The sequence below is a fragment of the Petromyzon marinus genome, chromosome 13, assembly GCF_048934315.1.
Source record: "Petromyzon marinus isolate PM22_M1 ecotype Great Lakes invasive population chromosome 13, UKy_Petmar_22M1.pri1.0, whole genome shotgun sequence".
Lineage (NCBI taxonomy): Eukaryota > Metazoa > Chordata > Hyperoartia > Petromyzontiformes > Petromyzontidae > Petromyzon > Petromyzon marinus.
Window position 1 is genome coordinate 10491826 of NC_133679.1, and position 72089 is coordinate 10563914.

Below are 72089 nucleotides of genomic sequence, written 5' to 3' on the forward strand. Positions count from 1 at the left end.
GATGATTTTTACCGTGACTCTTCTCTCACCAGATAAAACGTCTTAGATAGTGTTTGCTGTGCCACTCTTATTCATGAAAAAATGAGAAGACATTTTTCGGATGAATAAGTACCACACAAAACAGGATGTGCTTGTAATTGGGTTGTGAATCAGAGGAAGTTTCAATGTTTATTTTTTCACGATTAGTTCAACGGTTGAAAACGCGACTTATTTTAACCACATAAGGCAGCGTTGTTTAAAAATTGCAAAAGTTACAATATCACACCATGTAAATGTTGGTCGGTCACATTTGCTTCATGTTTTCACTCAGTGGACTAGCGATCTATACTGTATAATACATAGTATAGACGCCAATACACTGCTGGATGAAGGCCTTTCCACAGTCATGGTCATAATGTACAGTGTGCATTTTCAAATTTACATCCCCAGACTTTTGTGGTTGGGGTTGTTGTTTCCATACTTCCCGCTAGTCAGTGCAGGTTGGTGAAGGGCGGGTTGGGGGGGGGTTGTGCCAAGGATCAGTTCAGACATCACGTGCCACTAACATCGCGTGCCAAGGCTGGGAATCTATCCCAGGTAACTGGATTCAGATCGCAGTGTGCTAACCACTTCACCATCAATACGGGCATGTTTGCACAGTATTTTGGATGAAGTACACACGTGTAATTGTATACGTTCTACATTATGAACTGTTGGTTGGATTAAAGTACAGCATAACCATACTAAATAAATAAATCACCTATCAGATGGATCAGTGGTAGAGCAAGCTGCTCGTGATCCTGAAAGTTGCGAGTTCAAATACTGGTTGGCAGTTGACTCAGCCCACTATCCATCCAGGCTCTGTAAAAGAAATAACACTTGCTGGGGAAGCCTACAGTGGTTATCCTATTACTAAACTCACCATCGTAATGGAATGTTAAATTTTCACCACGAGCCGCAGGGCTGTAAACAGGGAGATACCCACTGGCTCAATGCTCATGACCAGGAAATGACCGACTTCTTCCTTTGCCTAGTCTTTCAAGGCGTTGTAGGAGAGATCTCCTCCCCTCAAACCCAAAGCAGAGCACTGGCACATTATTATTTTAATGCAAAGCATGTGACACAAAAAGTAATTTTATTATTTATTTATTCATAAATTACACTTTAATAACATATAGCTAATTACAGTATTGTATGTTTCACCAAGTGAAATAAATAAGCATCATACATCACTCATTATAACGAGAAATCCATAAATAACACACGCTAAAGAAATTACACTGGTTCTGATGTAAATGCATTCAACACATCAACAAACAGATATACTTCTGCACATATGCACTGCACACCTGCAACGCTACTGATAATTTACTTAATTTACAATCTTTTGCTGTTGATGGGCCTTTTTTTAAAAATACAGTATAGGCACTTTAAAGAGCTGTCAACCAATCGTGCTGTCAAGCACACAAGTCTTTGCTGCAGACCACATCTTTGCACCTTTAGGTTTAAATGGGAATTGATACGGAAATGTAAGAGAACAATGAATTACCAAATTCTCATTACAGGTGACGAGCACTGTTCCCGACACTTGATTGTAAATTTAAAATGTGCGATAAAAATAGTGAATCTGAAATTACGGGCGAGTCACTTTTCACGGCTTATTTCAATAAAATGTGAAAAAGCTTGATTTGCGCACGTAAAACATTGTTTTCCTACGTCGTCTGGATTATTAAATCCTAATATTCTTCGATATTGAAATTAGAAAAATTCTTAATGAAAGATTTTTGGCATGATTAGCTTTCAGGATATTGCTTGTACATTATACAATGTAATGGGAAAGAAGTCCCCAGTAAAAATTGTAATGTACACAATGGCAGATAAGTGCTGAACGAGTGCAGGATAAGCTGTATTCTGAAAGTGAGGTGCTAATATCATGACTTCATTGCAAATTCACACATGCTGGGGATTTCTTTTACAGGATATTTCAACACAAAAAGGTCAGTATCGATCAGCACCAATTAGCACATCCTCACTTTAAAGCATACATGAATGCACAGCAACATCCAGTCCAGCAATGGCACTGTACCCTGAGCCATAGAATGTCATTGTTCACATGTAAACTTAGAAAATACCACTCAAATTCTGCAGACTGTGAAAGAGATAACTCCACATGCATAAGCAAAATTATCCACCGAGTTGTATACAGTGGTAACATATCTAATGCAACTACACCATGGCAGTTGTAATTATTTACATAATTTATTGCAATTGGAATTGTATTGGCTCCACTTGCAGATTTTTAAACCTGGGTTGAAAATGTTGCTAATCATCGTGGAGTTCAGTATATCCCTTCATGTGCATAAATACAGCTATGGAGACAGGCCTCTTTTTCTGGCCCCAATGGTCCCAACAATCTTCTGCCTGCAGAAGGTCTTGAAATCATGACAGTGAAGCAGTAGTGATCAGAGACTGTAGCTCAACAAGCAATTCATCCAGATTTTTTATAACCTGAAAGGAGAATAGATTCAATGTTACTACTGCATATATATTACATTAACTTATTTTCTAAATATGCATGAATAAGGATTGTTTAGAAACTGTGAACTGGATATTGTCAAGTGCACAGAATAATATTGTACGTGTATATGCATTAAATATATTGTGAGTGCTTGCTTATGGACGAATATGCTCATGAGACTTTGATGAAGAGCATATCTTAGTTCAGCACACAGTTTCCTATATTGCACTTTCTTTATTCAGCAATCATATAATATAATCGAGCACAATTATGTCATGGTTACTCCATTGCAAAGTAAATTAACGAGTGCGAGGCTGCCGAATTTTAATAGTCAATTATCAAATCTTTTTGACCTCCGCAAGCATACAAGAAAAAATATATTACCATTTGATTTTAAATGTAGAATTTGGGCCAACAGACAATGGCATACATACATACCCGTTTTAATTTAGCACTACAGCAGATGGTAATGCCACATAGCATTACTTAGTGACAGTTAAGATTAAAAATGATCACATTTGCATAGCACCTCTCTGACAAGCACATTAACCTGTAACCCCCCGAACAAGATATTTAACCATACCATATAACATACAATATACAGCATCAATGCATTTCTGTGGTTCATCATATTTACTTTTTATTAGTGGAAAAAAAACCTTGTAAATTGACTAAGGGATTAGCATTAAATATACCAAATTTTACGTTACCTATTCACACTACAGTATACTGCAGTTGGAGGAACTTACACTGCCTAGCGTAGCCAGAGAAGTCATCAGTTCACTGTTGGTGAGGTCAACTTTGTCAGCAGATGACATGGGATTCAAATTGCTTCGGTCGGGTAGGCTAAAATGCATAAAATGGGTAGTGTTAATATTTTGTATTAATGTATTTAAATTACATGACAACATTCATAACAGTTGTTTGCCTTATTTAAAAAAAAATGGTGCTAGTGCTTAATATTTCATGCACATTACTACTGTAGTATTATTAACGTATTGCTGATTACCCTCAACCAAATAGAGTTGCGAAATATATTGACTTGTGATTTAAAGCTTTCGTGACTGCAGGGATTCATATTCTTGGTTCTTTAGGTAAAGTCACGTAGAAGGGAAACAATAAAATAATAAAAATATAAAACAATACAATTTTTATAAAAGAATAAAAATATAGAACAATAAAATGTTTATAAAAATAATTTTTTCATTGTTTTATATTTTTATTATTTTGTTTCCCTTCTACGTGACTTTACCGAAAGAACCAAGAATGTATATTGACTTGTGTCTAGTAACGAGATGGATTGTGGCATCACAGGACGATGAGGGAAGAAGTTGGCAAGGGGAGGCCTCCATTCAGAAGTGGATATGTGGCTCATATCCATAACCAAATAGATTTGTATGCTTGATTTGTAATATTGAACATAATCTAAACTTTTCAAACAATTCTAAATTCAGCCATGATGTTTTTTAAAAATTCCAAATGTAAAATATTCTGCTGAGTTGCAGTTATCAGGTAATGTTATATATGGCAAAAAGTGGCTTACCCAGGAACATATTGCTGTTCAGGTCCCATCCCGATTGAAGTCAGGTGAGCCTCTAAAGATGCTATTTTCACCGCCATGTAACAAGACGACACCATAAGCAAGACGATCCTGAAAGCGGAAAGGCAGAGTTAATTACAATTCATAAGCGTAATTTCCTCGTGCATCCGTAGATAATTAAAATTGTTGTCAAGTGTATTGTTAATGCACAACAATTTATTAAGCTTACAGTAAAGTGCACACAACCAGAATGTAATGCACTGATTGTTGATCTTCTGTCCTTGGTGTTGAACTTAAGAGATTCGACATTTTTTGTTGGAGTCTGCCTGAGGAGAGACAAGAGAGTGGCATGTCACTACAGTTTCAGGAGGTGAATGGTAGCTGTTTGCAAAAGTCTCTGAAAGCCCAAAAACACCTCTATGCCGACAAGAGGACAACTGGGTGAATCAATGCTCCATGAATGCAACTTCAACTGATTATACAAAATGAAAACAAATGTATGTAACAGGTGGCATTTTGGGCAATAGCACTTCTTGATAGCAGAGCTATGCATAAGGACCATTGCCCAAAATATTAATTTTCATTTTGTTTTCCTTTTACAGCAGTGTTATTTTTTTAACTTTTTGTTCTATGTGCTTATGTGCCAGTGCACATCACTCTTTATTCTGTATAATACAAATTGGCACAAAACCACGGCACCTGACCTAATATTAACATACACAAACCTGCCGCTTTTCTAATGGTAAGCAGAACATTCGTTTCATACAATTCTGAAATACATACTGGATTGACAGATTGGGTGCACATGCTCTATCTTTTTATGCATTGGAACATTTTAGCTTATACAATTCAGAACAAGATGACAGTTTACCAGCTAATATAATCCCCCATTCATTTTCACCTTTTTATGCCCTCTACCTGACCTGAAACGTTAAATAAAGCTCTATATTTCGAAACGGTTGTGGACTCTTTCCCAACGAATGCCCTCCCCTCGCCCTATCCTATCGTTCCTCTGGTCACCTCCCCTTCACCACAAGAGCAATGGAAATCCAAGTCAAAGCGATTTACTGCTCAATTGAGCATTGAGGCAACGTACATCTCCAATTTACATCCCTGAGGCAGCAATGGAGATTCAACATTATTTTGGCTGGGGCGAGTCTATCCATAGGAAAACCAGTTTACTTCCCCCCACATCATGCCTTGACCCTGGAGGAATGATTGGCAGAGTCAACTCCCAACCGGGATTTTAACTCGCGGAACTTCCAATTGCGAGCTGATCGCTCTACTGCTGAGACACCTGGACGGCTACACCCCCACTTTTCCCACAGAATCAGTGGAATTCAAAGTGTAAATAGACCTGTGTGAATACAATACACATGAGCGGTTTCAATTGTATGAGACACACGCATTCAACTTGTATGGATCGCACTTATTCTCCTTATTTTGTGCTGTGCGTAAAAAAAAAAATACATACTGGTAAATGAGGGGGCTGGGGGTTCCGCTGTCTGGGTTGATGATGGCCTTGAGATGCCATCAGGCTCATGCAGACCGTTTTTCCATTTGATCTCTGTCGGGCTGCTTTCTATAATAAAGTAAAGGTCAGAAAGGTTATCTTTGATGAAGGTGCAAGCTCCGCAAAGTTCTGCTTCCAGTATCGCTGGTAGAAGTTCCTCCGTTAGAGGGAGCTCTACAGAGGGTATTTGGCCTACTCTTCAACGCTGGCCAGACGTCTTGGATTGAAGCAGAAGCACCACACGTGACCAGCCGATCGATTCACTGTGGGTGCACTCATTTATATCGCCGGTTGGACAGAGGTGTGGAGAGATTTTTAAAAAGTTCACCACTATTTCAACTGCTGCATCGGGGGATTGAACTGGTGACCTCTGGATTGCAAGTCCAGTTTGTTCACCATCATGCAACAGCTCTTTGGTACAGCAATACAGCGTTTAAATACATGTTTGACTTAAGTAGGAACTGTATGTTTAAAACGTCAAATGTTTGACTGGACTCCAGATGCATACCTTCATGCTCTTCAAACACAGAGCTGGTGCTGCTGCTTTGTGTACTTGGAGTGGTTTGATTGGAAAGGACCAATTCAAGACGCAATCCATCAGTGGTTGTCTAAACGAAAACACGCAAAACACATTTAAGCTAAGGTCAGGATTTGTGTTTAAAAATTTTTTTTTTTAGCCTTAATCCCATTCTCATGATGTGCATTTCAAATGAATATTTTACGTAAAGTGTCACATCTTTTTTTTGGATGAATATTAATCATCTTTTGCTGAATTTTATTTCCAGTCCACTGCTAGCATCATTGCAGAAAAAAGAATCCATGTGGAAATCCCCCAGATCAGAACAGCCCCGTGTGTCTGAGAACTGCAAGAGAGATTTTTAAAGAACCTCTTCTGAAAAACCCTTCAAGTGGCCTTTTTCTATATTTATACAATAGAGGCTGCACTTCCCCTCAAATTCTGCTATGATTTTGCTGCGATTGACACATGATAGGGAAACCTATATATTTTTTCAAGAGTAAACTTTGGCATTAAATTAAGTGGAAAAAACACATTTAATGATTTTTTCCATGCAGTCATTGGTGACCGGTTCAGGCCATCCGTACAGTCGAAGAGCCAGTTTAAACACAGGTGCCTGCTTGGATTTGAGCCCAGGGACTCTGTGATGCCAGCTCAGGGCTCCGTTCTCTATAGCTACCTGGCCACCTCGATTTAAAGAAATTTCAATATTGATATTGTTATACTAAATGTTAAAATAATAAAAATATAAAACAATAACATTATCATGACGTTTCGACTGCAACACAAGCAATCATCATCATCAGGTGTGAAAACCACAGCAAGAAAATTTGAAAAAAGTGGCAGTTATTTTTAACGTTAGCACCACGGAGAGAGATTTGACAGTTTGTTCATATGGACGAGTCCGTTCATATGGACGAGTCCATCTATGTTCGGAAAAGAGGAGGGGGGGAGACAAAAATGATGGATGCGGTCTGAAAGCCACTGTAAACGTGAACAATCAATTAAGACCCGAAATGGTTTATCAAATTCTTCCAATGATTGCTAAGCCAGAATCCATTTTCTCGGTTGAAATTGTCTCTGTGTTTGTATATGTAGATAGCCTCATGAACGAATCTCTCATGGAGCCAGATGGCTTGCAAATAACCTCTGTCTTGGCGAAGTCAATGTCATGTGAGCCTACTGAATTATAACAGTGATCTCCCACGGCCGAGGTGTTGGTCCTACCGTGTTTTAGGTCTGTTTTGTGTTCACGAATGCGGTCCGAGATATGTCGTTTGCTTTCTCCAATGTAACTACTACCACAGAGGCAACTTAGTTTGTAGACGCCAGGGTACTGTATGTCCGGAATCACATCTTTTACAGACGGAACCAGATCACGGATTTTATGTAATGTGTTGAATCGGACCTGGATCTTGTGTTCATTCAAGATTTTGGAGATCTTTTTTGTGATCCCCGCAATGTAGGGTAAAGTGATGGTTTTGAAAGGCTCCTCAAGAGGGTCCTTCTTCATGGTTGGAGTGATAGCTTTGCGGATTGTGTAGTCGGAGTAACCATTAGCCTTAAGAGCTTGGTGTACGTGCTTGAGTTCACTGGCTATGTGTTACTGGTCAGATATGCATTGGGCTCTATGGTGCAGAGTCTTGATGAGGGAATTCTTCTGGGATGGATGGTGGTGGGAATCCAGTTTCAGGTAAGCATCCGTATGGGTAGCTTTCCTGTAGACAGAGTGGCTCATTGAACCATCAGGTCTCATTTTATTAGGACATCCAAAAAAGGTAGCTTGCCATCTTTTTCGACTTCCATGGTAAATCTGATGGCTGGGTGCATGGAATTGATGTGGTCGAAGAATTGGTCTAGAGCAGGCCGGCCATGTGGCCAGATGACAAAAGTGTCATCCACGTACCTCTTCCATAAGGTTGGGCGTAGAGTGGCAATCTGGATGGCGTCAGTCTCAAATTTCTCCATGAAAATGTTGGCTACAACCGGAGATAGGGGGGAGCCAATTGGGGTGCCCTCAGTTTGTTTGTAGAAAGTTCCATTCCAAGTTAAGTATGTATTGGTTAAGCAGTGTCTCACCAGGGGGGGTGTACCTCAGTGTTTAGTCCTTGATGAACCAAGTCTTCAATGATTGCGATGGTGTCAGGTACAGGAACTTTGGTGAATAAGGAAACTACATCAAAACTGACAAGCAGGTCGTCTGGGGACAGGGAAATACCTTTGATTGTCGATACCAGGTGAGTAGAATTTTGTACCGCAGAGGTGTTTTTCCAGTGAAAGGCTACAGGATTTCAGACAGAAAACGAGCCAGTTTGTAGGTGGGGGAGACGATGGGACGAAGGGGTGTATCTACTTCATGTATTTTTGGTAAGCCGTATAATCTTGGTGGCCTGGTAGCAGAAGGTTTCAACGAAAACTGTTTGGTTTGATCAATTAATGCGGTTGAATCAGAAATGATTTTGTTGGTTTGTATGACGAGGCTGTTGGTGGGATCTCTTTTTATTTTTGTATAGCTGCCATCGTTGAGTAATTCTTTAATTTTGTTGTTATATTCTATTTTATCCATGATGACAGTGGCATTGCCCTTGTCGGCTGAGAGGATGACAATGCCATCCCTCTTTTTCAATTTATATAATTCAAAACGCTCATCTTTGCTGAGGTTGCTAGCTGGCATCTTAGCGTTTTGAGGGTTGCAGCAATTTCAGATCTTGCTACGTCTGCAGCGATGTGACCCAGGCCCTTGAGAGCCACGTCTACTTGGGCAAGTATATCATTAACTGGTATGTGTTTAGGTGTGACTGCAAAGTTTAGCCATTTAGCTAAAACAGATTTCAGACCATCAAAAATAGAACTGTTACTGCGATTAATTACGACTTTGTTAACGTCTAGCTTTTTGGTGTGTGGCTCCGGTCTTTTGTTGGAGAGAAGGTTAAATTTGGAAATCCGGTTGTCCTTACATTTGGTCGACATAGTGGCAGCTGAAGAGGCAGTCATATTGTCTGTATGTTCCCAATCCGGACATTGTTGCCGTCAATGATAAGTGTGATTTGTAGAGTGTCTTGTCTAACTGATCTAGTTCGGTGCGTATAAGTCTGATTTTCTCTGAGATAAGAGCTAAAAAATACATAAAGTAGATACACCCCTTCGTTCCATCGTCTCTACTATCAACTCCGCCACCTACAAACTGGCTCGTTTTCTGTCTGAAATCCTGCAGCCTTTCACTGGAAAAGACACCTCTGCGGTACAAAATTCTACTCACCTGGTATCGACAGTCAAAGGTATTTCCCTGTCCCCAGACGACCTGCTTGTCAGTTTTTAGTTTCCTTATTCACCAAAGTTCCTGTACCTGACACCATCGCAATCATTGAAGACTTGGTTCATCAAGGACTAAACACTGAGGTACCCCCCCTGGTGAGACACTGCTTAACCAATACATACTTCACTTGGAATGGAACTTTCTACAAACAAACTGAGGGCACCCCAATGGGCTCCCCCCTATCTCCAGTTGTAGCCAACATTTTCATGGAGAAATTTGAGACTGACGCTATCCAGATTGCCACTCTACGCCCAACCTTATGGAAGAGGTACGTGGATGACACATTTGTCATCTGGCCACATGGCCGGCCTGCTCTAGACCAATTCTTCGACCACATCAATTCCATACACCCAGCCATCAGATTTACCATGGAAGTCGAAAAAGATGGCAAGCTACCTTTTTTGGATGTCCTAATAAAAGAGACCTGATGGTTCAATGAGCCACTCAGTCTACAGGAAAGATACTCATACAGATGCTTACCTGAAACTGGATTCCCACCACCATCCATCCCAGAAGAATTCCCTCATCAAGACTCTGCACCATAGACCCCAATGCATATCCGACCAAGAACACATAGCCAGTGAACTCAAGCAAATACACCAAGCTCTTAAGGTTAATGGTTACTCCGACTACACAATCCGCAAAGCTATCACTCCAACCATGAAGAAGGACCCTCTTGAGGAGCCTTTAAAAACCATCACTTTACCCTACATTGCGGGGATCACAAAAAAGGTCTCCAAAATCTTGAATAAACACAAGATCCAGGTCCGATTCAACACATTACATAAAATCCGTGATCTGGTTCCATCTGTAAAAGATGTGATTCCGGACACACAGTACCCTGGCATCTACAAACTAAGTTGCCTCTGTGGTAGTAGTTACATTGGAGAAAGCAAACGACATATCTCGGACCGCATTCGTGAACACAAAGCAGACCTAAAACACGGTAGGACCAACATCTCGGCCGTGGGAGATCACTGTTATAATTCAGTAGGCTCACATGACATTGACTTCGCCAAGACAGAGGTTCTTTGCAAGCCATCTGGCTACCATGAGAGATTCGTTCATTAGGCTATCCACATATACAAACATAGAGACAATTTCAACCGAGAAGATGGATTCTGGCTTAGCAATCATTGGAAGGATTTGATAAACCATTTCGGGTCTTAATTGATTGTTCACGCTTACAGTGGCTTTCAGACCGCATCCATCATTTTCGTCTCCCCCCTCCTCTTTTCCGAACATAGATGGACTCGTCCATCTGAACAAACTGTCAAATCTCTCTCCGTGGTGCTAATGTTAAAAATAACCGCCACTTTTTCTCATTTTCTTGCTGTGGTTTTCACACCTGATGATGATTGCTTGTGTTTCAGTCGAAACGTCGTGAGGATTTTATTGTTTTATATTTTTATTATTTTGTTTCCCTTCTACGTGACTTTACCGAAAGAAACAATAATATGAATCCCTGCAGTCACGAAAGCTTTAAATCAAAATTTATACTAAATGTTGTTGAATGTAAGCAAATATTCACATGTCGTCACAGAAAATACAAAACATCCATGTATCTATTTATTTAATTTTTAAGTACAGTATATAGGAATGCAGGAAATGGGTCCATGCTACAAAATTTTAATTCCTCAGTGCTGTCAAGAGGATTTAGCAATTGTTCCACCAGACTCTTCTATTGAAAGACATGGAGATGTTACCGGATTGAAGGCATCAGGCCTGGCGCAGTTGCTGGAGGCTTGTTCCTGCCCAAGTTGTACAAGGTTGTTGGAACTGTTTTCGTTTACTGCCTATGTGAAACATTTCAAAATATTAGTTTGACACTAACATGCAGCACATCTGATATATTTCTAAAACTAAGAACAATATACACCACAGATCTCTTTACATGACCAATAGTTTCGTGACAGATTTGGTGAATGTATGACAAAACATTTGTTTAATTACATGCTTTGAAAATTAATTTTAAAGACAGCTAAGAATACTCACTATGATGTTGTTCTTATAAAACGGCATGCTTTGAGAGTCACTTCTTTGTGTAGTGACATTTAGCTCTGCTAAAAGCACAGTGATGCCCTATAGTCTCGCTAATCTCTTTCAACAAGGGTCTGCAATGGTGTGTTTGGCCAATTCCTTTATTGAGTGTGGTATGTGGGAGGAAATAGGAGTACCCAGAGAAAACCCACACATATAAAAGGGATAACACTCAAACCTTTATAGAGATGGATTCTCCCATCTCATTGGCACTTCGTAGCTTCACTATTGCTCTTTTTTTTCCTCTACAAATTATTCCCATCTGTCTTGTGGGACTAAAAATGTATTTGCTTAGTCAACCATGAGAGAATTGCCCATCAGGTGGAAGACAGCATAACATTTGCCAAAATGACAGATCCTATAATTAGAAAATGTAAGTATCCAGAAATGTATGCGTGCACAAAGAGCCGCTCTCAATGAGTCCACCAGGTACAGTGTAAGTATCAACTTAGTATCAGATACAGTGTAAGTATCACTTAGGGGTTAAGCAGCCAGCTCAGACAAAGAAAGATGAGATGACAGAGGAAGCATCCTGCACGAGGCTATTGCTTTACCTCGGCCTGCTTGCAGACAGACAGCAGGGCTTTGTATGCGGCATCCCGGGCCAAGAAGGAGATGAACATGTGCTAAAAACAGAACACCACATCTGTTAATTAAAACAAGAATCAAGTGCAATTTTTATATAGTGTAATAACATTATTAGACCATACAATTAATATTCATGTTATTCATGGGGCAGTGTTGTAAAAATGTTTAATTGGTATGTAATGTTTTAATGTGAAAAATTACACATTGAACAGCTTTGTGACGATAACAAAATGAGACTTACTTTTTCACAGGCAGATGTTATGCCAATGGCATTTGGTAGCAGAAGCGCACTTCTCTGCTTTTTAATCGCTTTCACAGTCAACACCGGAATTGCAACCTAAAATTACATGCGAAAACACGATCATTGTCGAACAATAATATTAATTTACAGACATTTTTTAATCCACTGCTGGACTCTAGCCTACCCATGCCATGCTCTTTATGAGGGCTATTTGACCAGACTTCTCACTGTTGGCCAGTCTGGATTGGCTAAGGTGATGCTCAGGTCTGGTTAAAATATAACTCACCACTTACTTTAGCTATGACTGGAATCTAACTCCGTTGACCGAATAAAAAATGCAGTGCACTAACCACTGAGCCATTCAAATGGATCATTAGCACCTTTTAAATTGAAAGTACATGTTCATTTCATTACGAATATGACCATTCATCCTAACCGACTGCTGTGGGAGTGTTGATGCTAAATTGAGAATGTTATGAATGTACTGACAATCTTAGGAGGAAGCTTAAAATCGCAATATAATATGGTGGATTTAATCAGTTGGTCTCTTAGGAGATGCGAGAACTCAAGCCCATTCTTATAATTATGCAAATTGTTCACCAAGAAGTGAGACATCGCCCGATTGTAAATGAGTCACATGTGGTTATTAATATTATTACAAAACAGTACAAGGTAGGCAGGTACATTATTTGAGAAAGTTATTGATTTATTGCACACATTTCAGCTACATTGCTGGAAAAAAATCCTTCATCTTGGGTCACCATTGAGTCAACGCAAATTTTCCCACTTGCTCAATGAGCCTGTGGGAATATTAGATCTAACAATGGTTTTAAATGCGAAATAAAATCTGACTCTGCCATGGCCTAGCCATGACCACTTAGGACACCTCAATGCAATGGATTGTGAATGCAACATAATAAGCCAGAAGAGTTGGTTGCCTTTTTCGTTGAGTTTTAATTTACCTTAGTGTGCCCATCTTGGGGCAACTAACAGTGCACATGCCACGCACGACACTATGAGCTGCATCGGCCATCGCTACCACATTTTAAAATAATTTCTGAATGTCTTACTTTGTTTAAATATTGTATTAACGAGTGTAACTAAAAAAGTTTAACAAGACATTGGACCTTTTATTATAAAAAAAACAAGAATTGTACCGTAATGTATTACAGAAATATTCAATGTATTTTTATTTAATTAAATGTGGGCAGCAGAACCCCTTGCATAACCAAGAGCAGAATGAAAGTGTTTCATGCCTTTACGTCTTTCCCAAAGAAGTTGGCGAAAAAGCAGATCCAGTTTTCGGAGACAAACATTCGGCCTTGAAATATGAGGTCTCTTTGGAGTGCACAGTTGAAGGCTGTGGAGGGAGAAAGCACACATACAAAGTTTGCATGAAAAAAAAACATGGACTATACAAATACAAAATAGTGAACCAAAACTGTCATTATACTTACTCTCAATGGGATCTTCTTCCTCTGGAATTTCTTTGAACAACTTGTGGAACTGGTTGGTGTACTTGTTCTGGGGCTAGAGAGCAAATATAGAGCAAAGAAAATGTCCGACAAAGCGCCACGTTATGGAAGGGCACCAACAATCTGTGCAAAAACTGCATTTGTTTAATATATACAGTGTGTACAGTATGCAGCATTTCCAACCGTCACATATCCACCTTGACCACTTACCAGCCCACGCCCAGTGCGGTTATATGTGCAGAATATGTAATTTTTCTGTAAATTAACATAACAAGACCTTTCACATATCCGCCTAAACCTCAGTGGTCCGCAAGTCGTATATGCAATGGTTGTGCTGTGTATGGCTCATATCTTAGATGTTGGAAAGTCACGTTTCCATGTAATAAAGTGATAAATTTCACTATTAATTCGAAGCAATAATATTCGTAAAAATAGTTATGACCATCCACGTTGGAAACAGTTAAAATCAGGTCAGCCATTATTTTCAAGTTTCATCGTCACTGCGACCAGATGTCTGAACGTTCTATTTGCATAGTTTTTAGTTGACGTGATGCTCTGTGCTTCTCTAAAAAAAAAACACGGCCAAAACAAGAAAACCACTGTGCCATACTTGAGAAACAAACTCACCAGGATGTGATACATGCTGCACCAAAAGGAAATAATTACCGTCATTAGCGAGAAATAACCTCTATGTACCTTGTGGTTTAGAACGGTATGGTTCTGAGCAGTTACATTGCCCCTTGATGTGCAAATACAGTACGTTCTTTTTTTAAAGTCAGCTTCAATACGATCAGCAACCATTGTGACTTTTCTGCATCCTGATTGGTGGTCAACCCGCAAGCAGTTTAACTGAGCAATGTACCAAAAATTGCAGTCTTTCGAAAGCAACCCCTCAATTAAAGTAACGAACGGCTGAACCCCGAGGCGTACAGCCTGTCATATTACAGAGGCCCTGACCTCGAATCAAGGCCCTTATCTCCCCCATTGCCTCATTCTTTTATTGCTCTATGGGGGTCTAGTCAATCGAGTTAAGTCACGCGCATGGTTGTCATTAAGTTCACACTTTAAATACAGTGCGCCTAGGTGAACATTCCATTGTGAGTGCAAGATTCCTGTGAATTGTCCAATAAATCTAACAGATGTGTTAAATCACTGACGTAACACTTGCGCCTCAAAGCTAGATGAACCGTTTTTACGGACGCAGGAACACACGATTGGCCTCTCATGTTCGATGCACGTTTGTGCGGTGACGCACAGAGATGTTATATTTCAAGCAATATACACGACGTTTTGAGAAGGCGATACTTAGTGATATGCAGTGAGTTACTCACAGAGACTGATGGGGACTTGTTTTTTTTCTCAACTTCTCCAGTCCTCGCTAAGGAAGGATGATACGTGTTGGATCTGTGGTGAAAGAAACATAAAAAGTACATGTCCTCTTATTCATGCTGATGAGGGGGGGAGGGAGGTGTGGATTTTGGTGGTGGATCCGATTATCTAGACTTAACACGAACACTGTAATAGGATGAATTTAACTGCACTTCCTGGTTACTCTTATTTGCGGGTAAGCATGGATATCCGAACGGTTAATCGAAAATGGAACAATGGTTGAAAAGTGCACGGAGAAGCTTGAAGATGTGAATTCTTGGAATTACACTGACAGGCAGAAAGAGGAATACATAGATGAGACAACACCCGCAAGTTGAAGACATCACACTGAATGTCATTAAAAGTAAACAGGATTGAGAATTGGTGACGTGACAAGAATAGGTCATGTGACAATAAAAGATGTTGGCCAATTGTGGAGATTAACGAACGAGTGACAGCCAAAGGAGGGAACAAACCCGAGAGGACATCCATTGTGGAGATGGAGCGATGAAATCAGCTCATGTGCAGAAGCCAGATGTATTGTTGCTTTGCGAGACCGTGAGAAAGGGAGGCCTTCATTCAGATGGATAGATCATGGACCATGACAATGATGAATGAGGATCCATAGATTGATTTGAGTGGGCAGGTAACAGGAACAGCAGATTCAGTAATAGAAGGGTGCACGAGAGGGCCTTCACTTCATTATACAGGTAAAAGAGCATTCTATCCGCAGTAATAATGTGTATTTGTTGCCAAGTATTCATTTTAACAGTCTGTGTAATTATATGCTTCCATTATTACATCGGAGCACATGCACACTAGAAGTAAATTTCAACAGCATCCCATTGTAACTGTGCGTACTTAACAAAGGTCTGAAGAGGCGTATTGCGGGTAAACTGCTCCACCAAAAATGTTTTGAACAGCTTTAACGGTGAATGATAAAGCACCTGGGTCGCATGTATTCCAGAGGGATTTGTTTACCTCAAGATGGGGGGCTTTTTCTTCTTTTTAATATCGATCAAGGCATCGGCTTCACTGCTGAATGTGTCTGCCCGTTGATTGAATCCATCGACTGGCGATGGGATGGGGTTTTCTGAAGAACGACTGGAAAAACAGAAGAGGCACAGCGAGACAAACCCTGTTACTTGGATACATTTTAATGTCAGCAATATTAAATAGCCCCCTTTAAAATTACGCCGTGAAAGAGTGGATTGGTGGTACAATGGTGAGCGTGCTACACTATACGAGCCTGGCCATCCTAGTTCGATTCCCGGCCACACTTTACATCAGTGGACAATCGAGATCACTCCAACGCTGTCCTCGTGACAGTACGGTCCCCTTCACCTGATGAAGGCCACTTGTGTTGTGGCCGAAACGTCGTGATTTGTGTTGTTTTATTTTTTTACCTACGTGACTTTACCGAATAGAATCAGAACCAGTCCTGCAGCTTCCCACCCCAGACTTCATCAACCCTCACCCCATGACTGACATGGCTTGGTGAGGACCTTCATCCGTTGGCGAAATTGAAAATGGTTGGAATGTACGGTAAACTGTGTTTCAGAGTAAAGCCCTTAAACCTAGTTGATGGTAAAAAAATTTGCAGCTGTGAAACAACCAATGACTGTAAAAGAAACTGCTATAAGCTAAAACGGAGTTTTAAAAAATATATATTTTTGGCAAGTTCATTAACAGGCATTGCTGCGGTCAGGACATCGGAAGCATCCAAAGCAGTTTAAAATGTTGCATATTGGAGGCCCCTCAGAAATAAGCTTGCACAAGGAAAGTCGTGTTTATAAAGATTAACTAACGCTTTTATAAGGTGAAATTTACGTAAGCACTTAGCCTCAGGCTAGCCCCCTGAAAACCGTCATTAGCACCGCCACAATCTTATTCCTTGGAGAACTGAGCGAGTTGTGTGGCGTCCGCCCACATTGATGACTTTGCACTCGACATCAAGTGTCAACTATCAAGACCTTGAGTCAGCTGACTGCCACGGCGCCTATGAGCAAACGTTAAAGTTTCCGCCGAGGAAACAACCACAACCACCACAAATATTGCATTGCTAAACGCGAAACGTGGAAATGCTTCGCACCGTGCGAGTGTATAAGTTCGAGCAAATATTTACCGATCGATTGCGAGTGTGGTGTTGGTAATTGCTGGTCACGGATCGGAAATAACTTTCGTGCTCATTAATCGTGGGGGGGGGGGGGTACTAGCAACTAGCAGGAAAACTAAACTATTCAACGGGACCTTTGTGTGCTTCATGGAAACGGGGTCAATACTGCAGCCGTGTTCACAAAGACACACCTGGTAACTTTGTTGGTTAACATGACTCGGTCCATTGCAAAATACTGCAACATGTCCCAACTAACCGAGATATATAAAAAAAAAGGTTTCCATCATTCTTGCCTTGGCGGGCCCCGTCCAGAGAGAATGCCGCAACTTTAGCTTGTCCATTTTTCAAATGAGTCAAAAGCGTTCACGACAACATTATTGTAACAGTGTTGTACTTTTGTCCGTAGGCCTAAATGTCCTAGTTTATTCGGTATTACAGAGAGAGAAAAGAGTTTTAATTAGGTAACACTCGTTGAAATAGCACTTTGATTGTAGGAATGTATATACAGTACAACACTTCCCGATATCCGCGTCTTCGATTATCCACAGCTGCAGGGTCTGAGAGAACTCCTAAAATCCGCGATATTATTAGTCGCGATTTTTCCCCAAGCAGGTAAGTGGACTAAATGTGATTATCGGCAACATCTGTAACTCCACACCACCACGGATTAGATTAGCTTACCCTGTATACACGAACCATGTATTATCCGAGTCTAAATAACTTTCGCTTAACCACCACAAGTTGAATTTTAACCGAGTGTTCTGTAGTTTCCAGTTGCTATACGTTTTTGAAAACTAATAATTAGCCCTAACCTATTTTAAACAATTGTTATGCAATCTCTTTTTGGCTTGAAAAACGGTACAGCAACAATGCTCTATAACCAGCAGAAACAGATTTTACATTAGGAGGTAATTTGCACGGCATTATCATCACCACACTGCAGTACAGTATGTCCATTGGCAGGCACATTTGACAACACGTGCCGAACTAAGAGTTGTTTCTTCAACTTATAACACTCATTCCATCAAGGCACTCAACCTTCACCAAATCGTTCACTCTTGCCATTGGGAAGTGTGAGATGAGAGAAAAAAAACAACCCCCCCCCTCCATCTCACAGACAGACACAACAGTGGGTGCCCGAGAGAGAAATCGAGAGAGTGGAGAGAGAGAGAGAGAGAGCGAGCGATAGACCTGCTGCGGTTTCCATTAAACATTTAAACGGTCATAACACTACTAAGGCCTCACCCATTCGTGCAATTCTCTTCCTCTTTAGTCCTGATCATGGTCATCTTCGTGAGTACTTCTCCATAGAAAAAAAAAAGCACGCGGTGCTTCCTCTCCTCTTTGAGAGAGTGGTGGCGGTGGCTGGACCAAGCGGGCCACTTTCTGGCAAGCCACCAAATGCCCTCTCCCTCCTCCTCCTTGTTACCCGCCCACAACACTCACCACCACCTCCTCCTCCTCCTACTCTCGGCTCTCAACGCAGTGATGAAACAGCTCAAACCAACGTCAGGAGGGTTCAAGCCAAACCCCCTACACACACACACCACACTCACCTCCTAGTCTGTGTGGAGGATGAGGAGGAAACCTTGAGGGGCTGGGCTGCCGATCTCGTGTGGCGATTCATTGGAGCCAATCGAATGGCAGAGGCAAGGTGGTGGTGGTGGTGGGGGGGGGGGAGCACGTGGGGGGGGGGGGGTGGAGGAGCACGTGGGGGGGGGGGGGGCAGGTCACAGCATGGGGAAATTCGCAGGAGCTCGCTGTTTGCGGTCCTTTAATCCCTGACCGGTTTATGCGCTACCCACACATACACATACACTCTAACACATACACATACACATTTACTCTAACACATACACACACACATACACATACACTCTAACACACACACTTACTCTAACACACACACACTTACTCTAACACACATACACGTTTACTCTAACACACACACATACACACACACATACACACACACACTCTAACACACACACACTTACTCTAACACACACACACATACACACTTACTCTAACACACACATACACATACACACTTACTCTAACACACACACACACTTACTCTAACACACGCACATACACACTTACTCTAACACACATACACACTTACTCTAACACACACACATACACACTTACTCTAACACACACAGATACACACTTACTCTAACACACACACACACACACACTCTAACACACACACACATACAAGTTTACTCTAACACACACACACTCTAACACACACACACTTACTCTAACACACACACATACACACTTACTCTAACACACACACACTTACTCTAACACACTTACTCTAACACACACACATACACACTTACTCTAACACACACACATACACACACACTCTAACACACACATACACACTTACTCTAACACAGACATACACACTTACTCTAACACACACACACTTACTCTAACACACACACACTTACTCTAACACACACACACATACACGTTTACTCTAACACACACACATACACACACACATACACACACACACTCTAACACACACACACTTACTCTAACACACACACACATACACACTTACTCTAACACACACATACACATACACACTTACTCTAACACACACACACACTTACTCTAACACACGCACATACACACTTACTCTAACACACATACACATACACACTTACTCTAACACACACACATACACACTTACTCTAACACACACAGATACACACTTACTCTAACACACACACACACACTCTAACACACACACACATACAAGTTTACTCTAACACACACACACTCTAACACACACACACTTACTCTAACACACACACATACACATTTACTCTAACACACACACACTTACTCTAACACACTTACTCTAACACACACACATACACACTTACTCTAACACACACACATACACAACAACAACAACAACAACCGCCATTCGCCACTAAGTGGCGGTGACGTCACCACGACGCTTGTGCCAGGCTATGTGCACCCTGAGGCCACGTGAAGTGTCGAACGCCCGCTGGCAGGTGGTCACGGGGCAGACCCAGGTGCCACGGGTCGACTGACTGAGATGACTGGCTGATGCACCACCTGTGCCCCCTACTGTGCCAACCTGCTGTGCTTTAGCCACCCGGCGCTCCGCTCGCTGTTGTGAGCGTCGCTCCTCCGCCCTCCGTTGTTGTTGGAGGGCGACTGCCTCCAACTGCCCAGTAGCATCCTTCACGAGCCTCCTCCACAGAGGCCGATCTTGACACCGCTGGTACCAGTCATCGGCAAGTCCACTCAGCTCCACGTCCTCCTGTACCACATCACTCCATCTCTTCTCTAGCCCGTGCCGCGCCCGCTTAGCCCCCTCAATCCGGCCAAACAAAAGCTGTTTCGGCATGCGGTGGCTGGGCATGCGGGCTACATGACCCAGCCATCGCAGCCTTGCCTCCCGGAGGAGCTCACCGATGGGACCCTGCCCAGATCTTTCAAGGATTTGTGAGCTCCTCACACAATCCAGTCTGGTTAAACCCAGGATGGATCGTAGGCAGGCCAGCCTAAATGTTTCTAACCGGCGAAGATGTTCCATTAGGGGGGTCCACGTTTCGCAAGCGTAGAGAAGGGAGGGAATGACCGTGGCCGCGAAGACCTGAAGCTTAGTGCGGAGCGACAGACCAGGTAGCTTCCACACAGCGTTACGCAACCGATGAAAAGATATTGCCGCTCGACTGATTCGGAGTGAGACCTCTGCTGTTAAACTGGAGCCAGTCATAAGCACACTGCCCAGGTATGGGAAACTCTCCACTCTCTCCACAACTGCCCCATCACCGATTGGGAGTTGTGGGGGTGGAGTGTCCGATGGTACAAAATACCCAGGCAGGTGCTTAGTTTTGGTGGGGCTGATGGTAAGGCCCCACCTCTTAGTGGCACGCTCCAGTCTCAGCAGCAGCGTCTCCAACTCCTCCTCTGACTGAGCCGCTATTACCAAGTCATCAGCATACATAACGTGGTTGAGCAATAGGGAGCCATCCCTTGACCGCACCCGGGCATCGATTAGCCTCCCATTATATCTGTACCATATGGAGATTCCCCCGGTACAGCTAATGAAGGCTTCACGAACTACGTGGTCAAAATAGATGTTAAATAATGTGGGAGCCAGAGGACATCCCTGTCGCACCCCAAGGTGTACAGGGAATGGCTCTGACTCCCGGCCACGTAGTTTTACCCGGGCCCGCTCACCATCATGAAGGTCCTTAATGATCGTGAGCAGAGGGTCAGGTACTCCAAAAGCACGAAGAACGACCCAGAGCCCAGGCCTACTGATGGTATCATAGGCCTTGACCAGGTCAATAAAGCAGAGATGTAGGTCTTGTTGGAATTCCCTACACCTCTGCTGTAGCAGACGGACAGAAAATATGGCATCTGTGCAGGACCGCCCTTTCCTGAAACCGCATTGGGGCTCCGCAAGCCTCTCCTCAGCGTGCCTGGCAAGGCGATGCTGAATAATCCTTGCCAGGACCTTTCCCGGCACACTGAGGAGTGAGATGCCCCTGTAGTTGTTACAGTCTGTGCGGTCCCCCTTCTTAAAAAGGGGGACCACCAGGGCATCCTTCCAATCCTGCGGAACCCGTCCAGTGGTCCAGACTGTTGTTATGATGTCATATAGGGCAGTCTGTGCACAAACGCCACCCTCCCTCAGCATTTCGCTTGGGAGATCATCTCTGCCCGCTGCCTTTCCTGGTCTCAGACTCCGGATCGCCTTCAATACTTCCTCAGCAGATGGCACCTCAGCCAGCCACTCACAGGGGGTGACTTCATCCAATATTTGAGGCACCGCAGCCTCAGCAGGGTCATCCTCACTTTGTGCCACGGTGTTTTCCTGGCTGAGGGATTTTCCCTCCCCCAGGACCTCACAGAAATGCACAGCAAATCTGCGAACCTGTTCCTGGGGGTCGGAAATTGGATCACCGTTTTTTCCCCTAATGATGGTAATAGGTGTGGCGCTGCAGGTTACTTTTTTGATGGAGTTAAATAGAGATTTGTGATCACGGGCCACTGAGGCAGACTCCATCTCCTCAGCAACCCGCGACCACCACCCATCCTTGCAGCGCCTCACGGCTCTCCGAACCTCCGAGCGAAGGCTGCGGTAAGCCTCCTCATTCTCTGACGTGGGATTCTGTAGCCGATGACAGTGGGCCTGTCGCTTTTTCTCAACCATCCTGAACAACTCCTCTGTCATCCAGGGTGTCTGGGGAGGTCTGGACCGCGTACCCAAAGCAGCCATTGCAGCTGCATGAGTCACAGTCCTAAACCTCGCCCATTTACCCTCGACATCCGGAGGAGTCGGGGACGATGCCAATCCCAGCCGCAAGCGATGATGAAATTCTCGCTTGCAACTTTCATCAGATAACTGAGACCAGGCCACTTTAGGTTGGAATGGGGTCCTGGGTGTACACCCACCACCGGAGTGGAAGAATGGCAGGCGCATCTTACAGATGACTAGTCGATGGTCAGAGGGCAGATCAGCTCCACGGTAGGTCCTGGTGTCAAGGACATGGGCTCGCATTCGCTGGTCCGTCACTATGTAGTCCAGCAGATGTTCTTGCTTGGACCCGGCATGCATCCATGATGTTGTGTGGATGCGCCGATGCCGGAACAGCGTGTTGGTAATTACAAGCCCATGGGCTGCACAACAATCTAGCAGCCTCCTACCGTTGTTATTGAGCTGATCTGGCCCATGCCCTCCAATCACTCCAGACCAGGTGCCAGTATCATGACCAACTCGGGCATTGAAGTCACCCAACATGATGACTCTATCCCGAGGGGCCACTTTAGCCAGCACCTGTGACAGGAGGTCATAGAAGGCATCTGACTCATCGGCTTTGCCTGCATCCCTCCACGGATGTTCATCTTCGGTGGGGGCATAAGTAACCACGACCACCATTCCTCGCCTCCGGTTGATGGGAAGGCGAGCCCAAAGTAGCCTGGGGCTTACAGCTTCCCACACCTCACCGCCACGCTCCCACGCCCCCTTCATTCTTTTGTTCAAAAGAAGACCCACACCCTGTTGTTTGGCAGTCTGCTGCCCCGAGTAAAGGACTGTCCACCCCTCATGGTGGCAGGAGCCAGAGCCGGTCCACCGGACCTCCTGAATGCCGCATAGATCCAGGCGGTACCGGTCCAGCTCCCGACAGAGGAGTGGCAGCCTCTCCTCTGCAGTGAGCGTTCGAACATTCCACGTGGCCACCCGTAGTGGCTTTTCGTTGTTTCTGGAGTAGCCCCGAGGGTAGGTATTCAATCTCCTGGCTCCGCCAATTGGGGTTTGGCCAGGAGACGTCATAGACGCCTGGCCCCCCGGGGCCTCCGGCACAAGCTTAGTTGTTACATATTTCAGTTTAATTCGTGGTTTCGTGGTAATTAATTGAAGGTGGAGGGGTTACCAGCCCCTCGCACCCGTCCAGAGCCCCCGTTTAGCCCCTGTGGTGGACACATATGCCATGAGGGGAGGAGCCAATCAAAATTGGATCTCCCCCCACAGCGCTGTCCACGACAGAGTTGCCCGTCCGGCACCGCGAGGAGGTAGGGGGTTGTTTAACTCTAACACACACATACACACTTACTCTAACACAGACATACACACTTACTCTAACACACACATACACACTTACTCTAACACACACACACATACAAGTTTACTCTAACACACACACACTTACTCTAACACACACACACACTTACTCTAACACACACACATACACACTTACTCTAACACACACACACTTACTCTAACACACACACACTTACTCTAACACACACACACATACACACTTACTCTAACACACATACACACACACTCTAACACACACATACACACTTACTCTAACACAGACATACACACTTACTCTAACACACACATACACACTTACTCTAACACACACATACACACTCTAACACACACACAGATATACACTCTAACACACACACATACACACTTACTCTAACACACACACACTTACTCTAACACACACACATACACACTTACTCTAACACACACACACTTACTCTAACACACACACTTACTCTAACACACACATACACACTTACTCTAACACACACATACACACTTACTCTAACACACACACAGATATACACTCTAACACACACACATACACACTTACTCTAACACACACATACACACTTACTCTAACACACACACATACACACTTACTCTAACACACACACATACACACACACTCTAACACACACACATACACACTTACTCTAACACACATACACACTTACTCTAACACACACACATACACACTTACTCTAACACACACACATACACACTTACTCTAACACACACACACTTACTCTAACACACACACACACACACTTACTCTAACACACACATACACACTTACTCTAACACACACACACATACACACTTACTCTAACACACACACACTTACTCTAACACACACACACACACTTACTCTAACACACACATACACACTTACTCTAACACACACACACTTACTCTAACACACACACACACACACTTACTCTAACACACACATACACACTTACTCTAACACACACACACATACACACTTACTCTAACACACACACACTTACTCTAACACACACACACACACTTACTCTAACACACACATACACACTTACTCTAACACACACACACATACACACTTACTCTAACACACACACACTTACTCTAACACACACACACTTACTCTAACACACACACTTACTCTAACACACACACATACACACTCTAACACACACACATACACACACACTCTAACACACACACATACACACTTACTCTAACATACACACATACACACTTACTCTAACACACTTACTCTAACACACATACACGCTTACTCTAACACACATACACGCTTACTCTAACACACACATACACACTTACTCTAACACACACACACTTACTCTAACACACACACACATACACACTTACTCTAACACACACACATTTACTCTAACACACACACATATATACACTTACTCTAACACACCCACACATATACACACCATGTCCTGTGGCTATCCAAGCAGCCACCGAAACCCCCCCCCCCCACCATTAATATTTCACGGGTCAATCTGTCAGCTGCAAGACAGAGAGGGGCAACCACTCTTGAAAGAGGAGTGTGTGTGTGTTACAGTAAGAGAGGTGTGTGTTACAGTAAGAGAGGTGTGTGTTACAGTAAGAGAGGTGTGTGTGTTACAGTAAGAGAAGTGTGTGTGTGTGTTACAGTAAGAGAGGTGTGTGTTACAGTAAGAGAGGTGTGTGTTACAGTAAGAGAGGTGTGTGTTACAGTAAGAGAGGTGTGTGTGTTACAGTAAGAGAGGTGTGTGTTACAGTAAGAGAGGTGTGTGTGTGTTACAGTAAGAGAGGTGTGTGTTACAGTAAGAGAGGTGTGTGTGTTACAGTAAGAGAGGTGTGTGTGTTACAGTAAGAGAAGTGTGTGTGTGTGTTACAGTAAGAGAGGTGTGTGTTACAGTAAGAGAGGTGTGTGTTACAGTAAGAGAGGTGTGTGTTACAGTAAGAGAGGTGTGTGTTACAGTAAGAGAGGTGTGTGTGTTACAGTAAGAGAGGTGTGTGTTACAGTAAGAGAGGTGTGTGTGTGTTACAGTAAGAGAGGTGTGTGTTACAGTAAGAGAGGTGTGTGTTACAGTAAGAGAGGTGTGTGTGTTACAGTAAGAGAGGTGTGTGTGTAAGAGGTGTGTGTGTAAGAGGTGTGTGTGTAAGAGGTGTGTGTTACAGTAAGAGAGGTGTGTGTGTGTTACAGTAAGAGAGGTGTGTGTGTGTTACAGTAAGAGAGGTGTGTGTGTTACAGTAAGAGAGGTGTGTGTGTTACAGTAAGAGAGGTGTGTGTGTTACAGTAAGAGAGGTGTGTGTGTTACAGTAAGAGAGGCGTGTGTGTCACAGTAAGAGAGGTGTGTGTAAGAGAGGTGTGTGTTACAGTAAGAGAGGTGTGTGTGTGTTACAGTAAGAGAGGTGTGTGTTACAGTAAGAGAGGTGTGTGTGTGTTACAGTAAGAGAGGTGTGTGTGTTACAGTAAGAGAGGTGTGTGTTACAGTAAGAGAGGTGTGTGTGTTACAGTAAGAGAGGTGTGTGTGTTACAGTAAGAGAGATGTGTGTGTGTGAGAGGTGTGTGTTACAGTAAGAGAGGTGTGTGTGTAAGAGGTGTGTGTGTAAGAGGTGTGTGTGTGTAAGCGGTGTGTATGTTTGAGTAAGAGGTGTGTGTGTGTGAGTAAGAGGTGTGTGAGTAAGAGGTGTGTGTGTAAGAGGTGTGTGTGTAAGAGGTGTGTGTGTAAGAGGTGTGTGTGTAAGAGGTGTGTGTGTGAGTAAGAGGTGTGTGTGTGAGTAAGAGGTGTCTGTGTGAGTAAGAGGTGTATGTGTAAGAGGTGTGTGTGTAATAGAGGTGTGTGTGTAATAGAGGTGTGTGTGTGTAATAGAGGTGTGTGTGTAAGAGAGATGTGTGTGTGTATTGTAGGCGACAGGTGTCTGTTTTCGTCTCCGTCTCTTTTTGGTTGTTGAGCTCGTTTAGCTGTGTTGCTTGGCTCGGTATTTCTCCGTGAGAGCTCGGTTATCAGCGCAAAGGTTAATATATATGCGTATGTGTGATCGCCACATTGGCTGACCCTAATGTGCTGCTGCTGTCACTGACATCGTAGCTACGGCATTAATGTCTGAGACGGGTGATGTGTCTGCACGCAGGCACGCTTGCAGCTATCATCATATAAGTTACTAGCTGTACTACCAGGCTTCGCCCGGGACTTGGATTCACCACGCCCGGCCGCCTTTGTCTCCCCAGTGGCGATGTTCACACACCACACCAGTTACTCGTTTGAGGCTGAGTCGACCTAGGGGAGGCCCAGGACCGGTTAAAATAATCGTCACCGGTGGTGGCCGTGAGCGGCAATACAATGCGTTACGCTTCCACGTGCGCGGGTCACGTGACAGATTTGACGTCACAGCTCACTTGCCGTGTAAAAAATAAATGCGTTATTGAGCCCACCCCCCAAAAAACACAAAAGTTTATTTTTTATAATTTTTGCATGGTGTACAGTCTGGAAGGTACCCACATGGCAAATTTCAAGTTTGTTGCATGTCGGGAAGTACGCTAAACATTTTGAACAGACACACATATTCACAACTTTGCCTTTTATATATATGGAGACTAACGGAAATGTAGCATTTTATTTCTGGAACTGCATTTATCGCAGAGTACAAGAGGCCGTAATTTGTATCCAGCTTCATTAGCTTTTTACAGAGAAATTCCTCTTTTCTGTGATCTTATTACCAGCGACTCCTATTATCCGCAACTTCCCCTCCCCCGCCCAACCCGGCGAATAAACTAAGTAATTAATATTGCAAATGCGGATAATAGGATCAGCGAAATCGATCTCAAATCACCACAGTTAAGAGGAGCTGTGTATTATATTTATACGTTCAGACATTTACCTCCAAAAAAACCTATGTACTATTAAAGCATTGACGTGTGTGTGTGTTATTGTATGTATGTTAAACTTTCTTTCCACCGTATGCAGACCATAGTTCCATTTATTTGGTATAGCCCTGTGAGCCATTCGGCTTTTGAATCGGGTGCAACCGCAACAAACAAAAAACAAAAACATGAACAAGAAAACATCTTAAAGTGATTATGTGACTGTGCAAACATAAAATCCAGGGAAAAATCTAAATATTCCTGAAATAGCACCGTACACCAACGCTGTGTGCAAAAATCCCAGTGGGATGCAAGTCAAACAACAACAACAACAATCGTGCTATTCGAAGGTGCGGTTAGCACGGTTGGATACGTACGGCGTATAACTCTAAAACCAAAGGTTAGGATGAGCAATGAGAAAAGACATCAGCAAAAGTTTAGACCTTTGCAGAAGGAAAGTTTTGATCTGGAGAGCGAGCGGGAACGCTTGTTCTGTTGATTGATTGCTCGCTAGAGAGACTCCTATTGACAGATGACAGAATTGCATATTTCAAATCGTACGAATGTACTACGGTATTGATTTTTTTTCAACAAATGTTTTCATAATGTTCAATATGTTCTATTGACGTATTTGAAAATGTAATGTCACTTTTGGATCCTAAAAATAAAAGGGCTGGAGAGTAAGGATGAGCCCGTTTGTACACGGCGGCAGTGCCAAAGAATCCTACACTAATTGTTCATAGATGTTTTACAAAAGTAATACTTTATAGAGTAATACAGATACGAACTTATTGATGTTTTTTTTTTTAAATCCCAGAAATAGCTCCAGTAAACCAAAATATTTCTGTGTGTATATGCATATTTCAAATGATGCTTCATTCAGGACCACGTACAGTAAGTATGTAAGTAAGCCAGGATGTTGAAGTAATATTTACATCTTCCTGTCTATGGAACAGACACACCGGGTGCGCTGGGAGAATACCGCTGACGTGTGTGCCATACATATTTTATATATGGTGGAATGTTTGCCGAGGTCTGAATAATACATCAGGACGTTCCTTAATTACACGTTTGGGATACTTAAGTGGGGCAATTGTACAGCACACCTGGACCCGAAGCCAGCCAGACACTTGATATATAAATGTGACGTTTTAAAATTACTTCTAGTCCAATATTGACATTAATTTAAGTCATTACATTAAAAAAAACATATTCTCCAGATTGTAAGATGCTTCGGAGGGTAAGACGCACCACAAAGTGTTCCTCGTGTCAGGAAAGTTACGCAAAATATGGTCTTGCGCGCACACACACACACATGCTGTCCGGTTAATAAGACGCACTGACGTAATTTTTGCATGAAACAAAATATTAGGAAATCATGCTGTGTTGGCAATGGCGCTCATTACTCAACACACTAATAAACAACACGGCCTTAACAGAACACGCATACATATACACAAATGTAATCGGTGACAGTTTTGGCAATGGTCCATCTTCATAGCACATGAACAGAGACCAGAGAGATGAGCGTTAATAAGCGTTGGATACTGCACTCGCCACTACTGGGCCTGATGAAAATTGAAATGTATTTATTGATGACGACATGTACGGTGCGAAAGAAGTTCGACATGCATACAAATAGGCATATGCATAGTTACCTAATAGTAGCTATCGATTACCAGACAAGGGGTTTGCCAGGTTTATCTTTGATCCTGAAAGCAATTGCAGGTACGGTATCGTAATATTTGGCCAGTTCTGATACCTTGCTAATGTTTGTCACACCAGATAACGAATGAATGTGGGTGAAGGGTGGAGTGGGTTTGTTTTATTAGCCTACGGGTCGACGTGGAAATGAGTCAACTCAGGATTTTCTACACGCCAAAAAGGAAACTTTCATCATTCACGTGTTTGCGTCATGACAACATCCCACGTAATTGACATCAACCAGATGCTGTAAACCACTCTTGATAAGCGCACACCGACTCAACGCCGTTTCCACATTAGCCTCGGACCAAAATCGCCTGGAATGTGCCCGATCTGGGAAGGAAGGCAGATCTTCAGCCTGCATGTTGCTTCGATTGGTAATCACCATGAACAAACAGGTTGTTGTTATAGGCAGTGTGGCTATGTGGTGGGTTCACATTGATGTATTGTAGAATCAGAATCGGAATATTTATTCATTATTGGAGGAATCCGATGAGCTATAAAGCTCCTTTTCACAGATGTCCAGTAGATCTGTGTTCTCGTGTCGAGGTGCCCAACGACTACCGACCACCATTGACCAGTGTGGTGAAGTATGGTCAAAAAACCCACGCGCGATAGAGACGCCCGTATCCCTTATCTAACACGTTTGACATAAAGCCATAGAGGAAGTACTGCACTCTACATTGTTCCATTCAATTAACTCGGTGGTTCTTAACTTTTACTGCAGCCTCGCACCCCTTTGTATAATGTTAATAAATACATAAGTTGGATTAAGTAGTTGTACTTATGTGCCCGTGCTTCATTTGTGTTTCGATGATTTACCTTCTGAGAAAATCTGGAATGTCTCGCACCCCCAGAAAGGGCATCACGCACCCCGTGTACCCCAGGTTAAGAACCACTGATTTAAAGTGGAGAATCTAGAGAAGCTTTTATGTGGATATACTTTTAATAGGTTTGTCTCATCACTGATATAACTTTTTTTTACTTCAAAGAATGTTTCGAGACTGGAGAGTCGTTTTCGTTATTTACATGATTTATGATTTTTGTTTCATTTATTATCGCTTCTGAAGTCCCAGTTTGCAGGAGAGTAACAGCATAATGACATTTATTGAGTTATTTCAAGTACATGATCTTTGGTGTGGTTATAACTGAAAATATTTCCACCATATCGAGTATAGTTATCACGAGATACATGGCTATTATTTACGTACCTACTCCAGTCTGCCAGAGAACTGGAAAATATTCAGTCAGAAATGACGCACTTAATTGTTATATGTGCTGGTATACTATTTACCTAATAAATTATTCTGTTGAAGCCATCTATTGATTAACCTTTAAATAACAAATTAGCAAATGATGCACTGCAATTATAATTTGACAGACACTTAAGCACTGCCACGATATTGCTTTTAACATTGACCTTTTATAACATAAACCAGCCTTTTACCCGTCCAAGGACGGGTGTATTGCAGTAAATCTGAAACTTGCAAGCGAAAATCAGACCGCGATGTGATATTCATTGCATCAATTCGTGTGCAATTTGTAAGGCCGCGGTGACACAGAATTATTTCATTTTAAGGTTATAGCGTCACGGAGATCGCGTGACGTGAGTGTTCTGCCTTTGCAGTGAGTGTTGTAAGTTGACGCTGAGGAGGGGGGAGGAGGCGCCTCGCCCCCCCCATGTGGAGTGACGTCAGCTGCTAATTATTATTAATGGAGGGGGGGTATCCATTCGGAAGACGTCACCTCTTCATGATTATTAATGAGGGGGCTGGCTGACGTGGAGTGACGTCACGCGTGGGACACACAGACATTCTTGGCTCATTATAGTGGTAAATAAGTTCCATGACAGAATTGTGATCTTAGATGACAATGCAAGAGGCTGTCAAACTATTCAGGTCATATTCTTTGGGTCTTTTGGTAAAGCCACGTAGATAGAAAAATTAATAAAAATAATCACAATATCAAGACGTTTCGATCGCAACACAAGCAATCGTCATCAGGTGAGAGCTGCTGAAGCAGGAAAAAATATATGTAGGGAGCGCTGCTCAGGGGCAGGGAGTTTTAAAGGTTTGAGATGGGTGTAGCTGAAGGGTCAATCACATGTAGGTGAAAGAGGAAAAAATAAAAACACCAGAAATTATTACAAAACTGTGTATATTGTACACAAATAGGTCACCGTGGAAATAGGCGTAACTTAAGCAATTGCTTTGTCCTCTGTGTTCAAGAATGTATAAGCTCTGCTCTTCTTTGTTCCCCACTTGCTATTGTTCTACGTAATATGTTCCAGTCTAAGATACGCACTTTAACTACCGTACGAAGGCATTCGGAACAACATGCTGTACTTTAATGAGAGCCGATTACGTGTGAATGTTGTTTTCAATGTTACATCGTTGAACACAAAATACATCTTTGTATTTTGTGTTACCACGTGTATATTCTTATTTAACAACGATTTTAGCACAGTCTTATAAATTATAAGCCGGGGGTTTATCATTTAACTTATGTGCGTGTCTAGGGAGCAGCTGCGAGCGACAATGCATGCAGCGGCGTCCAAGGTAATTTGCATTAAGAAACAATGCATTATTCTTTGTTTGGGCGACAGGCAAACAAAAATAACCACGGCAAGCAATTGCTTGCGGTGGAAATGACAGGAGAAAATGACTTTCTCGTCCAGTTAATAAGTAATGAGAGAAGACTCTTGTCAGTCTAGCCATTGAAGTGGGCGCAACGGGGTTTGCTTCATAGCCACGAGGAATTGTCTGAAGAATCTCCCTTTGAATAATTGATCGCATCTGCATCAACAGGAAAAAACGTATTGTTTGTCATCTCCCGTTGACGCGTGGCTTGTTGTTTCGCTTGAAAAGAAAAACAAAACGCCACATTACAGTAGTGCTTTTGCGGAGAGCCACCTGCCATCGATCCATCGTTTAAGGAAAAAACAAAATTTCCCAGCAATTTTTTTTGCCTTTCGCTCTGAAATACCCATCGCGGATCGTAAATATTTGTCTTTCTACACGGAAAATAAAATGACACGCTAAGACTGTAACTTTGCATTGTAATACGATGCAAATGCTGATATGTAGGATGGTTGGGCGCCACGGTGGCTAGGAGATGTTAACTACCTCGCCTGATATACAGGAGGTCGTGGGTTCGATCCCGATCCCGACCCTGACTCCTGTTGTAATATTTGGAGTTTGCATGTTCTCCCCGCGGTCGCGTGAATTTTGGTCCAGATCCTCCGGTTTTCCCCTCCACATTTAGAATCAACATGCGCGTGGAGAGAGTTTGGCTGCTATACAATTCGACGTGATAAGCTACTTCGTTGAGCTATCATTTGTGCCCAGGTCGCTTCTGAAAAAGAGCTGTATAATAATTCAGTGGGCCTCACCTGGTAAAATAAAAAAAATAGTTTAGATAAGTTCTTGCTAATCTTCCGGTTTTTTTATATTGTGCAATTGCACAGGCTGTTCAATATAACACATAATGTAAATCGTGGCTAATTGGGGGGAATTTTCTTGGAAACTTCCTTGGATGGTGGGTTTAACAAATATGTATATTTTACTGTACTATTGATCGGCGTTTTGCTAACGTTATTTATAGAAACAAGATACGGATATGTTGTAGTTGCTGATGATGCATTAGAGCTCCCTCTGGATTTAAGTAAGGGCATACTTGATGCTGCAAGAAGTACCTCACAAAGCGCTGATGGAATCGTTAAAGCAAGATGTCTCTACAGCGTAGTGCACGATGCTTGTGGTTATTGGTGTTTTAGTTTTGCACTTTGTCACTTAGCCTTGACCTTGTCTATAGCTTGATTTGTATAAAAGCCTTGAATACGAGGAAGACATACAACTGCTGGCAATAAATGTTATAATGTTTCCAATATCAACCTCAATGCCAGTTCAATATAACCTAAATGATTGTATAAGTAGGTCTGGTGGTAATGAAAGCCAATGCACTTAAATATTCATCTTATGAGATCTGTGCCTGCATTTTCACGGACACTCACATTTAATTACAACATATACTGTACAAAATATTTTTTGCTGAATGAGGTCGTATGTGCCTAAACTAATGGTTTCTCACCTCAACCCATCATCCTTCTGGGGTCGATTAAACGAGTACCACTTTGTTGGGAAGTCAACAGTCATTGTCCTATGGAGAGGCTCGACCCCGCCAGAGGAATGTGGAATTTCCACCACTGGCTTAGGGCTGTAAACATGAAATAAGCACCAATGCCTCAATATTCAATTGAGCAGAAAATCACTTTTCATTATTTGCCTCAAAGCGAATAGTTTCTCAATTATGCCGGCTAATACAATGCAGTAAAATTAAACATGTCATCATTCTATTTCTCATGGGATATATAATATTAAACATACTACAATAAACTAACTTGGCTCTACTGTTTGTTGCTAGTTTAACTTAAAAAAACTGTTTAGTAATATACATTAAATAAAAGATTCTCAATATAGGCAAATGTTACCAACAGCTTTCAGAGTAGTGTGGCAAAGTTAGGTCAAGTAACCCCCTCACACGGCATTTGTTTGCAATAGGGCTGTACAAGTAATATAGTGTTGATTTAACCTACTTACAAAAGTACGATGTATAGCTCAAAGAGTAGAGTGCTGTAGCGTGAAAGTTTCTTCATTCTGATTTTTAAGGGTACCTATATTATTAAATATAGTACTAAGAATCTGCCCTTAAAGGCCAGTTTCACATAAACGTAGTTTTAAATACAGTACTGTATTATATCATGGAACCTCCATCATGGAACCTCCATCATGGGACCTCCATCATGGGACCTCCCTTGCCAGTATCATATTCTTATAGTACTGTATTAGTCTATATTTTAGAACATTGTAAAAAATTAAAGCAGATGGCCGGTCTGAATAAAAAAAACACATGCTTAAGGGGTTCAGATGTTTTATGTGTATGAAACAGCAGATCTAAATGACCATACTTGACTTACACTGCTTGTAATGCAGGCCTTTGAATGTTGAGCCCTGTTCTGGTTACTGAGTGGGCATACCATGCAACAATAATTAAAATAATTGTGTGCTGATGACAATGACCCATATCCCTCATTAGCGAGATAAGGAAAACGAATCCCCATGGGGCGGCACGTGAGGTCATGCACAATTGCTCAGGACAAAGATTAATGGAAAAGCTAACGCTATATTAAATCTAGTTAAGTTAGTGTCGCGTGCTTTCGATGTAACCAGGGTCTCATTGTTGTTTAATAATTATTTTCTGCATTACTTCTTGTCTCTTACAGTACTGGTAATGCCTGTCTCTTCTTTACTGATGTGTCTGTGACGTTTGTGTCGACACATTGCCACGCCGTTATGTGAGTGCACAAGCGCCTGAAGACAAACATTAGATATGGACCAAGGTATGCATGTGAATGTACCAGGTTAATTTACAGACAGCAAGATTAATTTCTGATGACAAACAAAATGGAGCACTTAGGGATGTCTTCCCGATTTTTGTATTAATCCAATGAAATCAAATAATTAGGCCAAGATTCGAACATTTTAGATGATCAAAGCAAATGTTTTGTTTCCGACTGTTCTATACAGTGAGGGAAAAAAGTATTTGATCCCCTGCTGATTTTGTACGTTTGCCCACTGACAAAGAAATAATCAGTCTATAATTTTAATGGTAGGTTTATTTGAACAATGAGAGACAGAATAACAACAAAAAATCCAGAAAAACGCATGTCAAAAATGTTATAAATTGATTTGCATTTTAATGAGGGAAATAAGTAATTGACCCCTCTGCAAAACATGACTTAGTAGTTGGTGACAAAACCCTTGTTGGCAATCACAGAGGTCAGACGTTTCTTGTAGTTGGCCACCAGCTTTGCACACATCTCAGGAGGGATATTGTCCCACTCCTCTTTGCAGATCTTCTCCAAGTCATTAAGGTTTCGAGGCTGACGTTTGGTAACTCGAACCTGCAGCTCCCTCCACAGATTTTCTATGGGATTAAGGTCTGGAGACTGGCTAGGCCACTCCAGGACCTTAATGTGGTTCTTCCTGAGCCGCTTCTTTGTTGCCTTGGCCGTGTGTTTTGGGTCATTGTCATGCAGGAATACCCATCCACGACCCACTCCCAATGCCCTGGCTGAGGGAAGGAGGTTCTCACCCAAGATTTGACGGTACATGGCCCCGTCCATCGTCCCTATGATGCAGTGAAGTTGGCCTGTCCCCTTAGCAGAAAAACACCCCCAAAGCATAATGTTTCTACCTCCATGTTTGACGATGGGGATGGTGTTCTTGGGGTCATAGGCAGCATTCCTCCTCCTCCAAACACGGCGAGTTGAGTTGATGCCAAAGAGCTTCATTTTGGTCTCATCTGACTACAACACTTTCACCCAGTTGTTCTCTGAATCATTCAGATGTTCATTGGCAAACTTCAGACGGGCATGTATATGTGCTTTCTTGAGCAGGGGGACCTTGCGGGTGATGCAGGATTTCAGTCCTTCACGGCGTAGTGTGTTACCAATTGTTTTCTTGGTGACTATGGTCCCAGCTGCCTTGAGATCATTGACAAGATCCTCCCGTGTAGTTCTGGGCTGATTCCTCACCGTTTTCATGATCATTGCAACTCCACGAGGTGAGATCTTGCATGGAGCCCCAGGCCGAGGGAGATTGACAGTTCTTTTGTGTTTCTTCCATTTGCCAATAATCGCACCAACTATTGTCACCTTCTCACCAAGTTGCTTGGCAATGGTCTTGTAGCCCATTCCAGCCTTGTGTAGGTCTACAATATTGTCCCTGACATCCTTGGAGAGCTCTTTGGTCTTGGCCATGGTGGAGAGTTTGGAATTTGTTTGATTGATTGCTTCTGTGGACAGGTGTCTTTTAAACAGGTAACAAGCTGAGATTAGGAGCACTCCCTTTCAGAGTGTGCTCCTAATCTCAGCTCGTTACCTGTATAAAAGACACCTGGGAGCCAGAATTCTTTCTGATTGAGAGGGGGTCAAATACTTATTTCCCTCATTAAAATGCAAATTAATTTATAACATTTTTGACATGCGTTTTTCTGGATTTTTGTTGTTGTTATTCTGTCTCTCACTGTTCAAATAAACCTACCATTAAAATTATAGACTGATCATTTCTTTGTCAGTGGGCAAACGTAGAAAATCAGCAGGGGATCAAATACTTTTTTCCCTCACTGTACGTGTGGGATCACATGAAATGATGTCACTTCAGCACTTTTTATTCCACAGAAAGTGCCTTCACCATGGCATTACGTGACATCACTTTGGTTAGCACGAATGCACGTTGAATGGCCCGAAAATCTGAAGATTATTTTTTTTAATTCCTTAAACACCTCATTTCTGAAATTTGTACCTGGCAGTTATTCCTCGCACTATCCCGACTGTGTTGTGGATTAGTGCACAGCAGTTGTGGCTTATGTGTGAAATGTTTTATGTTGGGCAGGGGGGGAGAACTGGCATAGGGTTGAACTGTCATGGACGGGGTATCTTCTTGAAGACCACTTTCTCAGCAACTTTTCAAGAGAGTGCTCATTCCGATGATTATAGATGCCCTTAAGTGAGCTGTAGTTTGCGCGACCCGGCTGATCGATGCCAGTTTCCTCCTCAGAGAACCAATGTCCGGTTTTTATGTCGAGAGGGAAGCTTTAGTGCTGTGGCACAAAGCCAAGGTTTAAGTACGTTTTCTGACCCCCTCGAAGCAGCTGTTTCCGAGCCAGTGACATAAAACTGACAAGGCAGTTTCTGCCTATACGTCTCACGCAATAAGAAGTGAATTGTTTGAGCGGATTCACAAAAATCATACATATTTTCTGCACTATTTATGTCAAGGGTTACCCCAAAATCGTGTGTTCGAGATGCACTGAACTCTACACTTAGACATACCAACCAAAATGCTAAAGAGTGACAGTGTTGTTGGCCAAAAAAATCTGAAAGCATAAAAAATTGCATTCTTTTACGGTAATTATGAACGCGTAAGTAAGCCTTGCCATTTTAGTTAACACTGTGCTTCCATCTAGATTTGAAGTTTTCGTGACTGCAGGGATCCATACTCTTTGGTTCTTTTGGTAAAGCCGTGACTTTACTGAAAGAACCAGAGTATTGTGCTTCCGTTCATACAATACAGGGTAAATGTGAAACATACAGAATGTTCTCTTACAAGCTTTTATTACATGTTTCTATGGAACACTTTATTAATAGATATATTTTCACCGTAACATACTGTATGAATAACGTCTCTCAATAATATTGCAGATACACAAGCCATGGTTTCAATTTGAACCATGTCATATATTTTTTTTATTAAGTGCATTTTATCTTGATGCCACTGTATAACTTACAATTTTATAGTATTGCACTTATGTGGCTGCATTAAAACATTCACTGGAATGAAATAACAGTGTCTTGTTCATAACAATTATTATCAGAAGAATTGTCGTGTACTTAAAATTACATGTACAATTGAAAATAAAACGTTACACAAGTTGAAATAATCATAAATATAATATACAGAAATATATGTCAAGGTAATGTCATGTGGTTGATATGACAGAATGTCATCGGTTTTTCTTCACATTATTTAAGCAAGTAACGTGCAAGAAATGTATTTCGCACAATAACGTCACATGACCCAGCTATTATTAACTCATACGGTACAAACGGAAACATATGGCACGTGACATGAGATGGTGTCGCTCACCAGATATATTCGATAACCAATATAAACAAACTGTCTCTTGCAAGGTGTGTATGATACGTCTCTGGGACACTTATCAAAATGAAAAAGCCACTTACCCCTGCTGTGACTTATCCATTGCAAATAAAGGGCCTCGCTGTACCGACTGGGTGACAGCAGAATAGCAGTGCTGCAGTTGACAGTCAGCGGTATGCACTTTTAAATTCGCCCGCTGTTGTTGTGCATTGCGGTGGCACGGTTGCCTAATAAATGTAACAGGACTCGAGGCGAGAGAGTGCGTGGGGGTTGGCCCGTTATGTCACTCTTAGCAGGTGTGATCTCATCGTCACAATTGGTTGAAGCAACCAAGCCTGCTTTCCTGCCGTTGGCCTCTTCAACGCTGTTTAAATGACAGGTTGCCTTTTGCCCAATGACTCCACGTTGCACCGTAATTATTCAAAAGTTTCTTTATGGGGCGTGTAACCAGATAAGTGAGGGGTGGGGGGATCCGGCTGTGAGTCACACGAGACTTGCGCCTTGTAAATTCGCAACATGCTAACGGTAAACACTCACAAGCGCGCTGGCATACTCATAAAGGAAAGAAGTAATCCTAATGTGTTACATGATGAATCCTCTATAGCAGCAGCAGCAGCTTGTGTCACTGTTAAGGTATTAAACGTTCTCTTTGGTTCTATTGGGTAAAGTCACGTAGGTGAAAATAAAATAACAAAAAATCACGACGTTTCGGCCACAACACAAAGCGGCCTTCATCAGGTGACAACACAAGCGGCCTTCATCAGGTGACCTGATGAAAGCCGCTTGTGTTGTGGCCGAAACGTCGTGATTTTTTGTTATTTTATTTTCACCTACGTGACTTTACCCAATAGAACCAAAGAGTATGGATCCTAGCAGTCACGAAAGCTTTAAATCTAGTATTAAACGTTGTTAGCTCACTTCTAAAATTGTGTATAAATTAGAAGTTGCAGAAGTGTTTTTTCTTGGATCAATCAATCGCGTAAGATAAATGTTCATAAAGGATGCTAATGGTGTGGGGATGACTACATCCAGCAGCGAATAGAAAATGGTAAATGACGATGGTGATACTCAACATCATTTTATCCTACTGGGTCAATAATACTTCTGTTTAGCCCTGTCAAACCCGCACCCGATTCAAGAGCCGAATGGCTCACAGGGCTATACCAAATAAATGAACTATGAACTATGAACCTCCGTTTAGCACGGTTGGCTACGTACAAAGAAGTCCAACACACATACGATGAAGGCCTCCCCACACCTTGTCGGTCGTTGGGATTGTTTGACCATACTTCACCATTCCAGTCAGTGTGGGTTGGTCAAGAAATGTAGTCAAATTATTGTGCTTAATGACAAGGTCATTCATTGCCCGTGGGATCGGCTGTTCACCAGCACTGATTCAAGCAAGTCTGACTCCGCTGATGAGAAGACACTTACGTGTTAAAATCGGTCCAGAGTTTGCTTGTCCCGAAACAATGCTGCTGAAATTATGCACTCCCATCAGGCCATGTGGCTGATGGATTGTGTAAGAAATATATACCAGTAAAACCTTGGATTGCGAGCATAATTCATTACGGAAACGTGCTTGTAATCCAAAGCACTCGTATATCAGTTGTGATCACGTGACGCTCGGCAGACAAAGCGTATACGTTACTACTCGTATTGCAAGACCTCGCTCGTTTATCAAATTAATATTTACTTTAAAAATTTGCTCGTCTTGCAAAACACTCGCAGACCAAGTTACTCGCAATCCAAGGTTTTACTGTACTTTGAAATAGAGACAGATATGTGAAGGAGACATTGCTTATTTATTTCATTCATATAATAGGTATGTTAATCCAATGTACATAGGCAATTGTCAACAATATAAAACTTAAAATATATATTTTATGGGGCTCAGTAGCATGGGTAGCAGAACATAGTTAAGCCATAAATAGCTGTTCATACTTAGACCTCGGCTTTTACATGTGACTCAAATGTGCGTAGTATTTGATGAAGAGTGGGATTGAACGATTAAATTCCTGCATGGGAAAATTCGCCGCGTCGATAGTGTGCCATTCAAATGCTTTGTCAGTGTTCTCCGAGGCAGTGCAAGATATATGCGTGATGGCCTGAAAGAGCAAAGGTTGCTCTCTGGATATTAGTACTGTCTGCAACACATAAAACGTCATTATTATTTTTTTGCAGCCCAGTTGCAGCAAATTTGCAAGAAATAAATGTTTATATCCATTACCGGATGTAACTGTGGGAATACAGGTAGCAAATATACGAGTAAACACTGCGATGTTTTCAGCAAGGAGTTAAAAATAGCGCGTTTGTAATCTATATGCGAACAAATAATTGAATAGCTGCGAGTTTAACTAGATTGTTACAGTACTTGCGACCGTGTGCCTTTCAACTGCAAAAGGAAAACCATCTTTTTCTACTTACGTGCCAGTGTTTTCTCGAACCGTACAGGGCATAAAAAACAAACCATCACAATAACCACCATCTATGCAGAATACGTCGTGTGACCTCCGTGATAAACAGAGCCGTCGTGGCGGAGGAGATGCTAAATGGGGCATGTCCACTTGCGTGGACGATGTGTTGGGGAATGCTGAAACACTAGTTCGCCAAATGTATAAGGCAATGGAACGTAGCAATCGCTTATAAATGTTAGTATCTACCCTGCTCTGATTAATGTTCTGACAAACGTGCTGCTGTTGGGAGCAGTTGGATGTTATGTGGATGGGACATTATAAAGTGGGCACTCACGCTCACATATTTTTAAACAGTTACTTTGGTTAATCTACTACGTTTTATTATTAGTACATGAAATAGGGGATTTAATATAAGTCCACCATTACGCCATGATGACACTGTTTGTTATCGCATTATAAAGAAAAAATGTCTATGCAGTGCTTTGAGATAACTTATAAATATACCGAATAGATTGCCTCACTGGCAACATCACAGTGAAATCACGAGTGTAGTTGCTGCGTGTTCGCCATCGCCTCAGTAATCCGGGCTCGTGGAATGTGTGGGCTTAATGTGGTTCAGTAAGCCTGACCGTTAGCTGAATTTAATTACGGCTGTCCAAGAATAACTGGAGTTGTTATAAAGGAATGAAAGCTATAGGAGGGATTTAACAATTGTGAGAGTGTGATCTCACCTTACCTTGCACATTCGCGGAATGAGATCCCAAGACCCATAATATTCTTTAGTATTTTCAAGTTCTGAAACATAATTTCCAAATGCTTCACTTGTTAGACGTATGTTTCAATGTGTACTGTATTCACAGGAAGGTACTTCATAGCATTTTAAAAGGCTATTTGCGTGAGAACCTAGCCTTGTGGTTGTTATGGGAATCGTGACTCATTTCTAGGAAGAACATTTGCACGTGATCGCATGTTATGATAAAATGAATGGGGAAAATTTTCAAAATGTAGCTTTTTTTGGTTCCATGTTCCTCCTTAGGTATACATTGAAGTGAGTGCTCCTAACTTCTCTCTGACGCTTGGCAAAATGAACTAAACTATGAGCCATTGTTTACAATTAGTACATTTGTAAAATGTGGAAATCAACATGTTCTGTTATTTATACCTCTACACCTGCTACCGGTATTTGTAGAAAGTACCACCTCCCACTATCATTATTCTTTCACTTCAATGTATCGTCCTTCTGGAATGTGCAGTTTTACAAATAAAAAAATAAATTAATCACTACTGCCAAGCTGTGTAGCCAATGTTTAAGAGTTTTAGTGTATATTCTTTTAGAAGTTTTTAATGTTCGTAGAGTAATACATTGAACCATTTATACTGGTAGGAACGAAGTTGTAAACTGAGTGTACCAGCCTGCAATAGATTAATGTGTCCGTCCGTCCGTCCCCTTTCAATACTTTAACGAAGTGAAATCTCGTGCTGTTGGGGTGTAAAAATAAAATTGCGCAAAATTCCAATGTTCCTACCAGTCCACCCTGCAGGGACCTGTTTAAAATATAGCGTATTAACAATCTACTTACAACAGGAATTCATTTCCCTCTCCCCTGCCCTCCCTCCCTCCCTTGTGGGGAAATGTTTCCAGAGCTCAGCCCTGGACAGCTCTGGACTCTGGCTGAAATTAAGCCCCGACTCCCAATATCATTATATGACAGCATGATTTGTGTATAGCTATTTAACTGACATCATTGCAATGATTAACAGGTTTTAACTTTACATGTGGGTATATAACTTGAAGTGTATCCATTGATCTTTTCATTTTGTCCGAATGTGAGTCTACTGTTAATTGTGTTATTCACATGTGCACATAAATGTCCGTGTGAGGGATTAACAGGTACAGTATATGCATACATTTTTAATTAACGCAGCAAAATTGAAATTGTCAAGGCTAAATCTTGACTTAAAGCTTTCGTGACTGCAGGAATTCATATTATTTGAGTATTTCGGTAAAGTCACGTAGATAGGTTCAAATAAAATAACAAAATAACAAAAAACTACGTTTCGATCGCAATACAAGCGGTCGACATCAGGACAAGGGGGGTTAGCTGCTAAAGACACATCGATGGCCTGTAACATCTATTCTGTCAGCCACAGTTGTCTTGCATTGTGTGTGAATTTGTTTCTGCATTTGTATCATAAACCTCACATCCTGCATTGTTCTTGGCTTAAACAAAAACAATAACACTCGACGTGGCGTGTTGTTTTTGCTCGTTTGAGTTTTCATATACGTGTATTTTTCAAACATTTAAACAAGGTTATGCCGTAAAGCTGCACGGCATTCATTGTGGGACATGGCCTTTGTTTTACTTGTTTTAAATGCACCTTTTGTTATGCTTTGTTCACGGAGTGTCCTAGATCACAAAAAAGGCTTCGTGTACGTTCTGCAGGAATCGTAAAGCTCCCAAGTTTCGGTGAGGTCTGGACGTCTGTGTGGCTGAAAAAGCCACCACAAACAGTTTTATGGCTCCGTTTCGTGGTACATATTTAGTGAGCTATATAGGAACTAACAAAATAAAAGTATTCTCTATTTGTTTGTGACCATACTTTTATGAAAGAAATTCCAGTCTACAAAATGTTTCGGCAAAAAGTAAAAAAAAAACTTTATCCAGTACAGAAACGCAATACAGTACCTCACACCAGTCGATTGTTATGGTTATTTTAAAACCACAATTGTCATGCATCGATAGCGTACGCTACACACAGTACTACAATAATAATTACGTAGGAAATTCTACGTAACGTTTGTCTTGAACGTGTTTTAAAACTTTTCATTTCAAAATATCACGGTCCTTTGCCGGCGTCCCCATGCCGTGTCGGTCCGGGAGATTGTTTAACCATACTTCACCATGTTGGTTAGTGGATATTGGTGATGAGATGGGTGAGAGATGGGTGAGGGAGGGAGGGGGGGGATAGCGAGCAGGGATAGGGAGCTGGGTCGTTCAGATATGTGTGGAAAATAAATAGTTGCATAGCTCAAAAGCTTCACCGTTCGTCGGATTCCTCCAGTCTAAATAAAGATTCCGATATCATTCGTTTAGATGTCACTCGTTTCTAATGGCAGGCCAGGAATTGACCTCAGTCTGCCAGATTCGCTCACCACTGCATCACCACTGCATCACCATTCCTGCCCTCCGATTGGTATGGTTTGGCTACGTACAGTGAAAAAGAAGTTCAACATAAATACGTATATACCGTCGTTTACAATTAAAATTATTTAAAATAACAAATTATTTGGTGATGTTGTTGCTTTGGCACAAACAACAAACAACAAAAACTCCACATTCGTCAATAGCACTGCTTTATAAGGAAACATCTGTAATAAGTCACATTCATGGCAATGGTATTATTACACATTGATGTGCTATGAGGAAGAAGCATGACCTGAAATGTCGCCGATTATATATTTATTTATATCAAGGCAGTGTTATTGACGAATGTGTTCAGTTGTTTTGTTAAAAAGAACATTAAGGGTATTTGGTTCCTGCCATATACAGTATTTCTATTAGTCGTGGTGATTTATTTTTGTTTTAATCATAGAATGTCACACGTGCTCCTGTTATTTGGATGCAACATCAGGGGGCAGCATCAGTTCATATGCTTCACAGACATTACACGCACACACTTCAATACCTTTTGCCTGCAAATCCTACATATGGAATTATTGTGGTCAGTTCGTATGATTATTTTCCGTGTTCCTTTCGGAGCTATTTTCAGATGTAATATGTATTGTTCGTGCTTTGGAAATGCACGTGCTGGTTTTTTCATTTGATAATTTGTGACGTTTGTTCACAGATAGTTCGTAATCATCAACATCATCAGCCGTAGTCAATCAACCACTGAATCAACCATCCCCCCAAGCCGTAACAATCTTTTGCGATTTAAAAATTCACCTGGTATCTGCAAATTAGCTGATTTCATCACTCTATCTTTACGGCGGATTCCCGCATTTCCTCTATTAGCAGCTACTCCATCGTTATTTTTGCCCAGCGATCATCACCCCTGCTAGCAACGTGTTCTGCCCAAGACCACGAACGTTTAGTTTTTTTAAGTTTCCTTTTCTTAAGTCAATAATGTGTCTTTAATGTGTGTGTATGTTATCTAATCCATGTGCAGAGCAATATGCCAATGCGTCCAAATGTAGACTGTATGTTGAATTCTTGCGAATTACCTTCCACAACATACGGATTGGCAACGTTGACAATGACGAAGAATGTGGAACGAGGGCCCAAACGTGTGCGAAGACGCGTGGAGAGATGCATGCTTGGGATTACACAGGAAGATAGAGGGTAACCGCTATCAACGATGACAGTGGTGTGCCGAGTATTTATGGTAAAACGAATTGACTTGAAAATCATGTTCTTTCGTGTTGTCAGAGTAGGAAACCTTAGGATCTTCAAGGTACCCACCTATGGCTAGGTTTCCAAGCTATCCCATCTTCACATATGCATTGTTATTTCAGTTTACATAATTGACTTGTTAATTGAAAACGAACAAATAATATCCTACTGCTTAACCTACGCATTTGCTCCGCACTCAACAATGGGCCCATGGTGGCCTCAGGTTTCTGTGATGAGTAAGACTTCCCCTGGGAGCTGTTCGCCATAACCCAGTGCTTTCACAACACTTCAGGAATACCAGTGACGCAATAACTTATACTGCGCACTATGTCGTTGCATGCTGTCATCTTGAGGCCATTTCATTTACTATTGCATATGACGCTACTCGCAACAGTGCATCCTGGACATCGATAGCTTAATGACGTGGCCATTCTGAACTTGCTATGCTGCCCGACTTGCATAACCTGATGTGCAGATCTAGCCGTGCAACAAAAAAAAGCGTTCGAGGTCAAGGCGCAGCCCTGGAATTGCTCGCTCGCGCCACTGCTGCCAGAAGGGTCTCCACGAGAGGGAGCTCTTGAGAGCCCACTCACTTTGGTAAATCCCTGAAAGCAGTTGTATTTGGAGGCTTGCCCCCTCTTTTCTCTCTGCCTGATGAAGACCGCATGCGTTGCGATCGAAACGTCGTGAGTTTTTTTGGCTTTTATTATTTTTTTTTACATTGTATTTTTATTTTCTATCTACGTGACTTTACCGAAAAAACAAAGAATATGAGCTTTCTCGAGAGAGTATTTTGCCTACCCTTCCACACTGGCCAAATATCTTTGAAGAAGAGGCGAGAGGACACGCACGTTACCCGACCAAAGGACAATCTTGGCAATCAACGACATCTTGCTGTACCCATTTATTACCACTGGGTGGATAGAGGCAGGGTGATTTAACAAATGTGCGTCGTCGTCGTTTCAACTGGTGCGTTGGGAGATTTGGCGATCGAAGCAGCGACCTCTGGATTGTAAGCCCAGTGCGTTAACCATCACATCATGGAAACATCCCTGGCTGTGCAATGAGGAAGATACACCTTGTTGTGGAGCAATTCTAAATGAAGGTTTTGATGCAGTGTTTGACAAAAGTTATGCTAGGCTCCAGGTGCAATTCTTTCACTTAAACAAGATCAGAATTGTAGGTATTTATAAAACCATGTAGTGTGGTTGGATTGGCGTGCAATTTTCAGCATATCCACAATAAAGTGTGCACTTTATACCGCTGAACAGTGTGGTGCAATCTCTTCACGTGTTAATGTGTCACACTGCCAACAAGACGTATTGTAGTGCAAAGTCCGTGGGCTGTAATTTCATGAAAAAAAGGCTTCTGTGTAGACAAAGTACTGCAGGTCTAAGCATTGATAAGGTCGCAGTTTTCTTTCGACAGCAGAAATTATATTCCACTGACTTTACACAAAAAAATAAAAGACGAACAAATACTTTCCCGATCAACGTAAAAACAAGCATAACATGAAAAATGTAGAAGATGTATTTATTTGTAATAGTTGAATTTCACTCAAAGCCATATGTTGATCCACAACTGGATGAATTAGGCCATCCCAAGCCACGTTGGTCATGGGGGATTGTTTGACCATACCTCACCACTGATGTCAATGTGGATTGGTGAAAGAGGTCAGGCAGGTGGCCAGGACTGGTTTAGATACCACTTACCACTCATGTTTGTCCTTACTGGGAACTGACCTCAGGTGACCAGGTTCAAAGTGCATTGCCCGAACTAAGGCACCACCCTTCCAATGTAAGTCATACACAGCCTTAAGTATTGTCTAATTTGTCCTAATAAAATCATGGCAACGTTGACATCACATATCTTCCTGCTGGTAAGATACATATTTAGCAGCTATGTCCACTATTCTTGCATATGGCAATATATTCAGGAGCTAATTGCCAATGTCGAGGTCCGCTCGTGACGAGAGGGCTTCAGGAGAGAATTCGTGTAGTTTTACTGGTAGGAACGAAGTTGTAAACTGAGTGTACCAGCCTGCAATAGATTAATGTGTCCGTCCGTCCGTCCCCTTTCAATAATTGAACGAAGTGAAATCTCGTGCTGTTGGGGTGTAAAAAAAAAATTGCGCAAAATTCCAATGTTCCTACCAGCCCACCCTGCAGGGACCTGTTTAAATTTTTCCTCCATTGAGGAAGTGCAGACTGCTGTGGTTTACTATGTGGCCCATAGATTCGGTTGCATGTTCACAGTCACAATGTCTTGTTTTACATTTTCCATTTATGAAGGAGATGTATCTTGATGTTCTGATGCTGATGGTTATACTGGTGTTGTCGAGGAATGCCAAAGCCAGGAGGTGTGTGCGATGTTTGGGTTCCGACTGAGGCGTTTTATTATGGAAGTCCCCGTTGTTCCACTCTGTTCATCAACAGCGTTATTCTGGATCTGGATAAGATTCTAGGATAGTGACAGGACGATCCCAGAAGGGGGATTGAGTCGGTGGCGAGGTACATTATAGAGGTCTCGGTTGTTGGTTAGGTGGTTGTAGTTGGCAAGAAAATTTGAAAACTCCTTTGCAGTTTGCATGCCTCCATGGATAGTTGGTGGCAGAATATTCACCAGCACAGGTAGCTAGGGGATTGGTGTCGGTTTCTGTTGGCCGTTTACAATGTGCATTGCATTATTTCATTGTGCACAAAGCAGTTTTGTGTACGAGCTCCCGGACCAGGCCAGAGCACAACACTCTGCCAATGAGCAGGTCAGTGATACGGCAGCACTTTACACCACATCAGTTGTATCCAGATTGGTATTCCATAAAAAAAACCCTCATCATCCAATTGATCAATAATACTTCCTTAAGGTACAAAAGTATATTCTGAGCTTTTTCGGTAAAGTCACGTTGAAGGGAAACAATAAAATATATATAAAACAATAAAAATTCTCACGACGTTTCGACCATAACACAAACGGTCGTCATCAGGTGATGAGCTAAGAATATGAATTACTGCAGTCACGAAAGCTTTAAATTAAAAAGTACAAGTATATAGAGGCCTCTCAGTGTGCTACGAAATAAAGACATTTCCTGAAATATCACTTCGGATATATTTATTTTTTTATTTTTGAGGCAGTAAAAACAAATACGCTGAATATTTTTTAAAGGCCTCCATCGCATCTCTTTAGTCGTTCTCTCTTCCCGGTTACTTCTCACTTATTTCCCTCATCTATATACGTGGCGCTTTGAGGTTTATTGTTGAACGACGTTTTATAAAATCGAAATTGTTATATTTTTTGTTATATGTTCTTGTGCACCACTACCAACACAGTATGACCACTTAAATGTGTTTACATTTAATTATAAAAGCGTTCCGTTTGTCCATCAACTAAATTATAGGAGCCTTTCAGAAGGCCTGAATAAAAACGTTATAGAAAGTGGGCCCCACCGTCCAGATATGGGGGTAAAACGTTGATCAAGAATGTTTACAAAATTGTCGACCCCAACCCACCAAAACAGAAATTTATTTTGTAGGCATATATGCATACACACCCTACATACAATAGAGTCAGTAGTATCTGCGCACATTGTGGGATGAGGAGGGGTGGTGGCATCAGTGGGGCGACGGGCGAGGCGCGTATGCGTTCAGAAGCCCTCTCTGTAGGAGCGATCATTTCGGCGTGCATGGGCCGCCGAAATTCAAGGGTACAAAAAAGTAAATAATGTTTAGAGTTTAGTTTTCGAGTAAATAATGTTTAGAGTTTAGTTTTCGTTCGTATTAAGTTAGTTTTGTTATTGGGTTCCCATCACGTTTACGGAATTTAATAGCACGCATCACTCTTTTGAAACAATATTTAAAAAAAAAGATGTGAAGGCCCGTCATGTTACAAGATGCAATCATGCTCTCTGGCCCATAGGAGGCAATAGAGTATGAGCATTTCTAACTCCCACTGGGAAGTTAACCATGAAAGGGTTTGGCCTGTTTTGTGTTCCTATTTACAGAATGATTCAGTAGGTGGCAAACCTCTGCTACCAAGAAACAAGACCCGGTCGGGGCTGTCCTTGCACTGGAAAAAACAAAAGTTACGTTTTACTCCAAGGATCTCATTACAGTATGCGCATTAAATATGGATAATACTTTTAAAAAGCCCACTTATAAATTACTCAGTTCATTCATTCGTATGCTTCATTTGTAACGTATGACGTTGACTGTCGAATTCATTAATCTTTTATACGGAAAATTATAAATAGAAATGTAAAAAAAACCCCGTGTTATATAAAAAATAAAATTAAGTACATCCTAATCTCCCTCTTTTACATTCTTTGTCATATTGTATAAAAGAGTGATGCGTGCCATTAAATTACGTAAATGTGATGGGGAACGAATAACAAAACTAACTTAATACAAACGAAAACTAAATTCTAAACATTATTTAACCGAGGTGCAATATATTTAGCTCATGAATTGTGTTTTTGCACTAATTAATAACTACTATTGGAATTCTTGCTGTGTTTTCACGAGTCCTTGCCTTGCTAAAAATAATAATAAATGAAAACAATGATTGATCGATAATGCAAGCCCCTAACGTGCATGGAATGCTTTCACAGTTCCAAGCGCCCAACATTGCTCATTGAAGCGATGTGATTAACACCACTGTGTGTGCTTGCGCGCGTGCGCGCATAAGTAAGCCACTGCGTGTGACACAGCGTGTAGTTTTGCAGCTGGCCACGTGACTACCAGCCAGACGAGCAACCTCTATCACACAATACCTGGAGGATCAGAATTTTTTGTTTTAAAACAAACTTTATCCCGATTGTGCAAGTTGCATCGTATCGTGAGACAAAGTATCCTTCGCGTAAAATAAGCAGATATCGCAGTGCTACCTCCAAGGTCCTTTAAAGTGACCCTTTGGTCCTCACAGGAGAGGGCAGTACTTTACCACCCACTCCTGATATGAGCGTTATGCTTGTCGCAGAGTTTGAAAAAAAAATCCCAAATTACGTGCAGAATCAAATGCATTGTGTTGTTTTGTGTGCGATCATTCTTGACTGGGCGGAGACCATCAACTTACTGCTCACGACAACCCAGTTTAATCACAAACAGGTGAAACCGGAATTTGAACCCAGAAGCGCAACGGTGCCACATCAGCACTCTGACCTTTAAGCCACCTGGCCACTTCTCAGCGTGTGATTTTGTAAAAAAAAATTATATATGTTAGCTGGATTCACTTAATAAACAAATTATATCAGACAAATAATTGGAGAGTGTATGTGAAACACAATTAAAAAAAATATATACAATTGTTTTTTTTTCCCCTCAAAGAATTTCATTTGGCAAATAACACATGATACAGCCGCATTGAATTGAAACCAAAGTGTTTTTGGGAAAATAATCGCCGGATAAAATTGGTCGACAAAATGCATGTTTATAATAACCACATTTTCATCAGCTCGTCGTGCTAGAAAATTGCTAAGTGGCTCGAAGTCCATTGCTCGTGATAGCAGGCATGACACAAACACACGGGCATTAAAAATGTAACAAAGTGAATATATGCTTTTTGTTGCGCGCTTTGATGAAAAAACTTTTATTATCTGCCACAGTGCATGAATATTTTGAAAGGAAATGTAAGAAATGGAAAACGATAAAAGAAAACCCACTTTGGTAAGAAATATGCTAACACAATGTTGCGATGATGCTACCAAGAGTTCCTGAAATATATATTTTTGGTTTCCAGAGCAGTGCATTGTTCATCAGGACTGTTTTTGACCAGTCCTCTCATTTAATTGCCTTATACGCTGTGTCAAATAATGGCGGTTTCATTAAATGAAGGTTGGTTTATACGAGATTCATTGGCGAACGTGAGCATTTCTAACTCCCACTGGGAATAATCTTCTGATCGTAAATATTTCACTTCTCACAGCAACATCGGATTGCTGCTGTGAGGCTTATTCAGCAAAATGGAATCTGTCATGATTCATTGATGCCATGTAAACAGTGCTTTTTAAGCTTTCATCAGCAGACATGGCCCATTAATTTGTCCAATGCTTTAAGTATCAAATGTTAATTCTATGGATTGTCTGCTTGTTGCACTTTATCTAAGTGTCACAGGCAAGCCAAAACAATAAAGTAATGGTTTTGATATTCTTTGGGTCTTTCGGTAAATTCACGTAAAAATAAAATAAATAAAAATGTGTTTATTTTATTTTATTATTAATTTGAAGCTATCTACGTGACTTCACCGAAAGACCAAAATAATATTAATTTCTGCAGTCACGAAAGCTTTAACTCAAGATTGAATGGTTTTAACTTTTGAATGTAACATTTCCAGAGGTTGAGCATGCATAACACCTTGTGTTAATTTACTTACTTTAATTATTTTACCTTATACTTGCATTTCATGATAAAGGCAAGTGTTTTAGATACCTTTTATTCAACTGAGTTCTCAGATGTAGGCATAGTAATAATAATCCAATTTGATACACGCATAATATTTCACAGACATAACTGACTGTGACTCTGAGGCGTATGAAAATGAGTTGTTTGGTCTCAGCCTGGTCACTAATGACTTACGCAACAACCGCCATCATATTCAGTGTCGTTGTGCACAGAATGTGCCTAAGTTCCAGCTCTGAGATTTTTTGAATATTCGAGTGGCTGTCAAGTGACGAACTGCAGAATGTATGAGAAATTGCGCCTACTTGAAGGAACATTATTTTCTATCGCAAAAGGCGCACTGGTCTACAAGATTTGTGAATAGATTACGTCTTATTACCCATTATGAAATAATACAATTGTAGTAAATTTGTGCAATATAAAGACGAATAAATATTATAAAAGAAAACAAATGTTTTCTTACCTTTTGACAGTTGAAGTGGGCTGCATTACATTTTCCTTGATGAACTAATTACATATTTGAAATAAATTTACGAATATAATGCATATGCTGTAGAACACGAAGTAATAAATATATATAACTGAGGGACTTTTGAAATACATATTTTACGAAATCATCTTTTAATTCCCAATGATAAATGTTCATGCAAATGTTTTCATACTATTTGGCAATTATGCCATTCTCTCATTTAAAAAAAAAAGTTGTATTTGCACAGCCTCATTAGCGATGGTATAGTAGTGTGATTAAAGTTCAAAAATTAGATAGACAAAGAAACTACAAAAACTATTTAAAACAACAGGTTATCACCATATTAATCATTATGTCACTTAATTTAAATTGGTATTCTGTTTCCAAAGTGTATGGAGTCCTCTATTCATTTCACCTAATTTTTATAACATTTATTTTTCAGGAACAGCTTGTGTGGGTAATCGTTGCCATTTGTGCCTACCCACATGTTATGCCAATGCTGCTAAATTATATATGGATTCTGAAATTAGCAGATGATGAATAATTAAAGCATAAGAAGAGATTCATCATTTTCAATTATTACTTCTACTTGGGGGCCATTTGTGGCCTTCAAACACCAAATTATATTGATAGGGTCTGGACATGTTGTCTAAACAGCAAATATCACATTCGTTTTTTTCAATATATTTGTGGAAATGATGTTTATTTTTCCAAAGAAATTATAGAACTATATTTATGTTTTAATGGGAACATTTAATGTGTGATTAAGCATAATACAAACCGTATATTATACTTGTTATTTAAAACGTTGGTTGCCTCCGATTGTGACCTTCGTGCAATTACTTGAATAGAGTAATTGATAAATATTCTATGGAAAAGACCATGGAGTAAAATATGACATGTGAAGATCTTTAACAATACTTTTTGGAAGCCACTGGCTCTCCTTTATATAATATCGGTCAAATAAAATGTCAAAGAGATGATAGTCGTTTTGTAAAACTCGTAAAACAACTTCCATTGCTGCCACTTTTTTGCTCCGGTGCTCACAGTATCGTTGCAACATTTGGCATGTTATATTATGATAAAGGAAAACAATTACATTTCTCATGGAGAGATGGCTCGTGGAATTATGATGTTGAGCACGTGCATGGTTGTTTAATCTCTGGTAATGCACTAAATTAGAGGCTGCATATATTTATATATCAAGCTGTGTTTTTTCTTCCTCCACCGGTATTGGTAAAATATAAGCTGAGACAATGTAAATCTACTTTTTAAAAAAAATATATAATACCAATGTATGAATGTTTATATTACTATATTTTGGCACAAAATATCGGTGTAGAAATGTTTTGCTATTCCCTTGAAACCTGCACCATCCAATGTTAAACTCCACGTCACATCTGTTTGGGCTGTGGGAAATGCACAAGGGATTTACTGCAGTAATTATCTGGCAACTCTGCAGTAAAAAAGGAATGAAGGCAGTATGCAAGTGCAACTCTAATGAATATGAAGCACACATGCCACCTTTGGCTAGCTGTTAAGATGATTTACACATCCATTAGTGAGAGGCTGAAGATTTTAGACATCATCATTGTTACTTCTGGTTTTGGCTGTTTTGCATATTTGCATTCACCGTCATTTTTGTACAATGAAGCATATTCCTCATTGCCGATTCCATGGTATGAACGTGCACTGTCTAGGGAGCATTTCAAAATTGCATTCTATATTTTCGTCGCTGTATAATGTTGTGACGTTTTTTTTTTAACCATAGCCTGACCTTTGTAAGTTGTGAATTTAAAGGTTAATTATTACTATCAAGAAGCAGATGTGACAATAACACCACCATACACACATATAGTGTACGGACACTTTGTCGATACACTGCCTCCGCGTGCTGCCTGTCAGTTAAATGGGGATTGTTTGATCATACTTTAGTGAAGGTTCGTGAAGGGCAGACCCAGCATCGGCTCAGATATTGCTCATCACTGATATTAGCCATGGCCTGAAATATAACTCACGTCGGTGGGTTCATAGTGTAGTGCGCTAGCCACTGCGACAATAGCCTTCGACATACTGTTGGGGCCAGTGCTGTGAGCGAGCACTGATGAAGGCAGAGCAGACGAGGGGGTGGGTGGCCAGCGCCACAGCTGGCTAACTCTGTCTCCCGAGTGGCGATGATTATACACCGCACCAGGTACTCATTTGAGGCTGAGTCAACTTCGGGAAAGCCCAGCACCGGTTCATATAAATTGTCACCGGTGTTGGCTGTGAGTGGGAATCGAACTCGGCTCACCGGGTTTGTAGCGCAGCAGCGTACCAAACACCGCGCCACCGCTCCCCACTGCAACAGCACTACCCCCCCCCCCCCCCCCCCTGACACAGACATTCAAGTGTATTCCACACAATGACCAATTCATTTATAGTAATTGCATTACAATTATTATCCTTTAAAATAATTTTCTTATAAAAGCCATCTGTATTTTATTTCCAGTGGCAAGTTTAATTTGCTTAATTTATTTAAGAGAACAAAGACACGTGCTCATTTTTTTTGTTCATTCATTTTCTAGTGACAAAAGGTGTTTCAGAAATGAACTCTGTTTAAGCACTTAGAAAGCAATGTGGCTATAATGTATAGTAAGCACAGGCAATAAATCAGGCTCATTATCTATCAATTCCTGTGCCAGAAGCTTTCACTTCTGAAGGTCAATACAAAATAATTAAATTGTTATACCTTTGTGACCTTAATTTTATAAACTCATCAGGCAAGTCAACAAAAAAATGTTACGTACGATACTTGTTTATTTGCAGTTGATTATATTTTTTCAGTTGTATTAAAATTTTATTTTCCGACACAGCAATTAGCTGTTGGAAAAGAAAGACTATGCACATCGCCCATAAAATTCCCATTGAAGGATGAGATCGAAAAACGTTCAGTAGTGGCTTTGCAGCGAGCACACCGATCATTTTGATATTTTCTTCCCACGCGACAAATATTCACTGCACTTTGTTTTTCCACAGTATCTCATAAGAAGAAAGTTCCATTTGTGCCTGGGAGGTAGACGCAGCAATATGCGAGCGCACATATATGTAGCCATCGGAATTTCTCAAAGCTGAAAGAAGCTTACACTTTGGCACGTGCGTCTCGCTGAGAGTTGAGCTGGAGTGTGATAAGCGGCCAGGCGTTGCAAACAACACGAATGCAGCGACAGCACTCCCTTGCTGGGTCTACGGATTTTCAGACGTCTTGCTACAACCCCTGCACATCTTGAAGCATTGCTTTCTGAGGCAAACACACGGCGCCGTTATTTATGGTTTCCCTAATGCTTTGCGCGTGCGTGCGTGCACCGACGGTCGTGCGGCGCACGTGAAATTGCTTCCTTGCACGCGCCCTGGCTGTGTGCACGCGTTCGCACGGATCCTTTTGAAATCCCGAGCTGCCGTGGTTGTTGTGCGGTTGTCGAGTAGTGTTGACGCGACGTGATTTTTCTACAGACATTTTAAATACATCTGTAATTGAGCTCATGCATATGCAAAGGATGCTAAAACATTCATACGAGCTGATGCTAAGCTCAGTTTTGCCCGGCCGACATGATTACATTCGGTAAAATTTAGGTTAAAAAGCACTCTATAATTTCCCGTTCTTTCGTTCAAAAGAATTGCTGGAAATCTTGACTTAAAGCTTTCGTGACTGCAGGAATTCATATTCTTTGGGTCTTTCGGTAAAGCCACGTAGATAGAAAAAAACATAATAAAAATATCACGTTTCGATTGCAACACAAGCAATTGTCATCAGGTGAAAAAAATAGAGAGAGAGAGCTGCTCAGGCAGGATGTTATAAAGGGTTGAGATGGGTGTAGCCCAAGGATTATAAGCGAAGTGGGCGGGGCTAGTGATGAAATTTGCATGTCAATGTAACATCGGTGAGCTGAGCTACCTCCACGACGACGAGGCTGCGGAAGTGGCCCTTGTATTGTGAGAGATTAGATCGTAGAGCCACTGCCACATCAAGGAAAACGAGCAGCGGTGGCTGTATTAGTGAGACATTTAACCTGTTAATGTGAAGACATTTAACCTGTTAATGTAACACCAGAGAGTCGAAAATAACTACTAAACATCACAGCCAGTTATGACTTATAACGTCCTTCCAATGATTGCTCAGTTTGTACCCATCTTCTCAGTTGAAATTTGGGTCTGTGTTTATATATCTGGATGGCTTCATGAACGGATCTTTGTTGATAGCCAGTGGGTTTGCACAGTACCTTCGTCTTGGAAAAAATAATTTTGTGTGTGCCCACAGCATTAAAACAATGATCAGCCACGGCTGAGGTATTGGTCCGTGTTTCAGATCTGTCTTATGTTCACGAACACGGTCCAAGACATGTCGCTTAGTTTCCCCAATGTAACTATTCCCGCAGACACAGCTTAGTTTGTAGACGCTGTGGTATTACATGTCAGGGATCACATCCTTCACAGATGGGATCAGATCACGAATGTTATGTACTGTGTTGAATCGAACCTGAATCTTGTTTGCTCATGATTTTGGAAATATTTTTGATGACCTCTGCTATGTATGGCAAGGTGATGGTTTTGATTGGTTCCTTAGATGGTTATTTCCCAACGGTTGGGGTGATAGCGTTACAGATTGTGTAGTCTGAATATCCATTCATCTTGAGGGCTTGGTGTACGTGTTCCAGTCCACTGGCTAGGTGGTGATGGTCAGAAATACATTGAGCTCTATTGTGTAGAGTTTTGATGAGGAAATTCTTCTGGGATGGATGGTGGTGGGAGTCAGTTCATTTTTCAAATTCCATGGTTGCTATGAATACGGCGATTTAAAAAAAATCTACAGTGATTATGAATCAGCGATTAAGTACAGATGCTCCCCAGAATGCATACTGTGACAGTTGTGCCAAGCCTCTGGACATCCAATATCTGGTAGAGCTGATGTGGGTCACGGAAGAGGGCCTTTGGTCGATAGCTTTGGCGTTAATGGAGATGATGGAGCCAGGCATCTCCTGTGGAGAGGTGGCAGGATTAAACAGGTTCATTAAAACACTCTTCACGAGGCGGTACCTTGAGCATAGAGGATATTTTTTTCCAGAGAAGAGTGAATGCCCCCAAGGGCCACTGTCATTTACAGTTTTGCCAAGCAGATGGCATCTCTGCTGCCCACCCGACAGTGTCGGCCTCACAAGCAGCAGATGAGGCATGCTGACAAATGTGTTTGAGAAATGCTTCTGGGCAGCGGTACAGTTTAATACAGTGACAGATACGAGTCAAAAATGTATTGGGCAAAATGCCTTCATTTTATAGGAATGAACAAAGGACGCTGTGTGTGTGTGAGAGAGAGTATGTGTTATGAGAGGGTTTCTTTTATCATGCAGTTTTTGTTCGTGCGATGACTGAACCAGCCAGTTTCATTAGAGGATTTATGTATGATATGAAATCGATATTAATGGCACTGCAATAGCCGCATGTAACGCCTGTCCATGAGAATGGTTATTTATTATGTAATAATTTATTGCACAGATTAAGTTGTTTTCAAAAAGAGGTATTGATTAAAATTAACTTATTTCACTGACATCACTAAGGTGCCTATAAAAGCACTAATAATGCCACCATTAATATTAATTCGGGCGGTGTCAAAAACATTTTAAGTGATGCTTGTGTTAATCAAACTGATCTACACTGAACCCTAGGAAGAATTTTTTTTCAAGGAACCAGCGAAATGGAATGCTTGCTGATGGACAACGCAGAATGAGGAAACTTTGTAATTTATCTGAGTGAGCATTTGTTTTCAAATGGATGGTAGGGAAAGTGTACAAAAGTGGGAAGGTCTAAACACGGTATCACGAAAATGAATGAACTTTGCAATTCATGTTTTATATGTTGTCAGTACATTACAAAATGAAGTCGAACGCAAATAATGACCACGTTTACCGGATTGTAAGACATTTTTTTGGCGTTATATTTTTAGTCAAAAGTTCAGGGTGAGTCATTATATGGCGGTGCCCACACGCGTGTGTGTGTGTGGTACAAGATTTGTATATCAAAATCATAATCTTTATTTATCCTGAAGGAATCTGATGAGCTATGAAGCTCTTTTTCACTGATCTCCAGTATGGGTGGGTCAGCAATTTACAACAAAACAAACACAAAAAGAAATAAAGAAAAAATACCAAACTATATAAATAAAAAGTTTACTGACACCAGGAGCGAGGATAGCGTGGGTCTTACTTTTTGGGGGTACATTTATAATCCGGAGAATATGATAGTAGTTATCAAAAGATATGTGATACAGTTGAATGGGTATACAGTATTAGTATATTTTATACATTTATGTCCTGAGAATATTTTCGTGTTTATTTTGGCTTCATTGCAGTAACATCAGCGTTTGTGTAAAGTGTTAATTTCTGTAAAGGTTATGGCTGCTGACTGTAGCATCATATCTGTTACGGCTCTGATACGTGCATGAAATCCACCCCGTGGTTAATGGGAGGTAAACACACATCAAAAGCCATTCCAAAATAACTTTCATGTTCACTGTAGTCATGACAAACGTGCCTGCCAATGGAAAATAACAACTTCAAAAATGACATTGCTTTTTAAAAAAATGACAGCTTAAAATAATATTTTCTTGAAATCCGGGAGACGAACTAATAATGTGTGCTGTATGAAACCTGATGTTTAAGTATACAGATTAAACAATAAAAATACATAGTAGTCATTGTTAAATATCGTAATATGTGTTAACCATTTAATATATGTAAGCGAGGGAAACTAAGCTGTTTTGTCAAAGGAATTAACAATATATTCCTCATCATTAGACCTCCTTTGCCAGTACCAAAATGTAATAATAGGGTTTTTCCCCTTTTTTTCTGGCAACAAAACTGAAACCTTTTTTATACAAGGATTCATGTCTGCATTAACCACAATACCTGCAGTCAAAATGCAAACAAAAAACATACTATGATAATATATGCATTGTCCTTGAAACTGATTGGTCCACACCAAGGGACGGCTTTCTTTTAAGCCTCGACCCAATTGGTGCTCGACCAGATGACGCCAAAAGGCGTAATTGGATGATTACCAAAACAAAATAATGTTATGGCAGATGTGCCACTGTGATCCTTTCAGTCCAATGCATCATTTTCCACTTTTGTGCGAATGCCAGAGGTTATTTATTTCTCATCCGTCAGATTTTTGTTGCACAGCCTTCTAATAAAACTCCACTGTCTTGGAATTTTAAGGAACATTTACAAACATAATAATAGGGTTTTTCCCTATTTTCCCAAAAGGCGTCATCTGGTCGAGCACCAATTGGGTCGAGGCTCAAAAGAAAGCCGACCCTTGGTGTGGACCAATCAGTTTCAAGGACAATGCATATATTATCATAGTATGTTTTTTGTTTGCATTTTGACTGCAGGTATTGTGGTTAATGCAGACATGAATCCTTGTAAAAAGGTTTCAGTTTTGTTGCCAGAAAAAAGGGGAAAAACCCTATCATTACATTTTGGTACTAGCAAAGGAGGTCTAATGATGATTTACAAACATATTATCCATCGAGGGATAGTACACCTGAGGAGGATATCAATTCATAAAAGCTCTTCAAGGTGGTGCCCAAGATTGTTTTATTAGTCAATGGTATAATGCGGTAAAGGAACATTCTCATTCACCGGCAGCTCTCCGTTTCAGCAAGCAGCAACACTTTTTGACTGGCACTTGCCTGCTTATTGCAAACTGCATCAAATTTTTCGAACTTTTAAACACTTCGAAACTATTTCCAATATCATACGCAAGTAATTTTTTTTTTAACTTTTCATTTGTTATAAAGTACGGTGCTTTTTTTATATCAAGGCGTAAGGTCAGCAAAACTAAATGTACGTGTCATATGGGAAATGTGCCATGCTGAAAGATCTCCTCGGTGACCCCTTAATTGCAAATGCAGTGTGCTAACCATCACACCACAGCAGTATCCAATGTGTATTTAAATGAAATTATATTTTTTTAATTTTAGTAAGTAACCATTAATAATCAACTCATTTGTAGAAATACAGCATCGGAGCTGCCAATTCCATAATTTATGACGTCGAAAAGCAAGATTCCTGGACCTGTATACTTTATCCATTTTCCTCTATGGCTATGCGGGAGCGATCGGTAACCCTTAAAACAGCGCTGGAAAGAGATTTATGCTTTTGGAAGATGCTGCGATTTGCCACTTTGAGGGCATCACCTGCCGTGACCGAGCAGGCAGCGATGAGCCACCCAATGATGTGATGCTGACTAGGGCCCTAACCGATTGGCTTCAAAAATTCGCCACCCAAATGTTATCCTCCTGAGACACCTTGCACCTGCCTCCTAAGGTAGTTCACAGAGCGGTGGTAGTGGCAACACCAACAAAAACACCCCCGTCTCCAGCGGAGCCTTCTTGGAGGCTCTCGCGTGTAGTGGAGTGATGATGTTTCCGTAGACCTCCCCCGCCTCGCCCTTTTGGCCCGTGCATCCGAACAGCTCCATGCACCATAATTCCTGACCGAGTGGGGTGGCAGCGGGTCACGCAAGCCTGTTGTGCCGCGGTTGCAATCCTGTAATAAGAGCTCACCTTGTGCTGCCTCTACCACTGGTGTTTTCCGCTTGACCTTCTCCAAAAGCTTAAAATTCAACAGAGGCTGCGGTCTGATAGCTTAATTGTAAAGTAAGATGTAATACAATATTAAAATTTGTTCTTATTTTTTCCTATTCTATTTCATAACTGAATACTACGGCCAGTTTATAAAGAGTTGATGTCATCACCGATTAATATGAAGGCCGTTTAATATACGCTGAGGTCTACTCTTCTCAAGCTGTGAATTAGAAAAATGCATTGAGATAGTATATGAATTGCCTATACGGGCCTGTGCCTTTAAGTGAATGGTAGATTGACCTTTTCTGAGTCACAGTTGGCCTATGAAATCAATAGGCCCAACCACTGGAGAATTTGATTAACATACTCCTGGTGTGCTAATGCATTAACTAAATGCATTTTCTTAAATCACCACAGTGTCACGAGTTCAAGTATGGCACTGACTAAGAGTTTCAGAGACAAATTAGCACGGTTGGCTACGTATGGTGCGAAAAAAGTTCAACATACAGGCACGGAATATGCAATGCAAATGCACCTTGCATTTATATATGGTGGAAGCTTGTAGAAATTTTAGTACAAAGACAAAAGCCAGTGTTATTCTCTTTTGTCATCAACTACTGTTGAAGAGAAAACTGGATTTTCTTTGTTGTTCAATAAATGACTTGTTTAATTTTATATTAAACTAGTGGGACGTACCCGGCGTTGCCAGGGCGAAAAAGACACACACATAGACATCGACTTACACACACACACACGGACTTACACACACACATCGACTCACACACACATACATAGACTCACACACACGTCGACCTACACATACACACACATATGGACTTACACACACGCACATATCGACTACCACACACATGGACTTACACACACAAACATGGACCTACGCAAATACATCGACTTACACACACATCGACTCACACACATACACACACATATATAGACTTACACAACACACATATCGACTAACACATGCAAACATATGGACTCACACACACACACACACATCGACTGACACACATCGACTCTCACACACACATCGACCCACACACATGCATAGACTTACACACGTACATATCGACTTACACACATAGCGACTCACACACACTTATTGACTTAAAACACACATCGACTCACACACACACACATGGACTTACATGCACACACATTGTTTATTTTTACTTACACACACACATCGATTCACACACACACACAGACTCACACACACACATGGACTTTCACACACAGACACATCGACTTACACACACACATCGACCCACGCACACACACATTGACTTACACACACATATTGACGCACACACATGGACTTACGCACACACACATCGATGTACACACACACATCGACTTATCGACTCACACACACACATCGACTCACACACACATCGACTCACACACACACACATCGACTTACACGGACGCACATATCGACTTGTAAACACACAGCTAATCACACACACACACATCGACTTACACACATACATCGACTCACACGCACACACATTTTTTTAAAAATAAATTTTCACTTACACACACACATGGACCTACACACACACACACACAAAGAAATGGACTTACACACACACATGGACCCACGCACACACATCGACTCACACACACAGACACATCGACTCACACACACACACGCATTGATGCACACGCACATTGACTCACATGCACACATGGACTTAGACGCACACAATATTATTTTAATATTTACTAACTACATTTTTAAATATTAGTTGTCTACACACACACATTATTATTTTAATATTACCTAACTGAATTTTTAAATATTAGTTTTCTATTTACGTGAGTTTAGCGAAAGAAGCAAGAAAAGTAGTACTTAGTGCTGTGGTGAGGCCTAGTCCCGTGCAGAGTCCCCGGCCTCGCCTAGATTTTCCAGCTGGCCGAGGTGGCAACTTGGCAGGCTGGGGCTGGGCCGCTACACTCCCCCCCTGCCCGCTTTACAGTAATATAATATTAGTATCTACTGACCCTATCGTAGTAATTTCACACATTGGGGTGGGAGGGGGGAGAAGAGGAAATCACACTTTGAAGAATGTACCCCAGTCTTGTGTGTTTTTTTATTGCATTTTTTATGCGAATGAGAATCTCCTCCCCACCGAACGCGTGCGCGGTCGCTAGGGGGCGCGCATGTGCAGATGCGTGCATTGCCGCGCTGGGAGGCACAATAAATAAATAACAAAACTGCACTTAATCGCTAATTTAAGTACAGTGGTACCCCGGAGATCGAACTTAATTCGTTCCAGAAGGCCATTCGAACACCGATTTGTTCGAACACCCAATTAATTTTCCCCATAAGAATGAATGTAAATGACATTAATTGGTTCCAGACACAAGAAATCTCTCATTATAAAGCATTTTTACACGAAGTTTACAGTAATTACATGCATAAAATCATACAAACAAAACAAGAGACACAATAAATAAATGGAATAAATGAATAAATATATGGAATAAATGAAATAAATGAACATAGAACTTTTATTATGTTTTATTTTTATTATTTTATTTCAATTCTACGTGACTTTACCGAAAGAACCGAGAAGATTGAACTTCACTTTACCTGTAGTAAGGAGAGTTGATGGCTTGAGTGGAAGGTGGCGAGGAGGAGGAGGTGGTGGTAAAACCTTTGTCTGGGCAAGCGTCATGCACGCTGCTGGCCATACGCGTCTCAGCCGTACAGGTTCTTTCAAGTCGCCATTGCCGTTCGACCTCCGAATTTCGTTCGGTTTCCGGGGCAGCAAAATGTTCGGAAATATCGTTCGAACACCGATTTGTTCGAGTTCTGGTGCATTCGATCTCCGAGGTTCTACTGTACTTTAACGGTGACGGATGCGAAATCGGAATAGTGCTGGCTCACCACAGGGCTTATACCGTTGTAGCTGGGTACTTTTTTTAAATGTAACCCCCACGGTTCGCGAACCAAATCCCTCACAGGCGTCAGCCACACATAGACAGACGGACAGACAGACAGATAAAACAAACCTTTTATAGGTTGGATGTAAAAATAGTAGGCTTGAATTTGTATTTATATTTATCTTGACTTAAAGTTTTCGTGACAAATCAGTTTTGAAACACGGCAAAACGAATTATTCTGCCGTAGCTGATCATTGTTACAACGCTGTGGGTGATCACGATATAATTTTCTCCGATACCAAGGTTCTTTGCAAACCCACGGGTTTTTATCAGAGATTTGTTCACGAGGCAATTCAGATCTATAAACACAGACACAATTTCAACCGAGAAGATGGTTTCAAATTAAGCAACCATTGGAAAGATGTTCTAAATCGAACCAAACATTAAACTAATTTTCAATGGTACAGTATATTTTTCAAGTGGTGGTACCCCAAACTTTCGCAGCTCTTAAATTCCCTTTTCACACCATCAATAGGTAAACTCCCCCTCCCCCCCCGCGCCAACCGGCATGTGCACCCGCATGTACACCACCTCTACACCGTTCATCATGCTAAGTCGGCCAATCAAATGCTAATTTTTATGCTAATTTCTTTGTCAAGGCACCTTGTTTCCTCGCACACAGCTTAAAGGTCACGGTCTGAGCGTGGCTGTGTTTCACTCCAGTGCTGTCCTCGAGACAGCCTGATCCCTTCACCTGATGAAGGCCGCTTGTGTTGTGGCCGAAACGTCGTGATTTTTGTTGTTTATTTTTTACCTACGTGACTTTACCGAATAGAACCAAAGAGTATCTTTCGGTAAAGCCACGTAGATAGGAAAAATAATAAAAATAATAACAATATCACGACGTTTTGATCGCAACAAAAGCAATCGTCATCAGGTGAGAGCTGCTGGATTTATAAAGGGATTTATAAAGGTTTGAAATGGGTGTAGCCCAAGGGTCAGTGGGCGGGGATAAAAATGAAATTTGCATGTAAATGTAAGATAGGAGAAATCTTGATAAACGAATTTGTGGGGGTGGCCATTGTATTGTGATAGATTAGCATGTCAATGTAAGAAATTTGCTTGTAAATGTAAGCTAGGGAGAGCTCAGACATCGCCACATGGAGGTGGAAAAGGATGGCAAGCCGCTGATGGTGTAACATAGGTGTACGTGCTCCACTTCACTGGCTAGGTGGTGATGGTCGGAAATACAACGAGCTCTATGGTACAGAGTTTTGATGAGGGAATTTTTCTGGGATGGATGGTGGTGGGAGCCAGGTTTTAAATACCAGTTCGGTCGCGTCAATCAGACAAGAGGGTTCTGTTTTAGCTCATGCGTCAACCGCGTCTTGAAATTGGCGGGAATGGAGCCATCGCGGCAGCTGCTGGGCAGACTGTGCAACATGATGTGGCATGGCTTGATCCGCTTTGCGCAGAGAGCTAAGATTTGTCGCCTGAACAGAGGCTTGAATTGCGTGCGCTTCTGGAAGAGTTCGCCGATGTTTTCAGTAAATCTAAATTTGACATTGGCTGCACACCTCTGTTACACCATCATATCGAGATGGGAGATTCCGCATCCATTCGGCAAAATCCCTACAGATTAAGCCCTAGAGAGAAGGACCATGTGCGCTGTGCGGTTAACGAGATGTTGGCTGCCGAAATTATCTCCCCCGTCAAACAGCCCGTGGGGGGCCCCCATCGTCCTTTTTAAAGAACAAGATGGGAGTCTATGCTTTTGTGTTGATTTCCAGAAACTTTAAGTTTCCATAGCAGATGCGTACCCACTCCCGCGGATGGATGACTCGCGAGACACTTTGTCGGCGGCAACGTTTTTCTCCTCCCTCGATTTACTGTCAGGGTTCTAGATAGTTGCCTCTCGAGGACAGCTCCAAACCTAAGACTGCGTTCCGCACACCACAAGGCCTTTTCGAATTTAACTGGCTCGTGATGTGATTATACTCAGCCCCGGCAACCTTCTAAAGATTGATGGAATTGGTGTTGGTGGGACTTCAATGGGACACGTGCCTGATCTACCTTGACGACATCATTGTATTCAGCCATATGTTCAAGAAACACCTAGGAAGGTTGCGCGCGGTTTTTCTCAAAATGCGGGCCGCAAAATAAAAATGTCAACCGGAGAAATGCCACCTATTCTATAGGTCTGTCCAGTACCTCGGCCACATTGTCAGCGAATCGGGGATATCGATGGACTCCGACAAAACTGCGTGCGTATGCACATGGCCAACCCCCATGTCAGTGGGTGAGGTGTGCAGTTTTGTTGGATTCGCTTCATATTACAGACGTTTTGACCCTGGATTCGCTACAATCGCTAAGCTGCTCTGTGTCCTCACGTCCAAGGGACAGACATTTTGGTGGGGGGAGGAGGAGGCTGCGTTTGCCATGCTGCGCGATAGCCTGGCCAATGCGCCGCCCCTTCGGTACCCCAATTTTTCTCTCCCCTTCATTCTGGACACAGACGCCAGTAACACCGGCATAGGTGCTGTATTATCGCAGGTGGTGGACGGCGTCGAGCGGGTGGTTGCTTACGGCAGTAGAATGCTGTCCCCGGCAGAACAGTGTTACTGCGTTACACTCCGAGAATTGCTGGCTGTAGTATTTTTTATCCAGCAGTACCGTCCGTACCTTTATGGATGCAAATTCACTGTGCGCTCGGACCACGCAGCCTTGCAGTACGCGCTGTGCTTCGAACAGCCATCAGGTAAACTCTCACGCTGGCTCGAAGTCCTTCAGGAATATTCGTTCGTTGTATATTATAGAAAGGGTGTCCGCCACACAAATGCTGATGCGATTGCCACCCAGTGACAACTGTGTGTGCATTTCGGGCGCGGGACAATGCAGACCCGCCGACACAGTACCATCCCGGACTGTCGTTGCGGCAGCTGATGCTGCACACACATGATGCGCCCAACATGCGGGATCGTACGCTCGGCCTCTCTAACGCTGAGTGGGGACGACTACAGATGGAGGACGCCTTGCTCATTAAAATTAGACGCCATATTAACAACTCCGAGGCAGAGGAAAACCGACGAGTCTGCTCTTCAGTGATCATCTCAGGGGGCCTGCTAATGAAATAGGATGCAGAGTTGCTACAGTACAACATAGTGGTTCCAACCATCTTGCGGGGGAAACTGATATGGGCAATGCATGAATGCGTAATGTATCTCGGTGTCCAAAAGACCTTATCTACGCTCCGCCTTCATTTTTTTTGGCCGGGTATGGCGGGAGACGTACAAGATGTGTTGAAGGGATGCACGGAATGTGCTTGCCGGAAACTCCCACCGAAAACGGCCTGCCCTCCATTGAAATCAATCCATGTATCCCGGGTCAACGAGCTCATGGCACTTGACATGCTCAGCCCATTTCCCACCACCCCAAGGGGTAATAAATACTTACTAGTGGGCGTCGAGTATCTTTCACGGTGGCCGATGGCCTGGCCCATGCCGGACCAGTCAGCTGCTAGCATTACTGATGCTTTCTTACATTGGTACGTTCTGGATAAAGGAACCCCGGAACACCTTCTCACAGACCAGGGGAAATGTTTATCTTCTAAATTACTCAAGGAAATGTGCGGCCTGTTGGGCACAAAAAAGTCCGTACCTCACAGTATCATCCGCAGACTGATGGCATGGTGGAACGCTTACACAGGGCGCTAACATCCATGCTGTGTCACCAGGTCACTGAAGATCAATCTGACTGGGACCTGCACATTTCTGGTGTCCTCGCTGCATACAGATTGGCCCCACATGTATCCACCGGCTTCTCGCCATTTTTTCTCATGTATGGGAGAGGGTATGATCCACCCATCGAGGTTCAATTGAACCCTGACCTGGGAAAGAGTAAAATCGCCAACCCCATGCGCCTTACCCTCAAGCGCTTGTCAGAGGCTAGGGAGGCCTCTCGGGGAAATTCGGGCCAGAGGCAAGCCGCAAATGAATGTCTGGTTGCTCTCTGTGAATCCAGGACTAAATGGGAGCCGGGTGATAAGGCATGGCTACACTGCCCCCAAGTTCCGGTGGGTACATCCCCAAAATCGTACAAGCCTTGGCAGGGTCCCGTCACAATCATTGAGGTAGCAAGCCCGCAGAGTGTACGCATTCAGATCGGTCGCAGGCGCTGGTCGCGACTCAAACATTTTTATCCGCCCCAGGGTGTCGCGTCATCTCCACTAACCGACGGCTGTGTGTCGGGTGCACCCAGCGAGCCGGGCCATGAACTAGGGGACGTTGTCCCTCAGGCGTCTGCGGACTCTATGCCCAGAGGATCCCAGTGCTTAAGGACCCCGGAGCGACCGGCTCCTCCTGCAAGAGGTGGACTGCCTCCGACGTTTCCTCATCCTTGCCGTCTTCCGGAGAAGACCAACCCATCAGGACCACTTCTACCTGTCCCTGGAGGACCAGCGACAAGGTCACGCTCGAAAACCAGCCGTTTAAAGCGACTCTCATGTTCACTGGAGCGACAAGTCCTACTACCGCCGGATTACGTTCTGTACTTCTTGTTGTCATTGTAGGCTGATTACAGCCAGGGTCGGCGGTCTTTTGTAAAGGGGGGGGGGGGGGGTAGTGTAATGCCAGTACATCCCTTCATTCGGGTAATCAGGGGAGCGAGCCTGCTGGGGGTGCCAGAAGGAGGGCGTAGCCAGAGGGCGGGGGGAAGGCCCCGCTAGGGGGATAAACGGGCAGCATGCATACGGTAAAGGGTCTGTCATTGTGGGTCACACACGGTGGGTGGGGTCACGTCGTCGGGTTGGGATCTTCAATAGCCTCGAGTGTAAGGGGGTTACATAGTGTTACACAGTGTTACATAGGGGTAGTTACGTTTACATATATTATAGAACCCGTCCCGTAAGGGAAGTGTTAATAAAAGACTCGACTCAACTCACGTAGTGTGTATGTCTCTATTGAAGCACGACACAAGTCTAATGTACTAACTCACAGCTGGAATAAAAGAAAGAGGTACTCTCTTTCATTTAGTCCAGCTTTCACAGCCTTAGGGGATAACTACATACCGGGTCGGGACAGCCAACATGCTGCCAGACCCACAGCTTGAAGAGGGCGAAGATCACGACGACGACAGCACGACGAGTTCCACTCCAGAGCGCAGCAGCCCCGACTGTGAGTCGGAGCTCGCCTTTTATCCTGCCCAGCGTGGCTAGGCTCCGCCCTCGGCCCCGCACCCCTCTGGATCCCCCAGAGGGCTCCGTGCCTTGCCCACAGGTCCAACTGCTAGAACGGGCTGTTACCCCTAATTCTATTGTCTACCAATCTCCCAGCGGCATGGCGCTACAGTGACTCACTCAATGTCACTGAGTGAGAGAGAGGTAAAACGCTAACCCTGTCCAGATGTTAACAGTTGCCGTTTAATCCACCTGCTGTACCGCCTTCTCCTGGCAAGCTAGGGTATGGCACCTTGACGTTCACAGGAAGAGAGTTTCACAAGACGTGTGTGCAATCCACCAACCCTCACCTCCACAGCACTAGATTACAGGCGGATCACATTGTAGCCATGTGCCACCGCCGCCTCCACAGGCGGAGGAATACAAACCGTTGAAATCTGTGGTCTCATTGAACTTACAGTTAAGTAATGCTGAATGGGTTTGTGTCAACTACCAGGGGATACCTTGAAGTAACAACACCAGAATACCGTATAATGAAAAAAATCGGAGTAAGAGTCATTGGGTAAACAAATGAACAGTCTGCAGAATGGCAGATTTTAACATCTATTTGCAACTAACATACTAACCTCGGAAGATTTCGAATTACATATTTTATCATCGATCACATAAACAATGCACAAACATTTTCGATTTAAAGCTTTCGTGACTGCAATGATTCATCTTCTTTGGTTCTTTCGGTAAAGTCACGTAGAATGAGAATAAAATAATAAATTGATAAAATAAAATAACACAATAATAATCCACCAGGTCTTGTCCTTTCACCTGATGAAGGCCGCTTGTGTTGTGGCCGAAACGTCGTGAGAATATTATTGTGTTATTTTATTTTATCAATTCATTATTTGATTCTCATTCTACGTGACTTTACCGAAAGAACCAAAGAAAATGCACAAACAGTTGAAGGATGTTCTGACAACTCGCATCGGGCCCCTGTTCTTTGCCGCATTCAATGTATGTGTCAGATCATTTCTCACTTCCCCCACAACGCACTCTCCTTGCCCGCGGTCTGCGTGACTGCACGTGATGCTTCCACGCACACTGCTGCGCTGCAGCTCTGTGGCGATATGGACCCTGACGTTTTTATATCCGGGGGTCAGTGGTGGGGTGTTGGGGTGGTGGGGAGAGCAATGCTGGGAACAGGGAGCACGATTCCCTTGGGAGTCAAGGTTTGCCGATTTAAAATGAAACGCGACTCGCGCTCCTGGGCGGGCGCAACTTATCGCAAGGCATACACCGCACATGCGGTCGATCTCCTTTTTAACCCTCAACGATGGGGGTGATGAACATATCATAGAACCTGCGTCTATCTGTTCGTTTGTCTCTCTCACTTTGCAGAATGGCTCCCTATTATCTGCACTTTTTGTTGCGAATAATGGCGGTTGCGTGGCAAATTCATCCTATTATCTGACAATTGGGAGATGTGGTCAGTTCGCGTGCAGGAGGGAAATGCACCGTGACATTACAGTACCATGACGGTTAGGTGGGAGTGTGGGAAGGCTTCTGTTTAGCAGCGGCTAGACAGTGGTTGATGATGATGGCCTTACCCAGGATGCAAGAAAGACCTTTATTAAATGTGCAATTTTTGAGTCTCATGTTATTCAACTTGGTGTAAGTGCCCGTTGCAAATCTATCTACCGGTAGATGAAGGCCTCCCCCCACGTCATCAAGTGCAACAATCCAGATAGCACCTGCACACACCTCGGATGCGTTCCGTCCTTTGGCTGCGACTCTTCACCATCAGCCATCGTCTCTTCTAGTGTCATGTCCAGCACAAGACCACTTCTTTTTCTTTAACAGCTCGAATATATATACAGTGAGGGAAAAAAAGTATTTGATCCCCTGCTGATTTTGTACGTTTAATGGTAGGTTTATTTGAACAGTGAGAGACAGAATAACAACAACAAAAAATCCAGAAAAACGAATGTCAAAAATGTTATAAATTGATTTGCATTTTAATGAGGGAAATAAGTATTTGACCCCTCTGCAAAACATGACTTAGTACTTGGTGGCAAAACCCTTGTTGGCAATCACAGAGGTCAGACGTTTCTTGTAGTTGGCCACCAGGTTTGCACACATCTCAGGAGGGATTTTGTCCCACTCCTCTTTGCAGATCTTCTCCAAGTCATTAAGGTTTCGAGGCTGACGTTTGGCAACTCGAACCTTCAGCTCCCTCCACAGATTTTTTTATGGGATTAAGGTCTGGAGACTGGCTAGGCCACTCCAGGACCTTAATGTGCTTCTTCTTGAGCCACTCCTTTGTTGCCTTGGCCGTGTGTTTTGGGTCATTGTCATGCTGGAATACCCATCCACGACCCATTTTCAATGCCCTGGCTGAGGGAAGGAGGTTCTCACCCAAGATTTGACGGTACATGACCCCATCCATCGTCCCTTTGATGCGGTGAAGTTGCCCTGTCCCCTTAGCAGAAAAACACCCCCAAAGCATAATGTTTCCACCTCCATGTTTGATGGTGGGGATGGTGTTCTTGAGGTCATAGGCAGCATTCCTCCTTCTCCAAACACGGCGAGTTGAGTTTATGCCAAAGAGCTCCATTTTGGTCTCATCTGACCACAACACTTTCACGCAGTTGTCCTCTGAATCATTCAGATGTTCATTGGCAAACTTCAGACGGGCATGTATATGTGCTTTCTTGAGCAGTGGGACCTTGCAGGCGCTGCAGGATTCAAGTGTTTTCTTGGTGACTATGGTCCCAGCTGCCTTGAGATCATTGACAAGATCCTCACGTGTAGTTCTGGGCTGATTCCTCACTGTTCTCATGATCATTGCAACTCCACGAGGTGAGATCTTGCATGGAGTCCCAGGCCGAGGGAGATTGACAGTTCTTTTGTGTTTCTTTCATTTGCGAATAATTGCACCAACTATTGTCACCTTCTCACCAAGCTGCTTGGCAATGGTCTTTTAGCCCATTCCAGCCTTGTGTAGGTCTACAATCTTGTCCCTGACATCCTTGGAGAGCTCTTTGGTCTTGGCCATGGTGGAGAGTTTGGAATCTGATTGATTGATTGCTTCTGTGGATAGGTGTCTTTTAAACAGGTAACAAGCTGAGATTAGGAGCACTCCCTTTACGCCTTTACGAGTGTGCTCCTAATCTCAGCTCGTTACCTGTATAAAAGACACCTGGGAGCCAGAATTATTTCTGATTGAGAGGGGGTCAAATACTTATTTCCCCTCATTAAAATGCAAATCAATTTATAACATTTTTGACATGCGTTTTTCTGGATTTTGTTGTTGTTATTCTGTCTCTCACTGTTCAAATAAATCTACCATTAAAATTATAGACTGATCATTTCTTTGTCAGTGGGCAAACGTATAAAATCAGTAGGGGATCAAATACTTTTTTCCCTCACTGTGACATTGTATGTTATGTTTTCTGTATGAAACTGGTTAAAATGTATGCATTATATGTACTGTAAATATATATTTATTCACAGTGCTTTGATATATTTCGATATGAAAGGCACTTTATCAAATACAAATTATTATCATAAAACATACGGGCTA

General features: G+C 42.2%; 1 protein-coding gene across 5 annotated transcripts; it reads right to left on the reverse strand.

Moving 5' to 3' along the window:
• Nucleotides 1-1097: 1097 nt before the first annotated feature.
• Nucleotides 1098-38347, reverse strand: LOC116942000 (GRAM domain-containing protein 2A). Of its 5 annotated transcripts, none has more exons than XM_076066855.1 (14): nt 38218-38347; nt 16077-16199; nt 15059-15131; nt 13710-13782; nt 13509-13612; nt 12253-12348; nt 11978-12049; nt 11090-11179; nt 6059-6158; nt 5512-5619; nt 4267-4363; nt 4041-4148; nt 3247-3343; nt 1098-2487 (listed from the first exon to the last, which is right to left on the reverse strand). In XM_076066855.1, exons 1-14 carry the CDS (start codon nt 38235-38237, stop codon nt 2419-2421), a joined length of 1230 nt encoding a protein of 409 aa, XP_075922970.1. In that variant the 5' UTR covers nt 38238-38347; the 3' UTR covers nt 1098-2418. The 5 variants fall into 5 exon arrangements, with proteins under 5 accessions (XP_075922970.1, XP_032809376.1, XP_032809375.1 ...); XM_032953485.2 differs by lacking the exon at nt 38218-38347 and adding an exon at nt 33504-33631; XM_032953484.2 differs by lacking the exon at nt 38218-38347 and adding an exon at nt 18768-18869.
• Nucleotides 38348-72089: the final 33742 nt, after the last annotated feature.

Coding starts and splice junctions, on each gene's coding strand:
- LOC116942000 (XM_032953484.2), bottom strand. CDS start 18,838: ATGAATCGCCACACGAGATCGGCAGCCCAGCCCCTCAAGGTTTCCTCC. Junction 12,050..12,252: donor TAACATCTGCCTGTGAAAAA/GTAAGTCTCATT, acceptor TTCTGTTTTTAG/CACATGTTCATCTCCTTCTT. Junction 4,149..4,266: donor CTGGTTGTGTGCACTTTACT/GTAAGCTTAATA, acceptor TTCCGCTTTCAG/GATCGTCTTGCTTATGGTGT.